This window comes from Mustela nigripes, chromosome 14, assembly GCF_022355385.1.
Source record: "Mustela nigripes isolate SB6536 chromosome 14, MUSNIG.SB6536, whole genome shotgun sequence".
Taxonomy (NCBI): domain Eukaryota; kingdom Metazoa; phylum Chordata; class Mammalia; order Carnivora; family Mustelidae; genus Mustela; species Mustela nigripes.
The window spans coordinates 30513634-30584431 of record NC_081570.1 but is presented as its reverse complement, the minus strand read 5'-3'; the positions used below and the strand labels follow the sequence as shown (position 1 = coordinate 30584431).

The following is a 70798-nucleotide window of genomic DNA, read 5'->3' as shown; positions in this document are numbered from 1 at the left end:
TCCGTTTATTTAGATGCAACTATAGGGGGCGCCTGGATGGCTCAGTTGGTTAAGCAACTGCCTTCAGGATCCTGCAGTGGCGGGGGATGGAGTCCCACATAGGGTTCCCTGCTTGGCAGGGAGTCTGCTTCTCCCTCCGACCTCTCATTCCCTCTCTCACTCTCTCTCTCTTTCAATCAAATAAATATATTTTTAAAAATCTTCAAAAAAAGTTACAACCATAACAATGACAACATTCCATATATTTTAATAAACACTGTCCTCCTAGGAAAAGGTAGTGATGGTTTCTTTCCAGTTGGCGCTTTATTGTCTGTAAAGTGGGGGTCTTGTCAATCCAAAGCTATCCTGTGAGCATGCTGTGCAACTGTTGGCTGGAGTAGGACCCTCAAAGACCTCAAAGATGGTGAAGAACCTTGAACTTCCCTGAAATAGAGGACATGTTTGCCTTGGCAGAATTCCCAGCCCCGAATAGCAGTTGCAAAGATCAAGAAGAAAGCATGTATTCAAAGAATTTTCTTGTTCTGTGTTTAAAGTACATGCCCCAGATAAAATGTTGCAGGTACTTCGTGATAGAAAGACTATGCTGGGAGAGGCTCTAGTTAATGGGAAGATTTGTTTGTTAATGAGGAGAATGGGTCTAGTGGAACACTGAGGAGTCCTCTGCAGAGAAACAATGGGCCTCCCTGAAGCTTCCCCTGTTAGAGACCAACTGACTCCTGTGACCAAATGAGATATACTAAGGAATAAATTGTTAAAAAGGGATTGTTGGTCCTATGAGGACCTATGGGTATGGTGGTATTAGTGACCCTATTTTATTTTACTTAAGATTTTATTTATTTATCAGAGAGAGCGAGAGTGAGCGCGCAAGCAGGGGGAGTGGCAGGCAGAGGGAGAAGCAGGCTCCCCGCTGAATAAGGAGCCTGATGCGGGGCTCCATCCCCCAGGACCCTCAGATCATAACCTGAGGTGAAGGCAGATGCTTAACTGACTGAGCCCCCCAGTCATCCCAGTGACCCTATTTTAGTGAGGAAATACTGAGACAGTGAAGTAATTTGTCCAAAGCTCCACAGATAGTCATAGAACTAGTGTTAAAAAACAGACATTCTCTTTCTAGAACCTGCACTCCTAACTGCTACACTCTAAGGTAATAATACAATGAAAATAAAAAGTTCAGTGTAGGAAGGATCAATTGCAAAATTCTGTAAGGTCCAAAAATGAGTACATGTTGGTCTAATAAACTGTGGTAGGTCTACTACTCAGCCATGACGAGGAAAAAGTAGAGCTCATAGAATCAAAGAAAATATTTAAGAGATTCTGTAACAGAGTATAGTGGTTATTGGATGAATGAATAAATGAGCAGAACCCCCTGCTGTGGTCCATGTCTGGCTCCACGGGATCATTAGTTGCTGCAAACCCAGGGCCAACTCCCATGTCTCCATTCACAGTGTTTTCCTAGAGCCTGTGGGAAGCGAAGCTCCTCCCTGGGTGAGCCACAGGCAAATGACTCTGGAATCAAGCTCCACCTGAGCCACAGAACTTGGCCTTGGAGTTGTTCCCCAGGGACAGAATTGTTTTGGTGGGGGGGCAAAATTTTGATGGTGTCTTCTGTTTTTGAAAGGTTGAAAAGACATCTATCTGCATGTGGACAAAATCTGAAGATGGTATGCAAAAATAAAAATAATTGCAATGTTTGTTGGAAGAATTGTGAAGTTACTTGTTTAAAATTTCTTTTCAATATTGTTATACTGACTTTTCACAACATTTTGTTTTTAAGAAAGGGGAACTTGACCTTCACTTTGATGTTCTTAAGACAAAAGTCAAAGCAATTGAGGGTTTAGTGCTGGCTGTATCCAACCCACACCCTAGACCTTGGTTGGCAAGAATTCATCTTCTAGAGAATATCTTGGTTAGGACTATTTAATTGTTCTAATTTCTGGGGATGCAGCAAAGCATAAAATGAACAAAATCTCTGTTCTCTAAGAGTTTACATTCTAGAACTGCATTGTCCAGTACAATAGCCACTGGCTACATGAGGCTATTTAAATTTAAATTAATTAAAATGTAATACAATTTAAAACTTATTTTTCTCTGTTGCACCAGCCACATTTCAACTGCTTAAGTCATTTGGCAACTAGATGCAACCTTACTAGATAGCTCAGATATAGAAACAGTTCCCTCACTGCAGAAAGTTCTGTTGTTCAGTACTATTTTAGAGAAAAGAGTCTGACAATAAGCAAGTAAACAAAAATGGACAAGAATAAAAATTACTCTGAATAGCATGATGTGGGTCACCTGAGTGGCTCAGTGGGTTAAGCCTCTGCCTTCGGCTCAAGTCATGATCTCAGGGTCCCGGGATCGAGCCCACATCGAGCTCTCTGCTCTGCAGGGAACCTGCTTCTGCCTCTTTGCCTGCTTGTGATCTCTGTCTGTTAAAAAGAAAAAAGAAAAAAAAAAGACAATGATGCCATAGAGATGGATGGTCTTTGGGAAAACACCTCTGAAGAGCTGATATTTAAGCTGAAAAACTAATGAAAGGAAGGAGCCAATCATGCAAGGATCTGGGGGTAGAACGTTCCAGGAGGAGGGAAAGACCCATGCCCTGAAGTGAGAATGAGCTTGGGGTATTTGAGAAATAGATCATTTCTATAGAACTTTGTGAGCAAGAAGGAAAGTGATCCAAGGTGAGTTGGAAGAGACAGATGGAGGCAGAATCTGTAGGGTTCTGAGGTCATGATGAAGAGCTTGGATTTACCCGTCTTAGATTTACCCTCTTCCTATCTTCAGAGGATGGCTGGTCTTGAGGTTTGCAGAGAAGCCAAGACATTTGGGTAGGTTTTTGAGGCTATGAATTGTGTATTTAGTCACCTGAGATCCTGAAGCAGAGCAGAGTTGCAGAGCCTGACCAGGATTTTGGAAATGGGTAGCAGGTGGTATCATAAAACCTGGACTTGCCAGGACAAATAAGAGTTGAGGGACCCGCTAGCAGCATTCACAATTCCATTATTAGATCAGGTGCTGGACTCACTTGGGTCAGTTGGTACTTTCGTGGGGCTAGAGAGAGATCCTCTTTGTCTGCCTCCTGAAAGGATGGTAGATCTAAGGTTTTACCCACTTAGTTGATTCCACCCTAAGAAAAAACCTTTTGGTTGTTAAAGTGTGATTCAGGTGAGCACGGAAGCTGGGGTGGGGAAGGGAAGAGTCACATCCTCTCATCCTGAAACAATCAAATACACAACTGTCTTCCACCCATATCTGATATCCATTCATCCATTCATTTCTTCAACAAATATGGTTTACTTAACTACTTGTGCCATAACACAAGTCATTGGGTGTTGGGGATACAGCAATAAACAAGACAAAGTTTTTGTTCTTTGTAGTTTACAAAGGAGGTAACAAACAGATACTTAAAACAATAGGAGGAAATTTATACAGGAAAGGAGATAGTCAGTGAATACATTTGTTTTACATATATTGTTTGGGAAAAGCTCTACATAAGTAATGACTGACTGGAGTTTGGATTGAGGAGAGAGTTTAAGCCAGGCAAATGCTTGGAGGGAAAGCATTCCAGGCAGAAGGAACAGCAGATCTCTGGAGGTGGAAATCTGATTCATAGGCTAATGGAACAGTAGGCCAGGGTACTGGAACCCAGTAAAGACCAGGGGAGCAGGGAGAAAGCAGCCCCAGACGGGAGGCTGGAGACTGGGTACAGATAATGACAGAAAAGGATGGTAACACTGGAGGTGGTGAGAAGTTGTCAGATAATGAGTGTAACTTGCTGTTGAGATTGGATGTGGATTATAAGTGAAAGAAAGAAGGGAAGCAAAAAACCAGAGTTTTTGGTCTGAACAACTGGAGAATGTAATGTCACAGAGACAGCAAATCCTGGGAGAGGCAGCATTTTTTGTGCGGTGGTGGTGGCGGGGGAGGGTTGTGGTAGGTAGTTCATTTTTTTTTTTAAGATTTTATTTATTTATTTGACAGACAGAGATCACAAGTAGGCAGAGAGGCAGGCAGAGAGAGAGGGAAGCAAGCTCCCTGCTGAGCAGAGAGCCAGATGCGGGACTCGATCCCAGGACCCTGAGATCACGACCTGAGCCGAAGGCAGAGGCTTAACCCACTGAGCCACCCAGGCGCCCGGTAGTTCATTTTAGACATGTTAAGTTTTCAATGACTATTGAACAACCAAGTAGAGATGTTGAGGAGGCAGTTGAAAATATACGTTTAGAATTTAGGGGAAAAGGCCTGGAAGCATGAACAACGAAGTGTTCAGTATACAGATTGTACTTATTTATACATTTATTTTTACTACAGAAAAATTTTAAGCAGACACAAAAGTAAAGATAACAATATGAATATTTGTGTACCCATCACCTAGTTTTATCAATGATTAATATTTTGTTAGTTTTGTCCCATCCCTCTTCATTCCTCCCTGAGCTGAGGATTTTATTTTATTTTATTTTTAGGTTTATTTATTTAAGTAATCTCTAACCCCAGAATTGGGCTCTAACTCATTATCCTGTGATCAAGAGTCATCACACACTGTTCTAACTGAGCCAGCCAGGTGCCGCCAAGGCTGGAGTATTTTGAAACAAATTCTGGATATTTACTGTTCTCCTTGTAAACACTTCAGTATGTAAAATACTGTTTTAAAAGTCACGGGGCCAGATGATATTACCCAGAGAACATGTGTAAATAGAGAAGAGTTATGAGGACCAATTCATCATCACTACATACAATCTGCCTTTAGAAGTTAGGAGGAACAAGCTAAGGGAACTGAGAAGGAGCAGGCGTGCAGAAAAGGTGTGGGAAGCATGCAGTCTTGGAAGCCAACTGAAAAAATTAGTTTCAAGAAGGAGGGTGTGATCAATTGTGCCAAATGCCATTGAGAGATGTAAGGACTCAACAAAGGGGTGTTGTCAATGAGTTTGATGAGAACAGTTTAGTGGAGTTGTAAGCATATGAGCTCGATGAAAATGTTTTCAAGAGAAAAATGAGAGGAGAGGCAGCAGAGACTTGAAGCACATACAACTTTACAAGCGATCTTTTTTCTGAAAAGGGGGATCTGAGAAATAGGGCAATGACCAGAGGAAGACACAAAGTTCGAAGGAGGTACATTTTTATGATAGGAGAAATCACAGTGTATTTATACCCTCATGGAAACAGTCAAGTACATTCTGATGATGTACAAGTAAAAGGGAATAAATTAATGAGTTATGTCATGGAGTAGGTAAAACAAGTGGGATCTAGGGTTTTAGATCACTCATTTCAGAAGCTATAGGAAACATAAAGACCCCAGGACTTGCCTCTTGTGGTTTGTCTCTGAACAACCAAGGAAGAGGTTAGCATAGAAGAGGTTGGCGAAGAAGAGGGGTGCGTACCTTCTTCTTTATCAACACTGGTCCCAGGGAAGGAATATCTTTGCCTGGAAAATGGCTGGAGCTTGTTCTTGAGATTGGCAGGCTCCTCTCCCACAAGTAGAGTCATTTGGATATGTGTCATCCATTATAGGGTCTATATCTATCCAGTGACGCCCCATGTAGGCAACCCCTGTGCCCAATCCCAGCTATACAAGAAATAAAGGTCCCCCAAGAATTGGCAATACAGTAGACCAGATATTAAGAATATTAAGACAAAACGTTTTTTTGTCTCCCTTCATAGCATTCATTTTGTCCAAGGAAGTTGACTCTAAGTCACAAGTGGAGCATATCACTACATACTTAGCCGCACCAATAGTTCCAGGGGTGAACATGTGATCTAATACAATCCAAGCATATGCCTTTTAGGAATGCTAGACCAAAGGCTCCCTGTTTTCTTCAGGACGTGGAAGAGAAAGTGTGTAACCCTGAAAGTATAGGCATCAATGTTGGGGCAACAAAAGAAGTCAGGGTTTTTGTTGTTGTTGTTGTTACTGTTGTTAACAAGTATTTTTTAAATTTTTTTAAAAGATTTTATTTGTTTATTTGTCAGAGAGAGTGAGCACAGGCAGACAGAGTGGCGGTAGAGGCAGAGGGAGAAGCAGGCTCCCCGCTGAGCAAGGAGCCTAATGTGGGACTCGATCCCAGACGCTGGGACCATGACCTGAGCCGAAGGCAGCCGCTCAAACAACTGAGCCACCCAAGCATCCCAACAAGTATTTTTTTTTTTAAGTAATCTCTACATCCAACATGGTGCTTGATCCCATGACCCTAAGATCAAGTCACATGCTGTACTGACCGAGCCAGCCAAGTACCCCCAAAAGAAGTTAGTTTTAATGAAGCCAGCATTTTTGAAGGCGGAGACTAAGGGATGAAATGAAATTAGATCTTTGTTGAGCTGTTGGAAAAAGTCTTGCCTGAAGTTCTAGTATCAAGTTTCAGCATAGCTCTAAAAATTTTTCAGATATGTGGAATAATACATTTCCCTTATTGCTCAAGCCAGGTCAAGTTGGATTTTCTGTTACGTGCAACCAAAAGCAACCTAACTGAAGCACAAAGACAGGCATAGCCCTCTACTGGGTAATTCATTTATTAAATATGTTCACACACCAATTTTGTATCAAGCACATGCCATGCACTAGGGATACAGTAGTAAACAAAGAAAACTGTGTTGTCACAGTCTAAAAGTCTGCATCCTCCCAGTCACCTTTTCCTCGAAGGGCTGTTGGCCCTTTGTTCTTTGTGTGAACTTGAGTGATTCAGGTTTTGTCTCTTCTCTGAGCTGCCACCTCCTGCCTTCACAGCATGGGATTTTCTCCAACCAATTTTGTCTCAAAGTAAGCTTATCTTCCCAGCTTTCCCTATCTTGGTCACTGTGTCAGTTAGGGACCCATCAGGGAAGCAAACTACTCTAGATATTTTAAGCAGGAAGGCATTTATTTCAGGAAAATAGCTGTTTTACCAAACCATTAGAAGAGTTGGAGAAATGAAGGTCAGCAAAAGTCATCCTTCCCTCTCAGACTTGCCACTAGAGTTCAGAGTCAGAATCTTAAGGTGGGCAATTTGTGGGAAATTATCTGGAAGCCACTGTAAAAACCTTTTATCTTCTTGCTGCTCTCTGAGGAACAATAATGCATGGTTTCTCCTTCTTCTTTTCTACCCATATCTTTTCTGAATGCCTCTCATTGCCTGGCACTAAACTGAACTCCACTGGGAAGAGATTTTGGAAAATGTATATCCCAAATTTCCAGTCCTTGTGATGTGGGATAGCACAGAAGAGGGTGAAATTCCAATAAATAATCTGGCAAAGGGAGACAATCCACCAGAGGAAGAACCCAACTGCTTCCTTTTAAAGCTTTGTCTGCTAATCAGAACAGAGATGCTTTCTGAAGACAGTGAGGATTTGCCTGGAGGATGCTCCTGGAAGGAATATTCAGCATGCAAAAAGCAGATCAGTTTTGTACAAAAGGTAGTGTGGGTAGGGGAACAACAGCTTTATTCCAGGATGATTCATGCAGTGTACTCCACCCTCATGATGGAGTCAGTTATGTCACTGAATGGCCTGCCTACTCCTCAGGCAACCCACAAAGAAGCCTGCTTGCCTCCTGTTCACATAGAATTCAAGGTTAAGGGATAGGTCTATTGAAAAAACACACAGGCAGAAGAAACTCAGGTTAGCTCTCTCTGGAGAAATATGAGTAGGCTACCAGGCAACCAAAGAGAATATTTAAAAAAAAATTTTTTTTAAAGCAAGCAAGCAAACAAAATAATCTCCCTGTAAAGGAATGAGACTTGTCATGGTTAGTAATGTCAACGTTGTGAGGAAAAAATTATTTAAACCCAGAACTGTCAAGGAGAGATAGAGCCACACACTAGTTAAAGGCAGCAAAGACAGATTTTATTCAGCACTATTGCAATAGAGCAAAGAGGCTTCAGTAAGAGACACTCGACTCCAAACGGTGCAAAAACAGCTGGCAGTTTATAGGTTATGAGCAGAGCAAAGGGAGTCAGTGGATGGAAAAATTACTAAGAGGAGACGTCAGGGGACTCTTTAGTCTTTTTATTTTCTTCAGATTTTATTTTTAAATTATCTCTATACCTGACATGGGGCTACAACTACCCTGAGATCAAGAGCAGCAAGCTCTCCTGACTTAGCCAGCCAGGTGCACTGAGTGTAGGGGGATTCTTGATAAACTTGTCTAACAGGATTCTTTAGACATCAGGGTGTGGAATGAGGAACTTGATCAAATATCAATGGCGATCAGATATCAATGGAATTTTTAAAAAAGATATCAATGGAATTCTTGCCAAACTAACTTAGCAGGATTCTTGCTAAAACTGGACTGTGCAGGCTGAGGACAGATCCCAGGAATGAGGCATGGTCAAAAATGGGGCTTAAAGGAGTCTGTCTGAAGTCTGGTCAAGGAGATAAACTTTTTTTTTTAAAGATCTTTTTATTTATTTATTTATTTGACAGACAGAGATCACAAGTAGGCAGAGAGGCAGGCAGAGAGAAGGGGAAGCAGGCTCCCTGCTGAGCAGAGAGCCCAATGTGAGGCTTGATCCCAGGACACTGAGACCATGACCTGAGCCAAAGGGAGAGGCCCAACCCACTGAGCCACCCATGCACCTCCAAGAAGAGAAACTTTATTAGAATTCTATACCTAGCCAAACTGCCAATTGAATGTGACAGAAAATAAGAAGAGGGTAGGAACTCAAAATATTTAATATCACATATTCTGTGAAAAAAGAATTACAGATGATGTGGAGAATAAAGACAAAAGAAATATAGAAAAAAAATTAAATTTCCTTAGAACTTGTAGCCCATTGACAAGTATTGAGACAGGCAGAGTGACCTCCCTCAAGAGCCTCAACTGTCTCAGTGTTAATATTTTGCTAGACACAAAAGGCAACCTTAGCTGGGACATTAGCCTAACCTCCAGGATTCTGTAAAAAAAAAGTCTCTTTGGAAACTTCCTTTATCTCTGCCCCACAAGTTATATGTTAGCAATCATCCTCTGCTCATATGGCCCCCTGATATACACCTGAAAGGTCTCATGACTAAAGTTTTACTAAAGTCATAAATGACCTTTTCCTAACAGCAGCTAGCCCCTCAAGTTCCTGGAAAGAAACCTTGTTTCCAAATTCCTTAGAAATTTACACTATCCCTAATGCACTCCCAATTCAAAAGTATGTAATCAGTCACTCCTCATAATCCCAGTGCTGCTCTCTTCTGCCCACAGGTCCTGTCCCCGTGTTTCAATAAAACCACCTTTTTTTGTACTGAAGATGTCTCGGGAATTTCTTCTTGACCGTTTGCTCCTGAACCTGCCAACATTTCACATCAGTAGATCTACTCCAGCAAAATGTAAATGGAATCTAACAAAGAAGACCGTGGGGGATTTAAGTAATAGAAGTATAAGACCAAAGTTAAAAAAGCTTGGGGGGGAGGCTTGGGAAGAAATAAAAGATCCATAAGATCCTAATACATGGAAGGCTCCCTAGGAATATACTTTCATCACTAAGGTCTAATCATACTACTTGATTCTACAGTTAATAGTTATAAAATTATAATATGGTAAGTGTTGGGTTTTGGGTTTTAATTTTTAGTCAATCTATATACAAATTAATTTAGTATTTAATTTAGCCACAGAAATAATATAAATGTGGGGGAGACTGGGTGGCTCAGTTGGTTAAGCATCTGCCTTCGGCTCAGGTCATGATCCTAGGGTCCTGGGATTGAGCTCTGCATCGGGCTCCTGGCTCAGTGGGGAGCCAGCTTCTCCCTCTCCCACTCTCCCTGCATTTGCGTGTACTCTCTCTCTCTCTCTCTCTCATAAATAAAATATTTTAAAAAGTGTTAAAAATAATATGAATGGTATTACTACTTGCAATAATTAACAAAAATTAAGAGGTGGAGAGGAGAAGTGGAAAAAAGGGGAAATTGGTTAATTTATCTTTTAGTGTTAAAATCAACAAACCAACAAATTATACCGATTGAAGAAATCATGATAAATATCAAGAAAAGGAAACAACAAAAGTGCTAACAGAATTGCCTCTAGGAGGTGAGACCTGATGAGGAATGGGGAGGAAGAGAGATCTTATTTTCTTTTTCATGTCCTTCTTTGAATTTAAATATTGTGTATGTGAGGGTGTCTATATATGACAAAAAACATCAAAAGCTTTAAAACTGTCTCAATATTACAGAAAAAAATGGATGATATTCTTTCCCATTGAGCAAGAAGAAAGCATTTTTCTCAAAAGTTTTTTAATGTAGATGGCACATCTAATATAACTTTTCACTTTTTTAAAAAAGATTTTATTTATTCACTTGACAGACAGAGATTACAAGTAGGCGGAAAGACAGGCAGAGAGAGAGGAGGAAGCAGGCTCCCTGTCCAGCAGAAAGCCCAATGTGGGGCTCGATCCCAGGACCCTGGGATCATAACTTGAGCTGAAGGCAGAGACTTTAACCCCCTGAGCCACCCAGGTGCCCCAACTTTTTCACTTTTATTAATCACTTTTGTAGCTCCAATAGTTAATAGACTAAAAAATCTTTTTTTAAGATTTTATTTTTAAGTCAGGATGCCTGGGTGGCTCAGTCCATTAAGCTGCTGCCTTCGCCTCAGGTCATGATCCTAGGGTCCTGGAATTGAGTCCTGCATCAGGCTCCTTGTCCAGCGGGGAGTCTACTTCTCTCTCTGCCTCTGCCTGCTACTCTGCCTTCTTGGGCTCTCTCTGACAAATAAATAAAATCTTTTAAAAAAAGATTTTATTTTTAAGTAATCTCTACACCCAACATGGGGCTCAAACTCACAACCCCAAGATCAAGAGTTCCATGCTATAGCGACTGAGCCAGCCAACTGCCCCCAAACCAAGAAATCTTGGTACTACTTTTATCCATCGCTGCCACCAGGTAATGGTATCATGATCTTTTTTAATGGCTCCAACAATGGAAATAGATTGTTTCTCAGTCTGAAAGTATTCACTATAAGTGGTCAGTTGGTGAAATTTCTGTTCATTTTATTGAAAAGCCAGTAGACATCTAAACCTGGATTATTAATAAGCATGATGTGTTTTTAATAGCAAACAATTTTTTAATTAAAAAACTTAATTTATATAAAGCAGTTTCATTTCCTGTATGCAAAAAAAGCCCATAATAATAATAACAACAAAACACAACTGAAACCTATGAGCATTCATGTACTACTCCACTGTTCCTTGTCTATTTGGGGAATAGGTATGCATCTTACTTTCAGTACTCTTTGAAGTCACACTGAAATTCAGGCTTTGCAAGTTCTCACTTACTGTTTATTAAGATAACAACTTGGCATTGACTTAAATTGAAAGAACTTTTCTTGTCTCTCACTAAATGGTTCCTCTTCAAACCAAATCCAGAGGAAGTAAGAACTCTGTTGGTACTTTTCTACAGGGATACTTTGAACTATTTGATTAAAAAGTGCTTGGGTTGGGGGTGATTTTTTTAACCTCTTTGTGGTTTTCATTTGCCTTTATTGTGTTTATTTCAAGCCTTCTTTTCACATCAATAATTCCATTTCCAACTATGTCTACTCTACTCCTTGCTGTTTTGATGTATTTATTAGCTCTAAAATGGGATTGCTTTGGTCTTTGCTTTATAGGATGTGCAATTTCCCTATTCATCTGTTTTAGTTGTTTAATTATCTCATTTTTGAGTTCTTAGTCTACTGAGCTCATTTTCTTTTTAGGTTATTCTAGAGCTTAAAGCACTTGGGGTGAATGTTTTCCATTTCTCTACCTGCCTCCTGAATTCCTTCTCACTTTATCTGAAATGGACTTGGTTTTTCTAATGAACTGCGTCTTGAAAGTAGCTATTTTATACTATATCCACTTTTTCTATGACTTATAAGCTTGTCTCAAAGAGCGGAGGGCAGAACTCAGGGGAAGTGGTTTGTTGTCTTTGCTAGAATTCCTCCATGTTTTCTGAAGTTTGAGGAGTCTATTTCAGAGTTCACTTGACTAGGGTTTGTTGTATCCCATTCCTATACAAAAGAGCCTCAACCATTGAAACCTCCCTCAGTTTAGTGTGCTTTCCTGGAGTCTTCACAGCCACCTAAAACATCAAGCCTATTCCCCACTTCTCACTTTACCTTCTCCTCAATAGTCATTTTTACTTTTCCAGAGAGAAGAGGTTGAAGATAAAGAAACTACTTAATTCTCTTTTCTCTTGAATATATGTGCATTTGTATGTGTTAATTCCTAGGATTTTGTGAACACAACAATATGAATTTTGATGGAATGTAGGCAGGATTGGAAACCTTGACTTAGTCCAGACCAGAATCTTCTATCTTGGCTTGACTGCTATTTGTTGATATTTAAGATACTGAGTTGTGACCCTTTGTTTGGTGTGGATGAAATTTTAACTTTCTTAGGTATTGGCAGAAAAAGAGTCTATAAGAATGCTTTACTTCATTATCTTAAACAAAAAGTACAATAATTTAGGGGCACCTGGGTGGCTCAGTGGGTTAAGCCTCTGCCTTTGGCTCAGATCATGATCTCAGGTCCTGGGATCAAGCCCTGCAGCAGGCTCTCTGCTCAGCAGGGAGTCTGCTTCCCCCTCTCTCTGGGGGGAAGAGAGTCTGCCTCTGCCTACTTGTGATCTCTCTCTGTCAAATAAATAAATAAAATCTTTTTTTAAAAAAGTATAATAATTTTTTAAAACAGTATAATAATTTTTAATGCACATATACATTATACATTTTTCATTATACGTTTGATATATGTATATCTTAATTTCTTCTGTTATAAAAAGTTATGTATCTATGCCTATATCAAATCATTATGTTGTATACCTTAAGCTAATACAGTGTTGTATGTCAATTATATCAATAAAACTGGGGGAAAAAACCCTGAGAAAACAAAATAAATGTTACATATCTTTAGTTGTAAAAATTCAAACCATATGAAAGTATAAAAAAGTAAAAAGTAGTGGGGCACCTGGATGGCTCAGTCGGTTAAGTGGCTGCTGACTCTTGGTTTCAACACAGGTCATGATCTCAGTCGTGACATTGAGCCCCGAGTCAAGCTCTGCGCTCAGTACGGAGTCTGCTTCTCTCTTTCTCCCTCTCCCTTGGTCTCTTCCTCCACTTGTATGCACATGTGCTCTCTCCCTCTCTCTCAAACAAATAAATAATAAAAAATTTTTTAATCTTTTATAAAAATTTTATTTATTTATTTATTTGACAGATTGAGAGAGAGATCACAAGTAGGCAGAATGGCAGGTGGAGAGAGAGGGAGAAGCAAGCTCCCTGCTGAACAGGGAGCCTGATGAGGGGCTCGATCCCAGGACCTTGGGATCATGACCTGAGCCGAAGGCAGACACTTAACTGACTGAGCCACCCACGCGCCCCAATAATAAATCCTAAAAAAAAATAAATAAATAAAAGTGGTGCTTGCTTCAGTAGCACATATACTAAAACTGGAACAAAATGGAGGAGATTGGCATGCCCCATACATAAGGATGACTCACAGACTAGTGAAGTGTTCAAAAACAAAAAGCGAATAGTGAAAACTCTTGTTTTCTTGTCAGTGCTTTAGCCATTCAGTGAAAATTAGAAATTCGGTGAAAATCTAGAAATAAGTGGGGGCGCCTGGGTGGCTCAGTGGGTTAAAGCCTCTACCTTCAGCTCAGGTCATGATCCCAGAGTCCTGGGATTGATCCTCATGTCAGGCTCTCTGCTTAGCGGGGAGCCTTCTTCCTCCTCTCTCTCTCTGCCTGTCTCTCTGCCTACTTGTAATCTCTGCCTGTCAAATAAATAAATAAAATCTTAAAAAAAAAAAAAGAAAGAAAAGAAAATCTAGAAATAAGGGAATACATAGATATTTTAAGAACAGCTTTTTATAGTAGATTTTGCATACAATAAATATCACCTGTTTCACATGTACGATCCAGTGAGTTTTAGTAAATATAGAGTGGTGTAACCATTACCACAACATATATATTTTTTAGAAAAATAAAGAGTAACTTTCTTTATTCCTATTTAACCTAGTGTCCCAGTTCTAAAAAAAAAGGTGCCTGGCTGGCTCAATCAGTGGAGCATGCAACTCTTGATCTCAGGGTCATGTATTCAAGCCCCACATTGGATATAGAAATTACTTGAAAACAAAACAACACAAAACTTTAAAGTGTACTTACCGATGCCCACAGCATGCTAAACATGGTTTGGAGGCTACTTTTGAAAGCTTTTGGGTAGTTCTCTTCCTGCAGATTAAGCTACCTGACCATCAAATATCAGCTGGGTCCCTTCCATTTTCTTATCAGTGAAATCTGCTATTGTAATTTAATTAAATTTTGGAAAATTTATAGTGAGCATAAAAAAAGAGATGTTTCTATGAAAACTAAGTTGGATGCTTTGGAAAGCTTGTTAAAATCAAATTGCTTAAAACTTCTTACATTAGGCCTAGATGAGAATTCTGTGATTGGAGGAACTACACACATCTAGAAGAACTGTGTTCAGATTGCTTCTCAAGTGCCTTCCAGTTATTGCTCCACTTTAAAGAAAACTTTAAAGAAATTATGGGTGATTTGTTAAAGGCAAGAAGTACAAATCACTCTAAGAAATACTTCAACCACTGGCCCCATAATCACAGAAAAAGCCTGAGGCTATCTCGAAAGATTGATGAAGCAATTTACTAGTCTTAAGTTTAAAGAGTGACTTATAATATACCATAAACTTACCTTTCTTGCTTTTTTTTTTTAAGATTTCATTTATTTATTTGACAGAGAGATAGAGCCAGAGAGTATAAGCAGGATGGGGGAGAGAAGGCAGAGGGAGAAGGAGACAGGCTGCCTGGTGAGCAGAGAGCCCAACGCAGGATGGATACCAGGATCATTAACCTGAGCTGAAGGCAGATGCTCAAGCGAATGAGCCACCCAGGTGCCCGTGAACTTACTTTTCTTAAAATAAACAAAACTGTATACTGTATAATGCTTTATAATTCTGCATTTTAATTTTTTTTTCAAGTAACAACTAACCATCAGGTCCAACAGCATCAGATAAAAGGACCTCAGGTTGGTGTACAACCAGCTTTTCCTTTACAATATATTGAGGACACTTTTTTCTTTTTTTTAGAAAAAATTTTATTTATTCATTTTTTCGAGAGAGCGCTTGAGGTTGGCAGTGGGAGGGGCAGAGGGAGAAGCTGACTTCCAGCTGACCAAGAAGCCTGATGAGGGGCTCAATCCCAGGACCCTGGGATCATGATCTGCGCCCAAGACAGCTGCTTAAGGGACTGAGTCAAGCACCCTTGAGGACATTTTTCATGTAGTTGTATAAAAATCTAGCATGTGGGGGCGCCTGGATGGCTCAGTGGATTGGGCCTCTGCCTTTGACTCAGGTAGTGATCTCAAGGTCGTGGGATTGAGCCTCACATGGGGCTCCTTGTTTGGTGAGGAGCCTGCTTCTCCCTCTCTCTCTTCTTGCCTTTCTGCCTACTTGTGATCTCTCTCTCTCTGTTAAATGAACAAATAAGTAAATAAATCTATCTCTTAAAAAAATTTTTAAAACTCACCTCATAATACACTATTGTATAGTGGATATATCCTAATTTGCTTACCAAATTCTCTATTTTGAAAATTTCCTAAAAAATATTTTGAACAGGGAATTGAGAGGGTGAAAGTGGATTAAGATATTGAATCAGGGGACGCCTGAGTGGCTCAGTGGGTTAAAGCCTCTGCCTTCGGCTCAGGTGATACTTCCCTTGCCCCCTCTCTCTGCCTGCCTCTCTGCCTACTTGTGATCTCTGTCAAATAAATAAATAAAATCTTAAAAAAAAAAAAAAAGATATTGAATCAGGCAATAGAACTTGAAGTGGATTAAAGAGTAGGGGGGAATGGTTCCTGCACTCATCCAGCTCTGAAATTAAACCAGAAAGTGGCAGTGGTTTACACATCCAAGAGATGTTCTTATCTCTCTGGCTGCCCTGCCATTTATTTATAAAACACACCATTCCTTTCTCCCTCTCCATCTTGGCTCAGTCCAGTCCGCCTGCATTTCATCTTTGCCTGTTGACATCCTATTTTTCCTTCAACATCCAGAACAAATACCACACCTGGTCATTATTAGCCCTGGCTGGAAATGATCCCTCCCCTTCCATTGCTGATAGCGAGCTGAATCCCTCCTTCCTTTCCTCCTTCCACAGAGCACTTTTTTCTCCAAGGTAGTGCAGTGCAGTAGCTCAGTCACAACTTTGGATCCACCAATATGCTATCTCTGTGAATTCTGCAAGTTACCCAAATTCTCAGTGCCTCAGTGTCCAGACCTGTAAAATGGGGAGAAGGGTACACAGCATTATTAGGAGGACTAAATCCGTTAACAGGTATAAAACACTTAGAAGGATGTCTGATGTGTAGTAAGTGCCAGATAAACCTGGACATTCATTTTGACTGGCAGTGGTGGGAAGTGTGGAGCTGGCGGTCCGCCCCAGCGAGCGTCGGGTCCAGGCCCGGGAGCGCGGTCACATGATTGGGTCAAGATGGCGTCGCCCAGCTGCTTGTGGTTCTTGGCCGTCGCTCTCTTGCCCGGGTCCTTCGCTGCACGGACGCTCGGGCATCTCGACCGGGCCGCGCCGCTGCCGCTGGTGATCTGGCATGGGATGGGTGAGTGAGGGAGAAGAGAGTCAGAAGGGTTTGGAGACTCCTTCTCTTTCCCAGCCTGGGTTCGCGTCTGCAGAGTGCGAGTGTGGAGGGCGAGGACAGTGGCTGCACAGCGCTCTGCCGACCCGACGTCTGAGGATTTGGGGGGGCTGCTCTGCACTGGAAAGGGAGAGGGGGAAGGGACTATCCTCTGGTGAGTGCTCGCAGAGAGCCGTGCATTGGGTTAGGGTATTCCGTGCTGTTCTTGTTTAATCCTCAATGGCAGTGGCGTCAGAGTGCAGCGTCTGGTACTTGGTTTGGCAGTCCTGGCTGTGGCCGAATGACGGGGGCATCCAACCTTTTATTCATTGACACACTGAATAGATTTGTCAGGCACCTGCAGTTCCTTTTTACATTTAACATGTAGGTATCAAGCACCTACTAGATGCTGCAGATACGACAGTGAACAGACCAAATTCTTTGCCCTTTTGGAACTTACTTGCCAGGGGGAGAGAGAGACTATAAAGAAATAAATAAGCAAAACATATAATACGTTTTAAGTAAAATGGTGATAAGTGCAATGGAGAAAAAGAAAGCAGTAGGAGGATAGAAATGGGAGGCGGGGGCTGGCGATTTTATAAGGAAGGTCAAGAAAGGATTCACTGAGAAAATGACATGTGTACAAAGACCTGAAGTGGATGAGGGAAGCTGCCCTGTGAATAGCTGGTAGAAGGAACAGTAAATGCAAAGACCCTGAGGTGGAAGTATGTCTGGTATGTTGAAGGAACAACATTCAGGTCAGTGGGGTGGGAACTGAGTGAGCAAGGAGAAGAAAGTAGGGGATTAGGTTGGGAGGGTGCCAGTGTTGGGCCTACTAAGGGCATTGGCTAGAATTTGAGATGGGTAGTCCGTGGAGGGTTTTGAGCACATGAGTGACATGATATGACTTTCATTTTTTAAAAGGACTGCTCTAATTGTTGTATATTATATCTCAGGGCTGTGAGTTCAAGTCCTGTGTTGGACTCTACACTGGGCATGGAGCCTACTTAAAAAAAAAAAAAAAAAGAATAGATTGTAGGGGATTATAGACGTTTGGAGGAACACAAGTTAGGAAGCTACTGCAACCATTTAAACAAGAGATGGCGGATGGCATGAAACAGGATAATACTGGGAGATGCTGAGAAGTGTTCAAAGTTTGGGTATCTTCTGAAGGCAAAACCAATGGGATCTGTTAACAGGTTAGATTCAGAATGAGAGAAAAAGAAGAGTCAAGGATGATTCTGTGGGTTTGGGACTGGACAAGCAGAAGGAAGAAGTTGTCGTTCTACCAAAATGAGGAAGCCTGTAGGGCCAGCAAGAAAAAGTCCTGCTTTTGGACTTACTAGATTTGAGATCCTCATTAGACATTCAGGAGATGTAGAGGAGTGCAGAGTATAGGACAGAGATATGAATTAGAGATTTAAGTTGGGAGCCTTCCGCCTATGGTTGGCATTTAAGGCCATGAAACTGGGCAGGATCATGGGTATTAGAGTGCACAGGAGGAAAGAGTTCTCAAGATGGAGCCCTGAGACACTGCCAACATTTGGAGGTTGAGGAGATGAGGTGGAATCAGTTGAGGAGACAGTGATGGTGGAGGAACGTTAGAAGAGTGCAGTGTCCAGGAAGTCCAGTGAAAATGTTTCAAGAGGAAGGGAGCAATCAGCTGTATGGAATTTTATCAGCAGGGCAACTGAGAACAGGTTATTGCGTTTAACAATTTGAAGATCACTAATGACCTTAACCTAGGCAGTTTGGGGAACGTGATGAAGGTGACAGCCTTATTGGATAGAGTTAAAGAAAAGTGTTCAAAGAGCAATTAGAGCCGGCAAATACAGCGCTCTGTGCTGGGCTCTGGGGCTATCGCAAGAGATTTAAAAGAAGTTATGAGAGAAGTAGAAAATGCTCTAAGCCTTAGCTTTTCCTCTAAAAATGAATCTTAAGCCTTCCTCTCAGGTTAGAAACCTGATGATTCAGCTCCAAATGGGGAATGACCTCTGCCTATTTCTCTGGGTGAGTGGCTGGTCACTCTGCTTCTGGTTTTTAGTTCTGGTTCCTAGAAACAGGAAACAGGACTAGGAGTAGGGTGAGCAGGGAGATCCCCAGAGTGCAAAATTTAAGAAGGCATTTACTCCCATAAAAGACTCTTAATTTCACAAAACAAACTGAGGGTTGCTGGGGGAGGGGGTTAGGGAGAGGATGGTTGGGTTACAGGCATTGGGGAAGGTATGGGCTGTGGTGAGTGCTGTGAAGTGTAAACCTGGTGATTCACAGACCTGTACCCCTGGGGCTAATAATACATTATATGTCAATATAAATAAATAAATAAATAAATAAATAAATAAAAATTAAAAAAAAAAAAAAAGAAGGCATTCACTCTCTAGTTTGTAGAAGTTTAGGGTCAGCACTGGCACAAACCTGTGAGTGAGTACTTCCTCAAATTTCATGTCCTAGGTTCTTTCCTTGCTTTTCCCCAGCCCTCCAGTCTGGCTCCTAAGTCCTTTTGAATCTATTATTCCCAAATGTTCCAGATGATAAGGGAGCATAATAAGCATCTCTGCTTATTTTTCAGTTGTGAATTTTGTGTGCCAATTATATTGTATGGGCTTTTGAAGTTTTTTATTATTTGATAAACATGAGCCAAGCAAAAAAAATGTTCTTTTTTAAAAATTGGAGTGAAACAGGGCGCCTGGGTGGCTCAGTGAGTTAAAGCCTCTGCCTTCGGCTCAGGTCATGATCTCAGGGTCCTGGGATAGAGGCCTGCATTGGGCTCTCTGCTCAGCAGGGAGCCTGCTTCCTCCTCTCTCTCTGCCTGCCTCTCTGCCTACTTGTGATCTCTGTCAAATAAATAAATAAAAATCTTAAAAAAAAAATTGGAGTGAAACAAATATAACCTACAATTAACCATGTTAAAATATACAATTCAGTGGCGTTTAATGGGTTCACTATGTTGTAGGACTACCACTTCTCTCTAATTTCAAAGCTTTTCCATCACCCTACAAAACACCAGGATCCGTTAAGTAATCACACTGTTCCCTGCCCCTAGCAGTCCCTGGAGATGTCCAATCTGCATTCTGTCTGTATAGATTTGCCTATTCTGGATATATATATATATATATATATATATATACATAGTTAATCATGTATTATGTGACCTTTTGTGTTTAGCTCATTTCACATATAGTAATGGTTTTTAGGTTCATCCACATTGCAACATGTCAGTGCTTCATTCTTTTTTCTGGCTGAATAATATTCCTCTGTGTGTATATACCACAGTTGGTTTACCCACTCATCCATTGATGGACATTTCGGTCATTTCCACCCTTTAACTATTATGAATAATGCTGCTATGAACATTGATGTACACGTTTCTGTGTGGGCATGTTTTAATTTCTGTTGGGTAGAAATCTAGAAGTGAAATTGCTGGGTCATGTGGTAATTGTTAGGTTTGACTTTTTGAGGAACTATAAAATTTTCACAGTGGCTGCATCATATCACACTCCCACCAGCAATACAAGGATTCCTATTTCTCTACATCCTTGTAACACTTGTTACTTTCCATCTTTTAATTTAAAATTTTTTTATTTTTTTAATTTTAATTTTTTTAAGCCATCCTAGTAAGTATGATGTGGTATCTCATTATAGTTTTGATATGCATTTCCTTAATGACCAGTGATGTTGAGCATGTTTTCATGTGCTTGTGTTCTTTGGAGATAAGTCTGTTCAAGTCCTATTTCCATTTTTTAATTAGATTAACTTCTTTTTGAGTTGTAAGAGTTCTTTGTATATCCTGGGTATTAAACCCTTATCAGGTATATGTTTTGCAAATATTTTCTCCCATTCTGTATGTTTCACATTCTTAATAATGCTCTTTGAAGTATAGAACTTTTTTTTTTTTTTTAAGATTTTATTTATTTATTTGTAAGAGAGAGAGTGAGAGTGAGCACAGGCAGACAGAGTGGAAGGCAGAGTCAGAGGGAGAAGCAGGCTCCCTGCGGAGCAAGTAGCCCGATGTGGGACTTGATCCCAGGACGCTGGGATCATGACCTGAGCTGAAGGCAGCTGCTTAACCAACTGAGCCACCCAGGCGTCCCTGAAGTATAGAACTTTTTTTTAAAAATGTGTGATGTTTTGGCTCACGAGTATTTCCCCTTGTCTTTGTTGTCTAGGAGACAGCTGTTGTAATCCCTTAAGCATGGGTGCTATTAAAAAAATGGTTGAGAAGAAAATACCAGGAATTTATGTCTTATCCTTAGAAATTGGGAAGACCCTGATGGAGGTAAGGCCCTTCACAGCTGTGTTCCTCTGAAGGTTAGCTGACTGATTTCGTAGAATATATTATTAAAATGCTTTGCCTTGCATTTTTAGCAGCAGATCATACAATGATACTTGAACTCTTGAGTGGCTTATGTGAGGCTTCCAACCTGAATTTGTTTGGCCTCTTAGGGAAGATGGCCATTGGTGGTTTTCATCCTGACTTTCCTCTGTGGCTCCTCTTTCAGGATGTGGAGAACAGCTTCTTCTTGAATGTCAATTCCCAAGTAGCAACAGTGTGTGAGATTCTTGCTAAGGATCCTAAATTGCAGCAAGGCTACAACGCAATGGGATTCTCCCAAGGAGGTCAATTTCTGTAAGTTCCTTTCTGTTCGATTGTACTATTTACATGGAATTGATCTTTTCCTTATATTCGGGTAGATCCACTACTCTAATTCTTTTGAGCATTTCATCTCTCTTGTAAGGAAAGGTATTCTAAATTGTCTCCATATAAAAAGCTTTATGAAACTTAATTTATTTTCTATGAAAGAATAAAGATTTGCATTTGACCTTACTGGGGGAAATCCTGATGCTTCATGGCTTTGGGGAATCACAGAGGATGAAGTAGCTTAATCTGGAAATTTGGAGGTTAAAGATATATTTTTATCTGACTGTTGGATCTGATAATCCTTTTTTTTTTTTCCCCAGGAGGGCAGTGGCTCAGAGATGCCCATCACCTCCCATGATCAATCTGATCTCAGTTGGGGGACAACATCAAGGTAACTTTGGCCTCTTTGCCTCCTTTTTTTTCTCTGTTCTAATCCATGTGACCACTTGATTTTAAAACATTCCAGCAGCTCTATTGGTACAAGAAGTCAGCCATCCTTGGAAAGTCCCGTTATAATAAACTAGCCAGAATTAAAGAAATAGGAAGAGACTTGGGATTCTAGAAGCCAAGAACACAGGTGAATCAGGTTGCCAACTGCTTCTCTCCAGTTTAAATGACATGATTTCCTGGAGGTGAGGTGGTTGCAGCCACATGGCAGGTGGTGACTAAGGAGTCAGTAAGGACCAACAGTCTTTCCTTTCTTTTTTTTAAAGGTTTTATTTATTTGAGAGTGAGAGAGAGCACAGGCACACAAGTTGGGGGAGGGGCAGAGGGAGAGGCAGAAGCAGACTCCCTGTTGAACAGAGACCCCAATGTGGGGCTCGATCCCAGAACCCTGAGATCATGACCTGAGCTGAGAGCAGATTCTTAACTGACTAAGCCATCCAAGTGCCCTGCTTTTCCTGTTTTCTGACATTGTGATGTCTTACTGAATTTAGACTCAGGCAAACAATAACATCTGAGGTTTTTTGTCTATAAAGTTAACAGTAGAAAATAAATCCTTTGAAAAACAACAGGTTTTCTGTTTAGGCAGAATTACATAACTTTTGGGGAAGGATGTGTCTTTGGGTAGAGTATCATCTCTGTTCTCATGGTGGCTATCACGTAGCATAGTGTAGGGGCAGAAGGATTCTCCTTATAATCAGGAATTCACCCAGTTAACTGTTGATGATGGGCAAATAATTTGGTACTTAGATCCCTTTCACAGATGAGGGAAACTGAAAGAAGGCCTTGCCCTTCTTGTAGGAATTTTTCAGAGGATGAAGTGAGAGAGTAAGTAGAAAAATACTTCTTTTGTTTGTTTAAGATTTTATTTATTTATTTATTTGAGAGAGAGAAAGAGAGCACACATGGGTGGAGGGGGAGAGGAAGAGGGAAGAAACAGACACCCTGCTGAGCGAGGAGCCCGACACAGGGCTCGATCCCAGCACCTTGCAGTCATGACCAGAGCTGAAGGCAGACTCTTAACTGACTGAGCCACCAACTGACAGGTGCCCCCCAAAATACTTCTTAAAAACACAAGTAATATTCAAATGCAAGTTGGTAAAAACAACTTTATTATTCAGTCAACAAATATGTGTGAAAATCTATAAATAGGACAGACAAGGTCCCTGTCTTCAGGAAACTTCCATTCTAGTGTGGGGGTTAGGAAATAGACAATGAAGCAAGTAAATAAATAAATACAGATAGTGGGAACTATGATCCAGAAAAAAACAGGATATGGGGCACTGGGTGGCTCAGTTGGTTAAGTGTCTGTCTCTCGATCTCAGCTCAGATCTTCATTTCAGGACCATGAGTTTGAGCCCTCTATTGGATTCCATGCGTGGGACCTACTTAAAAAAAGAGAGAAAGAGAGAGAAATAGGATAATGTTGATTTTTTTTTTTTAAAGATTTTATTTATTTATTTGACAGATGCAGTGAGAGAGGGAACACAAGCGGGGGGAGCGAGAGAGGGAGAAGCAGGCTTCCTGCCAAGCAGGGAGCCTGATGTGGGGCTCAGTCTCAGGACCCTGGGATCATGACCTGAGCCAAAGGCAGACACTTAATGACTAAGCCACCCAGGCGCCCTAGGATAATACTTGAAGGACAGAATAGTGGTTAAAGATGTGGGCTCTGGGGGCACCTGGGTGTCTCAGTCTGTTGAGCATCTGACTCTTCATCTCACTCAGGTCATAATCTCAAGGTCATGAGTTCAGCCCCGCATTGGGTTCCATGCTGAGGGTGGAGCCTATTTTTAAAAAAGTAAATAAATAAGGGGTGCCTGGGTGGCTTAGTCGATTGAGTTGCTGCCTCCAGCTCAGATCATGATCTCAGGGTCCTGAGACCAAGTCCTGCATGGGGTTCCTTGCTCAGCAGTGTACCTGCTTCTCTCTCTGCCTGCCGCTCCTCCTGCTTATGCTCTCCTTCTCTCTCTCTGACAAATAAATAAACAAAATCTTTTAAAAAATAAAAAGAAAAGAAAAAGAAAAAGATATGGGCTCTGGAGCCAAACTACCTGTGTTCAAATCCTGGCTCTACGCTTATTGTCCAACCTGAGATCAAGTATTTAACCTCTCCGTTTTGAAGTTTCTTTTCCATAATATAGGGTGAATAATAATTTCTACCCCACATGTTGGTTTTGAGGATTGAATGAATTACTGCCAATATATTCTTAGAACTATGCCTGGTACTGCTGAAAATGTTATTTTTCATATGATGAAGGCTGAGGCTGATGAAGATGGAAGGTATAACTGGGGGAGGGGCGAGGAAGGGGGTGGGGCACTACTTGAGTTAGGGTTGTCAGATGTGACTTCCCCAAGCTAAGACCTGAGAGCCGGAATGAGCCCAATCACTGAGGCAGTGAGAGGAGCACATCTACCAGGAAGAGCTGGAGCTAAGACCCTTAGGCAGATAACTCGAATGGGAGTGCCAGCTGGCTATGGTATGAATTCTCAATACGCTATTTTCTTGAGGCATAGATGAATGAGATCAGAGGCTAGCTCTGGTTCATTGTCTTCCTCACCGTGCCTTGCACATAGTAGGTGTTCAGTTCATAGCTCTTGAAGGTGTTTTGTCTTCTGCTGCTGTAGGTGTTTATGGACTCCCTCGGTGTCCAGGGGAGAGTTCTCACATCTGTGACCTGATCAGGAAGACGCTGAATGCTGGGGCTTACAACAAAGCTATTCAAGAACGGTATGTATGGTTGGCTGGAAAGGATGTGGAACTGTCAGTGTGTGAAAATATCATGCCGACACTGAAATGATGTTGACAGCAGAAATTCCAGGAGTAGTGGCCAGGGGTATGCGCATGAGAGGCTTTTCTAAAGTATTTCTGTGCTGTCTGCTTGGTTATATTATAAGCTTAAAACTGCTCTAATATTAAATTTTAAAAAGGAAGGGTATGGTTTTTTTTTTTAAGATTTTATTTATTTATCCCAGAGAAAAGAGAAAGTGCGTGCGCGAGAGAGTGTGAGCAGGAGGAGGGGCAGAGGGAGAGGGAGAAGCAGATTGTCTGCTGAGCAGGGAGCCCAGTTCAGGGCTGGATCCCAGGACCTTAGGATCATGACCTGATATGAAGGCAGATGCTTTTTTTTTTTTTTTTTTAAGATTTTATTTATTTATTTGACAGAGATCACAAGTAGGCAGAAGCAGTCAGAGAGAGAAGTGGGGGGAAGCAGGTTCCCTGCTGAGCAGAGAGCCCGAGTCGGGGCTTGACCCCAGGACCCTGGGATCATGACCTGAGCCGAAGGCAGAGGCTTTAACCCACTGAGCCACCCAGACACCCCCTGAAGGCAGATGCTTAACTGCTGAGCCACCCAGGTGCCCCTGGAGAACTCTAGATGATAACTAGATTTGGGATCAACTAGTATGACAACAGCAGCTATCCTAAAGGTTTTCCGAGCGTATTATTCTTGTCTAATAACAGTTCTTCAGTGCAACACTTCCTTGAAGCCATTTTCCAAGGTTCAGCCCTGCCAGGACTCTGCATGTGGAAACAACCTGTCCCTAACTAACCTCTTCGTTTCCTACCCATTGGCCACACATGTAGAGTCACAGAGCTGTGTCAGGTCAGTAGTGCCACCTAATGGTCAGTGAGGAAACTAAGATACTTTTTTTTTTTAAGATTTTATTTATTTGAGAGCGATAGAGCACAGAGGGAGAGGGAGAAGCAGACTCCCTGTCTAATAGGGACACCCCAATGTGGGGCTCAGAGATCATAATCTGAGCAGAAGGCAAACACTTAACTGACTGAGCCACTCAGGTGCCCCCATTGTTCTTTATTCTTTACTCCGTATTCTTCTAACTCTTGCCAGATGCTTCAGAAAAAATCATCCTTTTATTTCTTTGTGTTTCTTTTGTGAACCAAGCACAACCCATGGCGATGAGAATTGTTAGCGACTGAAAATGAGCAGTCATGGGGAGGAGACAGTAACACCTAAATACTGATTAAAAGTGGCAGATTGATGTTTTTTCACTTCCTCCTTAAACTGTAATAATAACCCAATAGCAAAAGAATAGAAAGTGAGAAAACCCACAAGGGCCAAGAGAACAGGAGAGGAGAGGGGAGACAAAAAAAGACATCACCATGACTTTGAAAGAAAGCAGAGGAAGGAGTGATAACTGTTTCAGCAGAGGAAAAAAGCCGAAACCTTTGTGTCTGTAGAAGGATGCCCCGACAAGAAGGGAGCGGATTCACTTTTTATAACTCCACAGAGGGTCAGGAATTAGATGCATAAGATCCTTTGGAAGGTAGAGATGGGTGCATGGAGCTAAAAACAGGACTTTTTGTTGGGAGAAAAAAAAAATCATTTCTATATAAGGAATGATCAAACCCCCAGTTCCCGTAAGTGCACATCCAAGTGACTGCTCCTCCCCCACTGTGACAAGAGAAGCAAAATTTATTCTCTGAAGCAATTTAACTCGAGAAGTACAAGACTCAGAGGTAATAAGTGAAGGATAGTGATGAGACACCCCACTGAAAACCCGGGCCCTCCCACTCCCCTTTCCTCCCACTCAGCTCCCAGAATGATAGCCACTAGGCTTATAACCTGCTAGTCTGATGTTCAGTGGACCTGTCTCTGGAAAACCTGACTGGCCCCAGAGAGAAGATCTATAGATTGAGGTTTTTGAGTCCTTCAAGAAATCAGGATTCCTCTCGACTACTGTGAGGTGAAGTCACCAGGACGTAAGCTCTGTTATCACACAAGAAGGCTCCAGTCAGTTTGTAGTGTCTCGTTTCAGCGTGAACCGTGAGCCTGGGACCCCCAGCCAGACATCTGAGGAAAGCTTCTAGTATGAAAGGCAGACTGAACCAATGAAAAATAAAAAGCAACTTGGAAGGAAATGATGACAATTCAAGGAGCCAAAGAAAATCTTTAAAAAGAAAAAAAAAGGGGGGGTGGCACCTGGGTGGCTCAGTGGGTTAAAGCCTCTGCCTTCAGGGCGCCTGGGTGGCTCAGTGGGTTAAGCCACTGCCTTCAGCTCAGGTCATGATCTCAGGGTCCTGGGATCGAGTCCCGCATCGGGCTCTCTGCTCGGCAGGGAGCCTGCTTCCCTCTCTCTCTCTCTGCCTGCCTCTCCATCTACTTGTGATTTCTCTCTGTCAAATAAATAAATAAAATCTTAAAAAAAGCCTCTGCCTTCAGCTCAGGTCGTGATCTCAGGGTCCTGGGATCAAGTCCCACATCAGGCTCTCTGCTCAGCAGGGAGCCTGCTTCGTCCTCTCTCTCTGCCTGCCTCTCTGCCTACTTGTGATCTCTGTCTGTCAAATAAATAAAATCTTAAAGAAAAAAGAAAAGAAAAAAAGAAGCCTAGAATTATTATCTTTAGAGATGAGCAGTTACCTCCGTGGCACCAGAAAAGAATGAATAATACCAACAATCTGAGCACAAGAGAGAACTGGCAATTAAAAATAAGACAACCAAAATAAATGCGAGAGCGATATGGGACTATAAACTTGAGGAAATCTCTTAGAAATGAGAACAAAAACTCAAAGAGGTTTAAAAAAAAAAAAAAAAAGGAGAAAACTGGTAAAATTAAGGGAGACATTTAGGAAGTCCAGGATCTGCCTGATAGGAGTTCCAAAAAGAGTCCAGAGGAGAAAGGGTGGATTGAAATTACTAAAGAAGTAATACAAGAAATTTTCTCGGAATGACAGGATATGAATTTCCAGATTGAAAGGGCTCACTAAGTGATCAGGGCAAGGGATGAAAAAAAGCCTCACACTGGTGCATTCCTGTGACCTGTCAGAGCATGAGGAGAAAGAGTGGCCTCCGGGGAGGCCGCCCCCAGAGTCCATCCCAAGGACCATGCATTCCTGTCAGCAGCACCACCTGCTAGAAGTGCTAGAATCACTGAGGAAAAGTGATTTCCATCCTAGAGTTCTGTGCAGAACCTTTAAGTACAACCACTTGTGAAGGGAAAATAAAGGCCTCTTCAGACACACCAGAAAAAAAAAGATTGCCGGTCTGCTGCGTGGCCTGGTGTCTGGGAGCCTCTCCCGTCAGTACTTTCCCACGTGGAGATTCAGTGCAGGGCCCTCAGCTCACGCTAAGTAGGCAGCTCGGGGCTGTTACCGCTAGTGCTAGTAGTGCCATATTTTAAATATGAGCTGCCTGTTTCCTTTATTTATAAGCATTGCCGTGGTTTTGTTTTCTCTTTTCGGTTGCAGTCATAAAGTATTTCATTCATCATTTCATCAAACGTCGCCCTGCAGTTTGCCAGGCCCTGTGGTAGGTCTGGCAGATAGAGTGCAGAATAAGACAGTTAGCGACCCTGTCCCCATGAAGGAACATTCTGGTGGGGAACGGGGGCGCTCCAGGCAAACAGAGGTGCTGGGTCACCTCTGACAGTGCTAAAGCTGTGGCGGAAGTAAGCAGGATGCAGTGGTGGCGAGGCGTGGAGGCAGTGCCTACTCCAGACAGAATGGCCTTCGGAGAAGAGGAATTTAAGCTGGGGTCGAAGGATGAGAAGGAGGATGGGAGGAGCTGAGGAAAGAGCCGTTGGGCTGAGGGAACAGGAGGCACAAAGGCCCGATCCTCGGACACATTTGGCTTATTCTAGGCCCCGGTGACAAGTTGAGTGATAGACGGGAGTTGGCAGGGGTGACACGCGCAAAGATGGGAAGATCACATCAGCCATGTGAGTTTCCTTCTAAACATCAAGAGAAGCTTTTGAGAGGTTTCAAGCAAATACGGCCAGATTCAGGTGTTTGGATGGTCTCCACTGCTTTGTGGAGAGTGGACCGGAAAGCAGGTAGAGGAAAAGCAATGGGCTTCCTTAGTGTCTCAATAAGAGGTGATGATGGCGTGGACACTGAGGTGGGCACAGTGAGCTGGAGAGAAGTGGAATGACCTGAGGTAAGTTCCATAACGTAGCTCAGTGTGAGCCAGGATACAGCCCAGCATTCATAACAGGGTTTCCCTTGGAAATGCTTTCTGAGTTCTCAGTGGCTCAAATACAGATCGATACTTTTATAAATTTATGGAGTTGCTTTTTCTTTTTAAAGTTTCTTTGTTTTTCTATGTACATCTCATCTTAGCAGATGGGCAGTAGGAGATTTAAAAAGGTACACGTGGGGCACCTGGGTGGCTCAGTCGGTTAAGCATCTGCCTTCAGCTCAGGTCATGATCCCAGGGTCCTGCGATCGAGCCCCACATGAGGCTCTCTGCTCAGCAGGGAATCTACTTATCCTTCTCCCTCTGCCCCTCCCCCTGCTCGTGCTCACTCTTTCTCTCTAATAAATAAATAAAATGTTAAAAAAAAAAAAAAAAAAAGGGCAGGTAGCCCCAGTAGAGGTGGGAAAGGTGCGGGGAGGGTGGAAAGGTGCAGAGGGAGATCACGTTCTGGTAGTGCGGTGCTAGGCTGCCTTTTGTATCCTGGAGGATTCTGGATGTAGGAAAATAACCATGTTAGCCCAAAGTAAATTTTTAAAGGAGTTCATAGTCTTTTGGTACCCAGGGTTTCAGAGGGACTAGAATCAAGAAATGGGAGCCACCAAGCGCTGAGTCTGTCTCTCCCACTGGCGTTTCTGTTGCCGCTGTGGGCATGAACACTGGCCTCTCCGGCCACCCATGTGGTAAAAGGTGGCCTTGCCCTCCTTCCAAACTTTTTGTTTGTTTGTTTTTTAAGATTTATTTATTCATTTTGGAGAGAAAGAGAGTGCCTGCAGGAGCAGGGAAGGGGCAGAGGGAGGGAGAGCATTTCAAGCAGACTCCCTTCTGAACACGAAGCCCACCTTGGGGCTCAGTCCCATGACCCCCAAGATCATGATGGGGCTGAAACCAAGAGACTGTCACTCTGCTGACAGAGCCACCCAGGCGCCCCCAGCTTCCAAGTTTTTCATTGTATCTGTTTAGGATATTATCTCAGGAGAGGCTGGAATCTCTTGGTCCCAGTCCAGATTTCTGGGGACGGGACCATGTCCCAGCTCAGGTCAGATCTCCATCACTGGCTGTGGCCAGAAGAGTGAGACCACATGGTACCGACCATACCCACCCCTGTAATCAGAAGGTGGACACAGGAAGGTTGCAGTACCCAGACAAGGAAGAGTTTATTTTGATTTAGGCAGAGACCCCAGGAGGTGTCCTCTGCACTGTTCAGATCATTCAGCCTTAAAGCAAATTCGATCTAGTTCCCTGGGAAGCCAGTGAGGAGGGACTTTCCAGCGCCAGCTCCTGGCTTGGTGGGGGCAACAGTGAGGAGCAGTGAGTGTGACAGTTCTCTCTCCCCTCGTGCTTGTGAAATCCACCCTCTAGTTCCCCTTTGAGATACTGATAGCCCTTGCTGGATTTCTTCCTCCAGTTTCCTCCTTGCTATTCTACTCACTGAGCCCATCCCCACCGCAGTGAATACAGCAGTGTCGCCCTGGCCTTGGCCTCTCTTCCCCTGTGCCAGCTCTGCTCTCCCAGGTGGCCCTGCCCTTGGTCCTCGGCCCTCAGCCCTGCATGCCCAGCACTCGCAGGGGGTCTGTGCCCCCCAGTGGCTCTCACAGCACGCTTATCCCCAGGTGTCCTGCTTTCCTCACACCTTCGCCCTCAACTCGCCACTCCCCTTCTGGAAATACTAAGGTATCTACTTAGGCACTTTTCCACTGTTCAAAAAAAGTAGAGAGAGTAATGTCATCTAAGACCTAAAATTAGTATTTTGTCATATTTGCGTCAGATGTTTTAAGAACTGAAACATTTCAGGTAATACTGAATTCTTCTACATATCTCTACCAGGTCCCATTCCCTGCCCGCCCTCCATAGTGACAGCCACTATCAAGAAACGAGAGTAATAGGGGAGCCTGGGTGGCTCAGTAGGTTAAAGCCTCTGCTTTCAGCTCAGGTCATGATCTCGGGGTCCTGGGATTGAGCCCCGCATCAGGCTCTCTGCTCCACCAAGAGCCTTCTTACTCCTCTCTCTCCCCGCCTGCCTCTCTGCCTACTTGTGATGTCTGTCTGTCAAATAAATGAATGAAATCTTAAAAAAAAAAAAAAGAAGAAGAAGAAGAAAGAAAGAAATGAGAGTAATAGAGTCTTCTGTCCTCTTAAAAAAGAAAAATTGTCTATATATATACATATATATCCTCCATCAGTATGTAGCCTTATTTTGTATATTTAAAATGTTATGTAATGGATATCTTGTGCACTTCATTCTGCAACTGAGTTTTTCATCAGTATCACATTTAATAACATGTTGTTACACATCTGGTTCATTCCTCTTAACGACTACCTGGCTTTCTGGATTCTGTGACTACGCCACCGTGTATTGATTTCCATACTGCAGACATTTCAGCACTTCTAATTTCTCTTGATGACAGACAACTTAGAGGGATCGTCCTTGTGTTGAAAAGCCCAGCCTGTGTTGCTGCATGTCTCCTCTACTTTTATGCTACTTACTACTCTACCCACACAGGACACCACTTCTGGTCACCACATGTGTGGAGATTTTCCCCACACCAAGGAATTCTCTGGGACACCAGCTGGGTTCCTACATTTTAACTCAGTTCTGACACTGCCCACCTGGAGATGGCGTCAGATGCCATAGATTAAGAGCTCACTCCCACAAGCCTGCCCCCCACCATACATGTGCGCGCGCGCGCACACACACACACACACACACACACACACACGCCCATTGCCAGTAATAGGTCCCCACGTTACCCACAACTTCTGTCCCACGTTGACTACAAAGTGGAGGTTCCCACGGCCCTCTCCTCAGGTGTGATTAATTTGCTAGGGTGGCTCACAGAACTCAAGGAAACATGTTTACCACTTTATTAAAGGGTATAATAAAGAACACAGATGAGGGGCACCTGGGTGGCTCAGTCGGTTGCCAACCTTCAGCTCAGGTCATGATCTCAGAGTCCTGGGATCGAGCCCTGCATCAGGCTATATGTCCTGTGCTCAGTGGGGAGAGTCTGCTTCTCCCGCTCCTTCTGTTCTTCCCACTGCTTGTACTCTGTCAAATACATGAAATCTTAAAAAAAAAAAAAAAAAAAGACACAGATGAACAGCCAGATGAAGAGATAGATTGACTCTTCTATCTATCAGGACTCAGGAGGGTCCTGAGCGTGGGAGCTGGGGTGTACACCCTTCTGGTGTGGGTGTGTTTGCCAACCTGGAAGCTTTCTGAACCCCTACTATCAGGATTTTATGGAAGCTTCCTGCCATAAGCATGATCCATGGAGCACTAGCTCCATTTTCAGCACCCCCTTCCCCTCTCTGAAGAATGGTGAGCAGGGCTGAAAATTCCAAGCTTCAGGGGGAGGTTTGGTGAGCAGCCCCATCTAGGAGCCATCCAGGAGCCCACCCAGAGCCACCTCAGTAGAAGAAAAGCTGCTCCTAGTGCTCTAACCACTTAGGAATTTATAAGGGTCTTAGGAGCTCTGTGCCAGGAACTGGGGTTGGAGATCAGTCTACGTATTTTCTGTCACCCAGCAACCCCTGAACAAGAACTTACGTACTAGTAGAATTCACATCTGGACTCTCAGTTATTTACCAGGTAATTTGGGGAATGCTCCTTAACCTCTCTGCTTTAGTTTCATCATCTATAAACAAGGGCAGATGGGCTGTAGAGAGGGTTAAAAGAGATAGAGATGTAGATAGAGTGCTTAGAACAGTGCTTTGGAGACACTCCGTCCTGTTAGCTGCTCAGATTACAATGAGAGCGTGCATCTTAGACTCGCCTCCATGTTGCTGAGGTGGTTGTACCAATTTCTGTTCCCACCACCAGAGTGTGAGCGTTCCCGTTTTCTACAGTCTTACTTACTCGGGATCCTGTGTCTATTGCGAGTCTGCCAGTCACATGTGTGTGGGATGGTTTCGCTTTCCCATCTGTGCCTCCCGTTAGGCAGCTCGAACATCTGTTCATGTTTCTTGGCCACTCGGGTCTCTCTTTTCTGAGTTGCCTATTCATTACCTCTTCTAGTCTTTGCCTGTTTTTCTGTTGGGCGCTCTTTTTCTTACTGGTGTGTAAGCATCACACACACAGATGCATCTGTGTTAGGATTTTTAATTTTTTTTTTAAAGATTTTATTTATTTTATTTGACAGACAGAGATCACAAGCAGGCAGAGAGGCAGGTAGAGAGAGAGAGGAGGAAGGAGACTCCCCGCTGAGCAGAGAGCCTGATCCCAGGGCTCGATCCCAGGACCCTGGGCTCAGGACCTGAGCTTTATAGGCGGACACTTAACAACTGAGCCTCCCAGGCGCCCCTGTATTAGGATTATTAAGCCTTTCTTTGCTAGGTGTGTTACACTTCACTTCTCCCAGCCTGTGGCGTATCTTTTAGCAGATTTTTGGGGGGCAGTTTTATTGAGATCAAATTCACATACTATACAGTTCTGTCATTTAGTGTGTATAATTCATTGGTTTGGGACACATTTTTTTTTTTTAAGTTGCAGTAAAACGTGTGTGTGTGTGTGTGTGTGTGTGTGTAAAACAGAATTTGCCATTTCAGTCATTTTTAAGTGTACGGTTTTGGGGCACTAGGTACTTCCCAAATAGCAGCAGGTTCGGCAGCTTCCAATTTGGATTCAGGCCATGTCATCAGTCCTCAGGACTGAAGCGCAAAGCTATTCTCTGATCCTGTATTTTCTCCTAATTTTTTTTTCAAGTTTTGTTTTGATTCTCATGTTTTTCATCTATCTGGGGTTTTCACTGCTTGAGTCCGTTTCCGGGCTGCTGGTCCGTTCCATTTTATTTGTCTCCCCTCCTCGCGCACGCTGCTTTAGTTACTCTGCAACTTTTGGGAGGCTCTGCTTCAAGTCTGGGCTGGTCTTGGACTTTTATGGTTTCATCTGGAGTTTAGAATTAGTTTGTCAGAGTCCACCAAAAATCATGTTGTGATTTAGGTTAGAATGGTTTAGGTTTCAGCCATTGCCTTGACACCTGTGCTTCTACATTTCCTTTCCTCCCCGTCAGGCTGCTGTTCCTGTCCCTCCAGGACTTGGCACAGCATCTCCCCGTGCAGATGGTACCAGCAGCGGCTGGGTTTGGAGCCAGGACCAGGAGGGACAGAATAGAGTGGCGATGGGCCCCGACAGCAGTAACTTCTGAAGAATTTGTGCCATGAAGGGACACGTTAGTGAGCTTTACGGTTGATAGGTAATTTTCCCAATAACCCTGGAAAGAATCCAGCTCCAAGAGACGAGTGTCCGTGACTCCAGCACAGGGCTGCGTGTTGTGAAGCTGGTACTGTGGGCGCCACACGGTCCACAGAGGTGGGGGTGTGGGTACGTGTGGTGGTCAAGAGCAGAGCCACTAGGGCTGCCTAGGCCATTTAGGCTCTGTTTGCTCCCAGCAGAGTGACCGAGGACAAGCTACTTAATCACTCTGGGCATGGTTGCCCCATTTGTAAACAGGAGGCTAATAATAGTGCCTTCCTGATGGAATTCTTTTCAGGATTAAATAGGTTAATGTGTGTAAAGTGCTTAGAATAGGCCCAGTAAGTGCTGTCTAAGCCACAGAGGCTGTAGCAGGCCTCACGGGTAAAGGCTCTGGTTTCTGGGGAGCTGATTGCCTCTTGAGCGGGCTGCATTGGAAAGCGTATGGACTTGGGCAAATTTAGGCTCCTATCTTACCTTGTCTACAACTGTGTCTTTTCTTTTTTTTAAGCTTTTATTTATGTATTTGTGTATTTAGAGTGCATGCGCACAAGCAAGCGGTGGGGAGGGGCAGAGGGAGAATCCCAAGCAGACTGCCCATGGAGCCCCATGTGGGTCTCAAGCCCACAATTCTGAGATCACGACCTGAGCCGAAACCAGGCGTTAAGGGATACTTAACTGACTGAGTCACCGTTGACACAGCCGGGTAGTTGTTTTTTTTTTTTTTTTTAAGATTTATTGATTTATTTATTTGTCAGAGAGAGAGCAAGCACGAGACTCATACACAAGCAGGGGGAGCAGAGGAGGGAGAGGGAGAAGGAGACATCCTGCAGGGCAGGGAGCCCTTTGCAGGGCTGGATCCCAGGACTCTGGGATCCTGATGAGCCAAAGACAGATGATTAACCCACTGAGCCACCCAGGAGCCCACGACTGAGCAGTTTTGAGAGCGTTACTTAACCTCTGAAACCGGCCCCACCCTGGTGACCAGACGAGAACAGTACAGACCATGTTTCTTCTCCGTCTGGCTCCCTGACACTCCCAGCTTCTGCTCACCTGCAGGTCCTTCCCCATAGGTGCCCCGTGTGCACCAGGCTTCTCACAAAACAAATGCCTTTCCTTTCTTCCTGTTGCCCCTTCTGAAGCACTTTTCACACAGAAAGTTGCCCCAGAACTATTGCTTTCATTTTCAGCCATTGGGCTCCCTGCTGTAACTCTGGGTCGCTGGAACCTGGTCGGGCAAGATCCAAAGACCTTTGTATTTGTTCCCCGAACATTTTTTGAGGAAACTTTGATTGGCCACCATGTGTGCACCCCCTGCTCACCAATTCTGAGCGTTTGACACTATTGACCACCCACCCACTCCCGAAGCTTCTTCCCTTGTTCTCCTAGCCATACTGCCTTCCCTTCTGCTCACATCTCACAACCCCTCCCCTCCCTCAGTGCCAGCCACTTCTTTCAGAGCCTGTCTGGCATCCTGCACCGGGCCCTTGCACTCAGCGGAGACTTCCTGCTAAGCATCTGCCATGTGCCTGTGTGTCATTGCGCAAGGAGCTTGTTGTCCCCAGGGGGAGAACCAGGGAGTCAGCTCGCCCCCGGTGAGCGACAGCAGGTCTAGAACGCAAGCACAAGACCAGTGGCAATGTCAGTATTTTATAAATGGTCAGAATTCATCACATTTTGACAAAATCAGTGAAACTAAACACTGAAATGTTTCAAATACATTTAAAAACAGATGATCGAATGTTCCTGTGACCGTGGCAGGCTGACCGTGGCCTCTTTTTTTTTTTTAGATTTTTAAAAATTTATTTGACAGAGAGAGATCACAAGTAGGCAGAGAGGCAGGCAGAGAGGGAGAGAGAGAGAGGAGGAAGCAGGCTCCCTGCTGAGCAGAGAGCCGGAGCCACGGCCTCTTTTGACCTCGGGTGCACCTGCCCTGGACGTGAGGAGCTCTGACCTCTCGGCTATAGCTGGTCCCTCTGGGCCTTTATGCCATCCTGCCCTGCTGAGTGGAGCTTTCTGGACCACCACCTGAGGGCAGCTCTTCTATTCAGGCTGGGGAGCGCCTTTTGTACAAACATTTCTTCTCTCCCCTGCCAGCCTGGGCTAGAGTCCCACCCGTGGTCTGACTCCTCCTTCCCCCAGAGGTCTTCTGCCAGCCGGTCCACTTTCTCTGGAATTGCGGCTGTGTGGTTGCAGGGGCTACGAGGAACTGTGGAGGCACCAGCTGGGAGGACTTGGGAAGGGCTCAGTGTGGATGGGGAAGAGCCCCCGAAGGAAGGGAGGGGAGGATAGAGGGAGCAGAGAGACTGGGGAGAAACGGAAGCATGTGAACACCAGTCTGAAATAATAGTATAAACACCAGATCCCCGCCTTTTGTCCTTAAAAATCTGTGACATTCCAGAATCCTGAAAACTACTGTCCTCATTCAACAATAGGAGCAATGCTCTGGGATTGAAGGGGTAGACCTCCCTGCGAGTCTGAGGCCGGCCAGATGGGTGAAGAGAGGGATGGCTGGATGCGGAGGTGGTGATAGCTGAGCTGAGTCTTTGCAGATATCTGAATAGGAAGCAGCGGAGGGGGAAGCAGGGGAGGCTTTAGACGGGGACAGCATGGGCCACGGTGACCCGGAGGCGGAAGTGTGATAAGGAAGGCTCAAGGCCCTGGGGGAACAGACACGGATGAGTCCTTTTCCCAAATCTGTGGGACTGTACTGTGCTGCATAGCACTCTCATGCCTCAGGTGTGTCCTTAACGAACTGTGTCATAAGTAGAAGTCTTGTCTGCCCTATTTAAGGTCAAGGCCAGGGACGTGGTGGCTCTTGATTTTTTGTCCTTTTGAAGTCTCTTAGTACACAATGTGCATATGCACACACAGGGGTGTGCCTCCAGCGTGCTGACTGCCACGTGGCTCGGTCACCTTCATTCATTCCTTCTTCCTGCAGCCTGGTGCAAGCAGAATACTGGCACGACCCCATCAAGGAGGACATGTACCGCAACCACAGCATCTTCTTGGCAGATATTAATCAGGAGAGGGTAAGCTTCTATCCCAGGCTGCTGTTGCTGTGCGTTCGTGTTGCTTTTGGGGCGCCACATGCAGATGAGCTGTGACCGTTTACCCAAAATATCCTGGACACACACCCTGGGGAACAGAAGTTCTGTTTTGGGAAGGCAGTGCTTATGAGCGTCAGTTCCTTTTAGGAAAGCTGAAATTCATTTGGCTTTCTTCCCATAGGTCCTTTTCCTTGCCTTGTGTTGAAGAAGCAGGGTAAGCTTAGTAGGTTGCTGGCTGGTTTAAATGGAGTGTCACAGTGGCTGTCTTACTGAGAGCAGCCTTCCTCGTGGGTCCCTTGGGGGTCAGATTTTCTCAGAAGTGAGATTTACTTAGAAGAGAGATGGCAGAGGGGACCCAATATGTCCCAGGCACAAGCTTGGTTTGGTTTGTGGGATTCTGGTAAACTCAGTGATTCAATTTGTATTGGGCCCATCTGGAGGGTTGTTTTGTTTTGTTTTTTTAAAACAAAACTTGAGGGTTGGTGCAGAAGAAACGGAAGTGTTATAGCAGAACCACTCAGAATGTGCGGTTTCTCATTTTGCCTTGGCTCTCTCTGGGTGGTCGCCTTTAACCTATGTGACGGATGCCTATGGAGTGTGGTGACAGACTATGGTTGGTGGGGGCATTGCCAGTCAGATAGGATGATAAGAAAAGGCTTACAAGGTATATTCTGGGCTGGGAGCTGGAAAACCAACCCATTATCATGGGGAGGAAATACTGTGGCCCAGGGTTGGGGAGGCCAGAGCACTGGAAGGCTTTAACACCCTGCTGGAATCTGACGGTATTGTCCCTGAACTACAACTGCCTTTCTTCCAGGGAGTCAATGAGTCCTACAAGAAGAACCTGATGGCCTTGAAGAAGTTTGTGATGGTCAAGTTTCTCAATGATTCCATTGTGGACCCTGTGGACTCTGAGGTGAGATGCTGTGCCGGCAGGCCACACCACATGGGGAGACCAAAGGAGTAAATGGCATTAAAATACAGCCACCTGCTGAGGAGAAACCTTCAGTCCCTTCCTCCTCCTTCTGTGTAGAGCAGGGCTTCTTTGCTCGAGGTCTACAAATGGGACACTTGGGGCTATAACACCCCCCAACATCTGAAATTGTTTGCAAAATTATGTAGTAGCCTTGTCTGAGGAAGGGTCTGTAACTTTTACCACATTATCCAGGAGACCTGTGACCTAAACCATCAGCCCAAAGTCTATAAATCCCTGAGCTTGGCATTTAAGGTCCGCCTTGACCTACCTTTCCAACTTAATCTTCCTTCATGTCCCACTTCACACATATACTCTAGGATGAAGTCTTGAAATGCACCAGACTTGGCATGTGTTTTTACTCTTAGTGCTTTTGTTCATGCTTTTCAGTCTCTAGAGTGCCCTTCCCTGGGCTTCTCCATCTGACAAGCTAAAGTTCATCTGTCAAGGCCAAGCTCAAATGTCACTTCTTCCATCCAGGATGTCATCCCTACTCCAAGCAGACTTTGCTCCCTCTTTTGCAAAATCATCACATTATGTCAGGTTATCAGGGACTAGCCAGCCTTATCGGCCCGCCATCTGCTTTTGCAGGGCCTGTGAACCTTATTTTTTTTTTAAAGATTTTATTTATTTATTTTTTTGACAGAGACAGAGATCACAAGTAGGCAGAGAGGCAGGCAGAGAGAGTGGAGGAAGCAGGCTCCCTGCTGAGCAGAGAGCCTGACTCGGGGCTCGATCCCAGGACCCTCGGATCATAACCTGAGCCGAAGGCAGAGGCCTTAACCCGCTGAGCCCCCCAGGTTCCCCCCGTGAACCATTTTTTAATGGTCAGAAAGAAACCAAAAGAATATCTGATGACAAAGGTTATATGAATTCAAATTTCAAGGTCCATAAGTGAAATTTCATTGAAATAGAGCCATATTCTTTTAGCTTTTTGAAAACCATATTCATTTTTTATATATTGTGTGTGGCTGCTTTTGTTTAGAAGGGCAGCACTACGTAGTTACACTCATGTGGTCCTTAAAGCCTAAGCTATTTTGTATCTGGCCTTTACAGAAAAGTTGGCTGATCCCTGTGCTAAACAGTTGTTTCTTTGCCTCACCAGACCAGAGTTGTAGAAAACAGGGACCACATATATATTTATCTTCAATGTCAGATTTAGCACAAGGATTTTCACAGCGTAGGTGTTCAGTTACTGTAGGAAACAGGAATTCTGCAGAATTGGAAAGCGCTTTGGAAAGATTAACTCATCCCTCAGCATCTACCTTTAAAAAGAGATGACTTAAGACATACTGTTTTCACTCTTTGCTACAGCTTTGTGATGTTGTTTGTTGGTAGTCTTACCTTGACAATATGTGCTGTTGTGTCTGATCTTCATTCACCCTCCTCTTCTGCAGTGGTTCGGGTTTTACAGGAGTGGCCAAGCCAAGGAAACCATCCCCTTGCAGGAGACCAGTCTGTACACACAGGTAACCAGAGAGGAGAGAGGTACTGTCTTTTTCAGCTCCTGGTTCCCAAAGCTGCTCGATTCTTTGGTGATAGAGGCTGTCCTGTATGCCCCAGAGCAGTGGGTGCTCGGAGGCCTGTGACTTGGTCTGATACGGGTGAGGCCGGTGAGGGTGCTGATTGTGACCCCAGTGTCTCGGGCGCTGGGTTTTATTAGTGTACATCCTGAAGGATGAAGGACCTGGACCTCATGGCTTTCCGTATGTACAAAGATCACCTCATCTCCAGTTTCTGTCTGCTGATGAAAAGGTTTAGAACTGGCTTCCTTTGCTGACATGCAGACTGCTAAGCCAAGAAGCCCCCGTGCATCGTGAACACATAGGAGAGGTGTTAATTTTAAAACACGAACAGATGTGAAGTCCCGTTTTTAAAATTAGAGCACTGGTGAGAGGAGCTCCTCCTGCAGGGGCCTGGGGGCAACGCGGTAGGCCCTGTTTCTCCAGCAGAGGTTGCACCATTTCACTACCTCTAGTTCTGGGACCTTCCGCACTCCAGGGAACGGATATTGGAACTGGACCCTCCTAAAAGGCACAAGTGCTACGGGCGCCACTTGCCTTCTACAAGAATTCTCCTGAGTAATTTCACGGGCCAGTTGTCTCCTCTCTTGGCTTATCTCCAGCATTTGGTGGCCCATCTTGGGTGAGCTCAAAGAAAAGGGAAGCTCAGGTCTGCCGAGTTTTGGAAATTACAACTAAGAACTAACTTCCCTCTCGTCCAAGTCAAACTGATGGTAGCTACAGCAGAAGCAACACTCCAGCTCTGTCAGCTGCTTGTCCTCCCAGCCATGATTGTTCTGTGCCCCTGTGGGTAGTGCCAGGATATGAAAAGTGAGGTGTGTTCTTGAAGGGTTAGATGTTTTCAGCTTTTTCTGTTTTTGGCTCAGTCTCACTTGACTGACATTTTGAGGCAGTTTTGTCTGTGGCCTGGCTCACCCACGCAGGTGGTTCTCCAGAAGCTTTAGTAAACTTTTCAGAAAGCTGAATATAGTACTCTGTAGACAACAATCTCAATTATACCTATGTTTTGAATGCTCAGGAAGAAAACAGGGAGGAATCATTTTTGGCATTTTCAAGTGTTAACACCTAAATTTTGCTACTCCGGGAAAAGACTACACTTTTGAGCACGTATCTCAAATGAACATTGATTCTTTACAACTATTAATTTTTCGTGAAGCCTCTTAATTATGATCTTTCTGTCTGCAGGACCGCTTGGGGCTAAAGGAAATGGACAATGCAGGACAGCTCGTGTTCCTGGCTGTGGAAGGGGACCATCTTCAACTGTCTCAAGAATGGTTTTATGCTCACATCATACCCTTCCTGGAGTGAAACCCTTGTAGTCTGCCCCAGAGCTCAGGGAGCCCCTAGAGCTTCTATGTACCAGTAGGAGAACATTCCCTTCATGCCTAAGCCTGAGCTCACATCCAGCTTGCAACTAATCCTTCCCTCTGGTTATCACCTAACACGCCCTGCTCAGAAAGATCTAAGATTCGAATCTTATCCTTTGCCTCCTCCTATCAGCATATGGTGTTGAATGCAAGTTTAATTAGTCAATACCATGCATGGAGATTATTTTACAATCCCTCAATGTGGTCAGGCTGTCTAAGGCAAGTCTGCTGCTGATCAGTGTCTGAACTGTGCCCAGAAGAGTCTGAAGCTAAAGCAATTAGAGTTTAAGGGCAGACACCTTTTTCAGTAAAGCCTAGCCATATTTCAAGCCAAGAGGCAGCCAGTATCCAGGCCTGAGGGGACCATAAATGCTTGCTCAGTTTTGCTGGTGGAGAGCCAACCAGTGCTTGTGAAAGTATTGTTTAGATAGTGTTTCTGTGTAATTCCTTGAGGCTACCCTTTATTCTCAGTATGTTGTCTCCTATGGTGCGTTAGCATGGACATCTTCTGCTGGGCCACCATCTTGTCTCAGTAGCACTCTTGTCTCATCAGGTAGTGATAAATTAGTTGCTCTGTCACAAAAGGGAGGGGAAGTAGCACCCAACTGGATTGCTTAAGGTGGTGGCGGGTGGGGGATGGAGTACATCTTGCTTGACTTGGGGGAATGAAGACAAATGTTCAAGTGGACAGAACACTGTATGTCAGCTACACTTCAGCTGAACAGTGTACAAGCAGAAACGATAAGTGAGGACACAGCTGGTCCCTTCCACGCCATCCTTAACTAACCTGTCCCTTTTTCCGTGTAGCCAGCAGTCTACATTCTGGAGTCACTGTGCTGCTGGTGTTAGCAGACAATGGAAAAATGGAAAGAGATCAGGCTTTCTAACTCCGCATCTCAAAAAACTATTTACAGTACATTCAAAACTATTTCTCATGTATTTGATGAAAAAAACGATTATTTGCTCAGAAAGCTTGGGGAATACTGCATACCCCTTTTCTCCTGATCTCCTGAGATCAACTCAGAATATTAAGGACTGAGAACTCCTGTTACGATAAAAAAAACTAACCTTGAGCTACTGTTTTCCCATACTATGTGAGCATGGACATCTTAGCCTCCCACTACTCCACCCTGAGAAAACCCATCAGCACCTCCTGGAAGACTATTGTGCAGAATGCCCATGTGAGGGAAGACAGCTGTGCAGAGGGAAGCACCTTGTTAGTGCTGCTAAGTTTATGCTTTATGATCTTTCTCTCCCCTCTCTCAAGCCTTAGTTCTCAACTAGAAGATGAGGATTAAGGGTAGCAAGTGGGGGGAATGTGAAAAAAATTTTATGATACTGTCTAAAATAAAGACTAGTTTCTTATCCTTGGTGTCCTTTTCCTTCTCAGTACTCATACATACCTCCCAGGGTGCCTGGTTGGCTCAGTCGGTAGAACATGCGACTCTTGATCTTGGGATTGTGAGTTTTGAGCTCCATGCTGAGGTAGAGTTCACTTCAAAAAAATATTCTTACATCTCTGTACAGTAAACATCATAGGTAGATACTAAGCAAGTTTGGTATTAATTTTATTCTATTTTCTGTATAACTTTAAGTACATAAAGGTTTATTTCCACAGGCCTCAGGAAATGGGTAGAAGTCACAGGACAATCTCTCTTCCCACCAAAAAAAGTTGCATTATTTTGGTAAGTGTCCTAGAGAGAAAAACTGTAATTTACATTAGCAGTGCTGTGCAAGATTCTTACATAAGACCTAAAAACAGGCTGCAGTGGAGATTTTAGTCCTTTGTTCAGGTGCCTGGACGGAAGCCAAAAGCAGTTGAGCATGACAGGGCAAAGGAGGCAGTGAAGGTGGAGGACAGGCACCCAGCATGGAAGGAGGAAGGAATTTCAGATCCCTTGGAATGGTGTGTTTTTCGTTTTTTTTGTTTTTTTCTTGTTTAAGTCGTCTCTGTAGGAAGGTGCTGGGCAGGGATCCCAGTGAAAGGAAGGGGCCGAGACTCCCTTAACTGGCCTGGGTGTGGGGCACTGCCACAGCGGCTGACACGGGAGAACCTACTCTCCCAGGTTCAGGCAGAGCCAGGATGGAATGCAGAATGAAAGGAATGCTTATGGGAAACAATTCTGCTTGGAATGCTAGCTGGCCAGCTTCAGCCTTTGGTCAGGTACAACTCCTGCCTCACTTGTCAATAGTGAAAAATTAGTTTGGTAAGAAGAACCTGCTAGAATCACACCGGCCTCTGCTACCTTCACGCTCATTGATAGAAAAAGGTGAACTTGTGTGAACATTCTGATATGTTAATCCCCGGGGACTGCTTTAGTCTTCCCAAAGACTGTTGGTCAAATAGCCTGCAAAGGCTGAAAGCTTAGACACACCAGTGCTGGTGTGCGGTTCCTTAAGGAGGGACTGGCGGTGTGGTTGAGCCGATAGGGAAAAGCCGCACCTTCCTGCAGAAGATGAACTGACCTGCTCTCCCGCCCCAAATCTCAGCCTGAGGTATATTTCAGTGAAGGCAGGTAGCTGTGCTTCTCAAAGCAGAGAAGCAGTTTAAGAGCAGAAAGGTAGAGGAAACCTAGAAAAGAACCGTCTTGATACAGATTTATCCCATGGTGTGAGGGAGAGGGCAAAGAACCCGGTGGCACTTCGCTTATCCAGCAATTTCTGTCACTGTGGTGACCAACTTCTGCCCATTCCATAGGGTCTTGAACTGCTCAGGGACTGGGAATTCATTCTGCAAATCAAGAAACCATGTTTAAGTCCAAGCTACACAATAAATTGAGGTTAAATCTTACATTCTTCTCCCAACGCTTGCTTCTACCAAACTCTTGGAGGAAGAAGGATGTCCTGAGAGTGAGACCGAACCACCTGCTGCAGCCTGGCTGTGTGAGTGGCAACACATCTCCTACGACCCAGCTCCCCTGCCGCTGACATAACAAAGGGGCGCTGCGGTGAAGAAGTGAGAACACTGGCCCCAAGGCCAGAGAGGCAGAGGTGTGAGTGCATTCCCCACTGATCCTGGATCAGCAATCTCAGACAAACAAACCTGGGAGGCACAGATGAGAACATATACACGCTCTCATATATACTGCATGGTGCCAGTCCTCTGGGGGCTGTGACTCAGTCCCATTCCTTGTTACTACCCTAAGCGTCTGTTCAACCTAAGGAAGGAAAAGCCACCTCCTTTGGAGCTCTACTTCATGAGACTACCTCACACTCATGGGTGGGGTGTCTGAGGTGCATATTGCTAGGCTAGACCCACTCAGTGCAGAATGGCCATGAACTAACTTTCTCCGATGCAAGAAATCTTCAGTCCCTCCTGTTTTTAGAGCATACCACCAAAGAGATCAGGGAACTTAACTTACAAAGTCACCGCCTTCTGTAGGAATGAGGACATTCATCTCAGAAGATTTGGCACTGACTATCTCACAATCCAGAGAATTCTTGCTCAGGTAGACGTGGCAGCCGTCTGTTTTGTTGATGGAAATGGTTGGCACTTTACCCATTACCTACAGAGGAAACCAAGCACCTTAGTCCCAGTAGCTGAGGAGAGCAATAGTACATTTCAGGAAAAAGCTTTCACTATTTTAGGTGATTCAGCAACTACACGCAAGCTCACAGGTATACAGCAGATACTGGATACTGGAGGTGGGCTGGGCTGGGGGCTGGAAAGGGCTCACTCTAAGAGCCAACTCCTTTCCTGCCACCAAAGCAGCTCAGCTTACAGACTCCGTAGAATCAAATTCCCAGCAGAGCAACATCTGTGGGTCAGCCATGTCTTTCAATTAATTCCTCAGGGACCAAAGGAAGGAGCCAAGATATCAAGTTACCTGAACTTTGACATCCCTGCTATTGATTATCTCCACAATGCCCACCACATCATCGAACACCAGACCGAGTTTCTTACAGTTATCTAGAAGGGAGCAGATCAACAGTGTAACATTTTCACGAGGCTTGAACTAACAAACCCGAGCTGGGATCAAGAGCTGGACACTTAAGTGAGCCACCCAGGCACCCCATCAACAGTGTAACTTTAAAGGAAGCTACTGTAATAAACTTAACAATCTTTAGGAATAGGGCAGGCAGGATTCCAGCCCTCTCAGCATTAGGACAGAGCCTGCCTAGGACAATGACAAAAACTCACCTACTGTAATGGAGTTTATTTTGCCCTTGATTTGCAATGTCGTGTTGACACACTTGTATATGTAAGCCACCTGTTTCAGCTCCGTGTCTTCAATCACCAGGTTGGGAATGTTCTCCTGATTTTCCTGTTTAAGAAATACCCCTTTCAGGAATCCCATCACTAATACACCCTACCCCCCAAAACAAGCTGCCCCAAAGTTCTGTTCTTGTAATCTAAGCCAGAACCCTACACTGTTTGGCCGTGCTCCGTTTAAAATCCCGTCCCCACTTCTGGCTCCTTCTTGCATTTTTAACTCACCACTCTCCACTTCTTGCCCTCCAGTTCCAGTACAGCTGGCTCCTTCTTTGTGGTTGGTTTGGAGGATGGGCTGACTCCTGGTTTAGGTGCAGAGAACGGTTTGGGGCCACTTCGTACCGGACCGCTCTGAGCCTTCAGGGCAGGGTTCCTGTGAGTCTTCATGTCGTCAGACACATGTTTCAGGGCTGTAGGAACAACAGCTACCTTGGGCCTGTCCTTCATACCACGGTTTTGGGCTAAGGCAATAACCAACTTCTGCTCTCAGTGTTAATAAAAACTTTAAAGCCAAAAGCCAAGCCCTTGAAGATGTTCTCTCACAGGCAGGTTTGGGGAAGTGCTTTTAGAAATTCCCTTCTACCCCAAGGTTCAATTATACAGTTCCATTAAACAAACAAACAAACATGGTATGTGTGGATACAAAAGGATTGGGTATGTGAATGCACAGAAGATGATCCTGAAAGACACTCACCAAATATATATTCATAATATATGTAGAGTTTTTAAAGCACAAAAGAAAAGTAATATATCATAGTAAAGAAAATTTGGGAAAAAGAAAGAAACCTCACCCACAGCTGACCTACCACGCCTCCTACTCAGTCTCTGCTTTTGAAATGTCATTCCACGAGTTTTCCTACTGATAGAAGTTTTGTATTTGGTTATAACCATACACACTGTTAACAAGTCTGGTTTAACCAGTTAACACGTAAAAATTTTCTCACATTAACCTATAGTGTATAAAAATGTCTTCTTTGTTTCTTTTTAAGGAAAAAATTCCATAATCACCTCTTGTAGGCTGATACATTCCTTGCTTTTGAATATGGCCCAATGTAAATAACCAATACTGACTGGCCCTTTCAGTCCCCCCACCACTCCTTGTGGCTATACTAGATGTCTTGTCAACACTGCACAGCTGGCTGCAGTAAAAGACTTAATGGCTGCATAATATATTAAAAGGACACACCATAGTTAACTATTTCTCTTACTGCTGGATATTTAGGTTGTTATACCATCTTTAGCTACTACAAATAATACTATATAATACTTGTTTTTTATTTTAGATATTTTTATAGGTAGATTCCTAGAAGAGGGCTGTATAATTTAATCTTCTACCTGCTGTGTATAAGGGTGTCTAGTTTCTCTATACCAACATTGGTAAATCTTCTGCAAAATTTCCATGACTAACAATCATCCTCTGAATTAGTTAACTGACCCCCACCCGGACACACACACACACACACACACACACACACACACATGCACCCAGTGACTTCCCAAAGAGACCATGTGGTAACACAGAAAAGGCTCTAGGGTAAACTGCCAGCACCATGCCTTGGTACAACAGGGTACTCTATATGTGCCACTCAATAGTAAATAACTTTCCTATGGGGCAGAGGGTTCCCTCAACTGTAATCACCACTCATTTCGGTTTCCACTTAAGCCAGGTTTGAGGTCCCTTTGGGCAATCTGAAGGACAGTGACACCCCACATGGAATCTCCCATACACAAACCAGGATTCTGGTTTATCAACTTCAGATCTCTAGCTGGTAAGATCTGGCCCAAAGAACTTTTCTTGCCAAAATATCCACTTACCACGTGTGATGCTCTCCCCCTGATTAATCTGCGCAAACAGTGCTGAGCGGGAAGCAGACTCATCTGCGCCTGAACTGAGGGGGACTGGTGGAGGAGGTGGGCCTGGTGGAGGAGGAGGGGGACCCGATCCGGCAGAGGGTCCAGATGGCAATCCACTCAGTTCTTTTGCCACAAGCCCCTAGAACAATATAGGCAGGTTAACACACCCATCCTTTCTTCCCCTCTGTACCCTTCCCAAATAGGGTCTACATGTAATCAAGGACATGGGGTACCCACTGGAGCCTTCAATGCTTTGATTCATGCTCCCTAGCCACACCCAACTTCGCTTTATTCCTTCTTAACCTTTTCCAGGGACCCAATCCAGCTCCATTTTTCAACTTTCCCATTGTTCCTTTGGCCTCTAATTCCAGTTCTAAGCCAGCTGTGCAAATTGACTTGGCACCAGTACCTCAGCCTCAATGAGGCCAAGACTGATGTCATCATCTCCCGTCTGCTCCCCTACCTATACAATCACCTCCTTGATTCTATTTCAGTAAAAGATGCTGCCATCTGAGCTTGACTGTTCAATTTTCTGTAGCCCTGCATCCCCCTCAATTCCATCAAATCTTTCTATTACCTTGGTTATAGCTCCTTCAAGTTTTTCTGCACCACCCCCGAGCCCCATGGGAACACTTCCACAGTCTGAGCATGAGCCCTTATCCCTAACCTATACACTCAGACTCTCTTAAGGACAAGTCTGATCATTATCACTCTCTTGCTCAAATACCTATGATATGCACTTATCACCTATTACTAAGTCTAAAAGTCATAATCAATGCTCCTTTCCAGCCTTTTCTCCTAAAAATCTCTCTCCTTATTGAAGACAGAGATGACCAATCTCTACATTTACTCTGTATGCTACATGTACTCTGTTAAAGCTTTGCTATTTGCTAGTATCCCCGTTTCTCCCACTTCTCACTGTTCTATACTTGAAAAAAGTCTCGGATCAGAGTACACCTGTTCAAAGTATAATCTCTTCCAGTAAGACTCACTCTCCCTTCTACTCTGTACTCTGTATTGTTAGTATAGCATTTAGCTTGGTAATTTGTACTTAGGATTTTTTTATTTCAATTTCTAAGCTTCTGGAGGGCTAGGATAATGTAACTCATTCTTCTGGCCCTCTGACCCATGTGTAATGAAAATGAATAGAACTAAATACTTCTCTGATCCTTGTTTTCTGTACTCTTTTCTTTTTTCCCCTCCTTTTTCTTTCTACTCTCCACTGAAAGACTAGCATTTCTTCTTGGAACTTGGTAGCAACAAAATCACAGAAAATTGTGGACCCTGTCCCGAAGGGGTAGAAGGAGGGAGGGAAGACTCACTAACCGTTTTGCTCCAGGCCAGTCCAGTGGTATGGAACTCCTTAATGTAAGCCTGTAGCTCTGTCCATATACTCAAGTAAGCTTTGACCCAATCCACATGCTTCTTATCACTGGAGAATTAAAGAAGAACTCATCACAGATGGCCAGGGTACATTTTAACAATGATTCCAGAACCCCTCCCATCTGTGAGCTCATATCTTGGCTGTAGCGTGGCTCTGCTCTATGGCAGCTTTTCTGATATAACTGAACTTTACGGGGCACCTGGATGGCTCAGTTGGTGAAGTGTCTGCCTTTGGCTCAGGACATGATCTCAGGGTCCTGGGATTGGGCCCCATATCGGGCTCTTTACTCATCGAGGAGTCTGCTTCTCCCTCTATCAAATAAACAAAATCTTAAAAAAAAAAATAACTGAGCTTTACTATTTTAACCTATTTTATTATCCTAGTAAGACTAAAGTCCATTAGGATAGGGACTGCAGATCATATCTCTTCCTATCTCTTATAGCAGTATTCCTCCAACTTTTTTAAGTATAGCAAAACCGTTTTTTCTAAGCAGACCTTAAGCAGAACATAATACATAAAACTAATAAAAGCAGACATTCTACGCATGAAGCTGTAGTGGAAAGAAGGTTATTCAGGCATCACTGTGGAACTCCAGGACTTTAAGAAACTCAAATGCTCTATAGCACAGTGCTTTACGTCCCTCCCACCAAAAATCTAAAATCTTCCTGGAGGAAATAATCATCGTAAGATTATAGAAAGAGCACTGCACTATAGTCCAAGTCTCCCCTCTTCTATATTAGCTGGAAGACTCTATGACTTTTTTTTTTTTAAGATTTTATTTATTTGACAGAGATACAAGAGAGGGAACACAAACAGGGGGAGTGGGAGAGGGAAAATCAGGCTTCCTGAGGAGCAGGGAGCCCGATGCAGGACTCCATTCGGACCCTGGGATCATGACCTGAGCCGAAGGCAGATGCTTAACAACCGAGCCACCCAGGCACCCCGACTTTATGGCTATTTAGCATAAGACCGAATTTGCTCAACTGTAAAGTGCGCGGAGTTTAATGGTGGGGTGAATCAAAACACTACAGTGCTTAACTCTAGGTTGCTGGAAGGATCAAGGAAGAGCCGGTGTTCTGAGACATATTTCACACACATGAAGGCTACTCCTTCAGAGTAGTTATTCAATAAATGATTGATGGAAGGAAGGGTCTGGGTAATTATGCAGCTGCGTGCTGTCACTTCAACTCAAAACCAGCAATGGAGAATTCAATTAGGACTGATGAATATATGCGGCTAGACATACAATGACTCCCTACCCCTTACCTGATACCTGTGCTTTGCCAAAACAGCCTTCCTCTCACTTTACCTAGTAAATTTCCTAGTAAATCTTACTGAACCTTTTGGCATAGGGCCAGTTAGAAATTCTCAACAAAGGAACAAAATCCACCTTGTCTAAACAGGCAAATTAAAGGGCATTCATTGGGATGCCTGGGTGGCTCAGTCAGTTAAGTATCTGCCTTTGGCTCAGGTCAAGATCCCAGGGTTCTGGGCTCCAGCTGCACATCACACTCCCTGCTCCATGGGGAGCCTGCTTCTCTGTCTGCCTGCCGCTACCCTGGCTTCTACTCCCTCTCTGACAAATAAATAAAATCTTTTAAAAAAATAAAGGGCAGGGGCGCCTGGGTGGCTCAGTAGGTTAAGCTGCTGCCTTCGGCTCAGGTCATGATCTCAGGGTCCTGGGATCAAGTCCCACATCGGGCTCTCTGCTCAGCGGGGAGCCTGCTTCCTCCTCTCTCTCTCCTGCCTCTCTGCCTACTTGTGATCTCTCTCTGTCAAATAAATAAATAAAATCTTTAAAAAAAAAAAAAAAAGTCATTCGTCCATTTTAGCCCTAGCAAAACTTCCTAAACCTGAAAGAGTTAAGGATTAGACTTAACTAGGGTTGAGACTAAACGGGTCTCTACGAACGAGAGAAAAAGCAGAAGTGACAGCAGAAACACTTCCTGCTTGCAAATGCAGCTTCTATGAGCTAGTAACTATTGAAATTTCCAGAAAGTAGCCCTGGGGTACAGAACCAACACAACAGCCTTAACCCCAAGTGCTACTCCGGAAAGCAACCAGCTGGCTTGTCCTTGACCCCTTGAGAAAAAGGCTGGACTTACACATCTTTGTACTCCTTGAGGACTCGGTTTGTATAAAACATGGCAGCATCATTCATTTCTTTCACATAGGGACCAGGCTTAGGAGCCTAGAGAAAGAGAAGCTGTCAGTGACTCAGGGCCTCTCCCAGCCATCTCTCTTACCCTTTCATTGCATCCCTTCCCTCCCATGGAAGCTGCACTGCTCACCATAGCCACCCAACCCAGGGCCTGGATACTTTCGCTGACAGCTGATAAGTGATTGAACAACTTGCTGCCTCGGCTCTTCTCCCGGAAGGTTATCACTTCCTGTATCTGCTCTGAGATGGGTGCCAACAAATCAGAAAGCTTATTCTAGAAAAAGACATGGGAAAAGATTCAGGTTAGTCTCTCTGTAAAAGCTTTATGTATTGGTCAATTCTGACTCTGCACGCAAGAATTCTTCATGGGCTATAATGAACACCCAAATAAACTCTGTGTTCATCCTGCATAGGTTCATATGGCTAAAATACTGCTCATCATCTCACTCTCCTCCGGCTAGATCTGGTGGTTCTTCAGGATCAGGACCCATACTCCAGCTACTCCGCAAAATTCTACCCTTTCAGCGACTTGTCTCTTTTCTGTCCCACTAAGAAGAGACACTAGCTCATTTCTGAGCCTTTATTCATGATAGTCTCTTCTTGTTCCAGATAGCCAAATGGTTCCCCATGCTTCATGAGGAACAGCCCTCCTGCCCCAGCCACACTGGCCACTTACAGCAGCTCCTGTCAGCATAACCAATTCTGGCACCTCATCACACATCAGCAAAAACTATTAATGGACTCATGTGAGTATGTTTTTTGAAAGTTCTCATTAATTTTTCAAAGACAAGGGCTTTGTCTCAGCCCTCTTTTATAGTCTTTACAGCCCTCAATACATTGCTAGCCATACAGCAGCTGCTGAGCAGAGATCTGCTGAATCAAATGCAATTAGGGGGCTTGCCATTTGAACAGGCAGATTATTAGCAAAATGGATGAATCTTGTGTTTCCATGTTTTATCCTTTCAGTTTTATCCTTCCAGCTCAGTTTCCTAAACATCTCAATTCTCAGATCTTAGCACAAGAAACAGTCTAAAGCAGGAGTCAGCAAACTTTCTCTAAAGAGCCACGCAGTAAATATTCAGTCTCTGCAGGACATACGGTCTCTGCTGCAATTTCTCAACTCTGCCATTATAGTGTGTAAAGCAGCAATAGACAATACTTGAAAGAACAGGCATGGCTGTGTTCCAAAAATCTTTCATTTACAAGAGAGATGGCAGGCCAGATTTGGCCTGGAGACTGCAGTTTATCAACCTTCAGTCTAAAGCACAGGAAATATTAACAGTGTCTCAGTTGCCTGATTTGTTGTTGAAAGTGTAGGTTTCAAGAAAAGGTTTAAGACCAATGCTTTAACCATTCAAGAGAGATTAAGAATTAGAGTCTAATATATTTAACATTATCTTGTATTATTTTTACACTATTTAGGCATGCTGAGGGTCCAGGAGTTTTAATACAGCATTAACAGGAAGATTTCTTTTATTGATCCTCTGCCTAGGAAAGTCAAATGCAGAAAGAACAAATAGAACAAAACTCAAATCCACATTTTCTCCAACTGATCTTCATACCTTAGCAACATAAAATTTTGACGTAGGAGTAAACTTAAAGGGAAATCCCAACCACAGGAGGAGGAGGGGAGAAGCAATACTTTAGGAGTTTTAGGATCTCCACAGTAGCATTGTTAAAGCCCAGCCACAGCGAAGCAAGAGAACCTCTATGACCCAAACGGCTCAGAGGACAATATAATGAATTTGTCCTCAGTCAAGACGTTAAAAAAGACTACTGAGAGAAGCAGCAAGGTCCAGGAGTAACTATGGTCCTAAATAAAATGACAGAAAAAAAAACAAATAACAAAAAATAACCCCAAACCAGTAGAGTCCGCTAACTACTCAATGACACATTCTCATGCACTTGAAGTCTGACTATTCTGGGACTTGGTGTGAACGTACATGGGCGTGGAAGGTCTATTTTAGCATGTTGTGATACAGCAGAAACCTCTCAATTGTCCTGAGCATCAAACCACAAGGAAACCAACTAGCAGTGAACTTACGCCTGCTGGCTGCTGACACTGAGAGGCTGTAACCAAGAGAGCTCGCTCCAACTTCAGACCTGTGTGGACCATCTCCGCCTGCCAGAAAGAAGAATCACTTATCAATGACACATTATAACTGTAGAGGGTCCTGACAAGAATAACCTGGAGCCTCCACTTCCACGTACTCTGGTAGCAACCTAGGCACATCCTGTTGCTTTCCTCAGGTACTCCAGATTCCAGGGAGTGACAGCAAAATTACATATACCGCTGTTCCTGTTGGAACTCATCAGGGATACATAGCCAGGAAGTGAAGATAATCAGGGTTAGCCTTAGATGAAATCAGTTAGCAAATGTACATGCAGTGCGGTGTGAAGTGCACTGAAAAATCCCTCCTGCCTCTCATCACCAAAAAAGCTCTTTTCTCAAAAACTTGAGGCTGAAGTAAAAGCAAAGGCCAAATTTATGCCTGAATTCTCAAGGTATTTACTTCTATAGGTTAAAGCTATTTCTCAAAGGCTAGGTCATAACCCATTCAGATTAAATACGTATTTCTTACTGACAGTCATAGTCAAGAGAGTTTAAGAAATATGAGGCTATAACCACTGTCTAAACACAAAAATTCAAATAAGGTAACCTATTTTTTCTAGATTTGTGTTTTTAGAACATACAAGTGATACATGTTTTTAAGTCTTTGCAAATGTTACATACTGTATAAAGTAAAAATGTAAGCCCCCACTCCTGTATCTAAGTCCCAGTCCCACTCAGAAGCGCTAACACGACTGCCAACAGATGGTACATGAAAGGCTCAAAATAGATCTTCCAAAGATCAAGCAACCAGTCTTGCTAAAGGGTCAGGAAGATCCTAAACATGGTTATTGCTTACAGAGATTACAGAGGACTAGGAGAAAGATTTTGGGTCCCAAAAAGAGATTCAGAATATATATCTGAGTGTGGGGGTGGTGATGGTGGAGGTGGCAGCACATGAAGCAAGGTGGGTGGAGAGGCACCTGTCACTGCCTACTTCACATTCTTGCTGTGAGCTAAGTGTGAAAATAACCACATTAGCATAACTAATAACTATCATGCATAGCTTTATAAATGCTAAGTCATGACTATGATTTCTTTGAATAAGCCACCCTAGGCTTAGTTATATAACATGCTGGGGGTGCTGCCTGGGTGGCTCAGTCATTAAACATCTGCTTTTGGTTCTGGTCATGATCCCAGGGTCCTGGGATAGAGCCCCAGGTCGAGCTCCCTGCTCAGTGGGAAGCCTGCTTCTCCCTCTCCCACTCTCCCTGCTTGTGTTCTCACTGTGTCTTGCTCTAAATAAATAAATTAAATCTTTCAAAAAAAAAAAATAACAACAACATGCTGGGATCAGAATGGGAGAATATTCTCACTGTAAGATAAACCAAGCCATATATATTTTTTTAACAGATCTTATTTATTTATTTATTTATTGTACGCATGTAGGGGGAGGGGAGAAGGGGAGAAAGAATCTCAAGCAGATTCTTCACTGAGCATGGGGCCTAATGCAGGGCTAGATCCCATGACCCGAGACCATGAACAGAGCCGTAATCAAGAGTCAGATGCTTAAGTGACTGAGCCACCCAGGTGCCCCCCAACAAGCCATATTTTATGCACCAAGCAGGTCTTCAGTATAAAGAAGCCCATGCAGAAAATGTGATAAAAGCTGAAGGCCTGGAAATATTTGAGAAACCGTTCCAGTGCCTGGAGTGAGCTCCTCAGTGAAGGTAAAAGAGGAGGAGCCAGGAGCCTCTCAAGGGGCTCTTAAACCAAGAAGGATCTAAAAACAGCCACCAGTCCTTAAAGGAAGGAAAAAGGGGCAAAACATCCTTACATGTTTCTGCACATCTCCCCCAATCTCTTTACTGATCTTCAGGTACTCTGCCACAGGACCAGCAAGCAGTGAGTCGAATGCTTGCACATATGGAGCTGCTCCTGCTAAAGACAGACACACCACAGAGAATCAGTCCTGCACCAAAAAGATGATTTATTAAAAAGCCATTCCACATGAAAGTGGAGAGGCAAGGTAATAGAGTAAACAGAATATTGGAACATGAGTCCAGTACCACCACTGACTGTGTGACCCTAAGTTCCTTTTCCTCTCTGAGCCCAATTTTCTTTATCTATAAAATGAAAACTTAAAAAAAAAAAAAACAAAAAAAAAACCTGAGCTCCCCTTTAGCGCTAACATTCTATGATTCATTTGGTGCATATGCAAAACGGCTAATTTGCCAATCATTTGGACAGAGGAAATTTTCCTATCACTTGTCACCCAACTTCTAGAGTGGTTTTACTAAAGAAAGAACAGGAAGTATCACACAATCAGGAAGTTCTTCTGTTAAAATAACCACAGGCCTCCCTACACAAGTCACTTCCTCCCTTATCTGTTCACAGGCGATGAGCTTAGCAGATTAAGCATTTTGGGATGTTAACTTCAAAGGAGAGCATATCCTGTGACAGAAAAATTTTAGGCCAAAACACTGAGTCTTCATTCAAAGTATTCTGCTGGCTGGATACTGCTTACCTTTGGGAGCACTGTCTCCATACCCACAATGCACATCAGAGCCATGGGATACAGCCTCCAGGCGGCCCACTGCCCTCTCCAGTCTTTCTACCAGATTTTGCATGTCAGCCATTGTGTACCACCTGCTGAAAGAGATCATATGTCACTTGTTATTTTAACAGTACACAGCACCTAAGGAGAAGAGACAAAATACTTATGGGGTGAGGAGGATGCTAAATCTGAACAGAATCAGTTAGTAACGAAACAAGATGAGAAACAGACTAATATATTTACAAAATCATAAAGACTTCATTAAGCAAGACAGCGACTCAGAAAAAGGTGTTCACTAAAAGCAAACATTTATTCATTCAAATACTTATTGAATATTTACTGTGACACCACAGAATATTTGTGCCAGAATTTAGAATTTACGAAGTACAGTCACATATATTATCTCAGTTTGTGCCTCCCAACAATTACTCAGGAATCTCGGGTTAATTACTACATTCTGTAGAGAGAGTGAACTTAATTACAGTGAAGTTAAATGACTTGCTTACAGTCACACAGCTAGTTAATAAGAAAGCCAGCACTCAAATTTAAGTCTTCTGGCTCTAAATTCAATGCTTTTTCCTACAACATCCTGCTGCCTACTTACAGAATGCCCCAAACCACAATAAATAGGATATTTATTTTGCCTTCAATAACTTACAGACTAATAGTGGGTACTTGACAAGTACACTAACAACTACAAACAAATAGAAAAAAAAATACCAAGGTGATATAAGAATGTTGCAGATACAGTAACAGAATTTCAGGAAGGAGAAGAGCATATTAGCAGAAAAAATCAGGTAAGGACAGCATGGATATGCTGCCACTGAGCCAGGCTTCACAAATGAGGATGACAGGATCTAGACTTGGAGTAGGAAGAGAGACACATCCAGAGAGCTTTTTTCAGATCTTTCACAAGTACTAATTTATCTGAAACTAGTCTCATTCAATGTCTAAATCCTAAAGAAAGTAAGCTCTACCAGAGAAAGGATCTTCTCTGACTTGTTCCCTATTATACTCTACCATCTAGGCCACTGCTTGGCAAGTAGGTGTTCAGTAAGTATTCATGGAGTTAATGAACCTAAAGCATAGCATCTCAAAACTCCAGAGGGATGAGTGTTCTTAAAGTTGCCCATGCTAGGGGCGCCTGGGTGGCTCAGTCGGTTGAAACCTCTGCCTTCGGCTCAGGTCATGATCCCAGGGTCCTGGGGTCTAGCCGAGAGAGTTGAGCTCTCTGCTCGGCAGGGAGCCTGCTTCCTCCTCTCTCTCTCTCTGCCTGCCTCTCTGCCTACTTGTGATCTCTGTCTGTCAAATAAATAAATAAAATCTTAAAAAAAAAAAAAGTTGTCCATGCTATACACACAAATAATCATTAAATGTTTTCAATACACGAGCACATGAAATGTTTGAAACCATAAGTGATATCATAAAAATAAGTCAGTGCAATTTCAGTCAAAGCCTTGATTAATTAGTTCAGTTACTAAGCTGAATGAGCTCAACACCCTTGAAATTGCCTAAAATGACCACACCCATTACAATGCCCTTAAAAATGACATGTCAGAAGATCTCAACCTAACACACTGAGGAGGAGATAAGCAGATTTACAAGACAAAGTAAGGAAGACAGTATATTTTTCTTGAAGATTTTATTTATTTGAGTGAGAGAGAGAGACAGAGACAGAACAAACACAGCAGGGGGAGGGAGGGAGGCAGAGGGAGAGGGAGAAGCAGACTCTCCAGTGAGCAGGGAGCCCGACATGGGGCTTGATCCCAGGACCCTGAGATCACGACCTGAACTGAAGGCAGACACTTAATAGACTGAGCCACCCAGGTACCCCCAAGAAAGAAAATATAATCCCCGTCCATTCTTTTCTGTGTACAAGGCTCTGGTCTCTCTGGGCCTAGCAACCTACCACAGGAAGTTTTGTTTTGACTTATTTAAATAATCTCTACACCCAATGTGGGGCTCAAACTCACAACCTTGAGGATCAAGAGTCACATGGTCTTCTAACAGAGTCAGCCAAATTACCCCAAGAATGTCATTTAAAAGTCAATCAGAGAGGTGCCTGGGTGGCTCAGTGGGTTAAAGCCTCTGTCTTTGGCTCAGGTCACGATCCCAGGGTCCTGGGATCGAGCCCCACATCAGGCTCTCTGCTGATCGGGGAGCCTGCTTCCTCCTCTCTCTCTGCCTGCCTCTCTGCCTACTTGTAATCTGTCAAATAAATAAATAAAATCTTTTTAAAAATAATAAAAAAATAAAAAATAAAATAAAAGACAATCAGAGAAAAAAGTAAAAATGCGAACCAAATAAACCTTTCATTCCCTGGCCTGGAGAATAGCAGAAGTCTCCAAGTCTCTGTTCTTCTCACAAATGGAACAGACTAGAAGTAACCAATACATTCTCCTTTATGTTATGCCACCATCACCTAAGTACCCAAATTACTGACCATTCTGGATACTGTCCAAGGACAGAGTCACATATAATCCACCACAGTCTGTAAATCCCAGGGAAAAGGCAAACTCCTAAGCTATCCTCCATTAATAGATACTACCCATTCCATGAGCACCTGGCTGGCTTAGTCAGTGGAGCGTACAACTCTTGATCTCAGGGCAGTGAAATCGAGCCCCACGTTGGGTACAGAGATTACTTAAAAATAAAATCTTTGGGGCACCTGGGTATATCAGTGGGTAAAAGCCTCTGCCTTCAGCTCAGGTCATGTTCTCAGGGTCCTGGGATCGAGCTCCAAGTCGAGCTCTCTGCTTCCCTTCCTCTCTCTCTGCCTGCCTCTCTGCCTACTTGTGATCTCTGTCTGTCAAATAAGTAAATAAAATCTTTAAATAAATAAATAAATAAATAAAATCTTTTTTCCCTCCCCCTTTTTTTAAGAGAGAGAGAGCATGTTCTCTCAAGGTTGGGGGGGGAGGGGCAGGAGGCAGAGGGAGAGAGAGAATCCCAAGCAGGTTTCATACCTAGTACAGAGCCTGATGTAGGGATTGATCTCATGACACTGAGCTTATAACCTCAGCCAAAATCAAGAATCAGATGTTTAACCAAACCACCCAGGTACCCTGTTAAAAATAAAATCTTTAAAAAAAAAAAAAAAAGGATACCACCCATTCTGTTATAAAACACATTCTTTCATATACAATGGATACTACAGGTTGAGGCTAGTGTTAACATGGAAAAACAATTAAGTGTATCTAATGGCTGCCAGGGTTGGTGGACACTTACTCATCTTAAAAGCTTAGTAATACAGCTTCATGAGATTTTTAGATCCTTTTTTTCTGTATTTCACTTGGACTTGTAAGCTTTCATTGCTAAACAAGCTACAATTTTGCTGTCTAACTTAAACAGAATGTAAAAGGATAATACAGCTATCATTTATAGGTAATCTGATTCTATCATTAACCAAACAGGAGAACAGTACTTAGTTTTTCTGATTTTGGTAGAGGCAGAGTGAAATCTGAGATACTAGAGGAAAGAATATCCAAAATTGAAAGAAACAAAAGACACATCTTATCTCACTCTCCATCCCCACACACATATTCACATTCTTCAGGTGATCATGTCCACTCCCAAGCCTTCAACTAGCATTATGGCAGCACCATTCTGCCTGTCTCCGGAGTGGCACCACAACAACCATCTATAAACCAATGACTCCCAGAGAAGTATATCCAGCTCAAGCCGCTCTTCTGGAATTTATAATTTTAGATCCAACTTCCTTCTATACATTCCTACCTGAATGTTCAGAACGCATCTCAAACTGAAGTATCCAAAATAGAACTCATAGTCCTCCCACACCTCTCCTCCCCAGTGGCTCAGTAATCCAGCACTATTATCAACCACCTGATTGTCCAACTTAGTAACCCAGGAACTATGAAGCATCAAAAGTATAGTGGTTAAGAGCATGGTCTTTAGAGAAGTCAGATAGTTTGGGGGTTTGAATAACAGTACTCACAGGCACGGTGACTATGAGTGTTATCAAATTTTCTCAGCCTCAGCTTCCTTATTAGTATAGTGGAGACAACAGTACAAAATCCAAAGGGCTAAAGTTACAATAAAGGGGAAATACACTTAACTCTTGAATACCACAGGTTTGAACTTATCCATATACATATGAATTTTGTATAATACAGTACTATAAATGCATTTTCTCTGCCTTTGACTCTCTTTTTTTTTTTTTTTAAGATTTTATTTATTTATTTGACAGAGAGTTAGAGAGAGCACAAGTAAATAGGCAGAGCGGCAGGGAGAGGGAGAAGGAGACTCTCCACTGAGCGGAGAGCCCGATGCGGGGCTCAATCCCAGGACCCTGGGATCATGACCTGAGCTGAAGACAGCCGCTCAACCAAATGAGCCACCCAGGTGCCCTGCCTTTGATTTTCTTAATAACATTTTCTCTCTAGCTTATTGTAAGAATACAGTATAATATATATATATATATAACATACAAAATATGTGTTAATCAACTCTATGTTATCATTAAGGTTTTCAGTCAACAGTGTGCTATTAGTAAATCTGGGGGGAATCAAAAGTTATATGCTGACTTTGAAATGCACTGGGGGGTCAGGACCCCAAACCCAAGGTTGCTCAAGGGTCAACTGTACATGTAGCAGTCCTGGATCAGTGCTGAAAAACAGTAAGGATTCCATACATGTTAACTAAATTATATTGTTCCTTACTCCTGCAAAACTAGCCAGTCATCAAAATCCATAGGCTCTCATAGGCTCTATCTTGATTATCTCATGAAGATGCCCCTTGCCTTCATCCTGATTGTCAAAAATCAGGTCTTCATGACTTTGCCTACATTACTGCAGTAGCAGTAATACACCTTGTTTATCCATTCTACCACCATACCACCACCATACTCTTTCTCAAATGCAATTGTAATTATAATAGTCTTTTACTCAGTATCATTCAGTACTCTCCCAGGGCATTCAGAGTAAAGTCCAGATACGGGTTTCCATAATCTGATCCTGCTTTATCTCCTACCACTCTCCTCCAGTTTTGCCTCTCACCACACCCTTCCTGAACACACTACTGCCACACCAGGACTGCCTGCATTTTCCAAAAAGAATCATGCTTTCTCTTGCTTCTGAGCTTTCATACTATCTACTCTTCTTGGTTGTTGTTCCTCTCGTAACTCCTACTTGCCTTTTAAGACTCGGCTGATGTGTTACTTTTCCTAGGAAACTTGTCTAGTAAGTTTTTTGGTAAGCTCTTCCTTCTCAATCTGCCCCCTCTCCAGAACTCCTACTGCCTTTTAAGACTCAGCTAAGGTACCACCTCCCCAAGAAGCATTTCCAGTTTATGCTCCCATAACTTTGTGCATTTATCTCTACCACACATTTAATATAATGGTTTAAAATCATTTATTTAATAGTTAATAGGGAACTAGCCACCCTATAGGAGGGACCATGTCTTTGCAATTCCAGTACTATAAATGTAGTAGGCACTATAAATACAGTAGGCTAATAAGGGTCCTTTATCCTCTCTCCCCTCAAAACAAGTCTGGTTGTCTTCTCTCTGACAAATCTGGGGAGATTCCCCCCTCTGTCTTTTTTTTCCTCTTTGCTGTCTGCAGGATCTTACAAATATTTCTACCTGTCAAATAAATGCTATCTTTTGGGCATAAATCACAATGATAAAGAGATCTTCAAACCAAGTATCATAAAGAAAATAACCTTGTTTATTAGATTATATAATACTAATTTTAAAAATATTCCTTTACAGTCCTAAGTGCTTTACAACATCAATTTGTTGTTTCTTTGATACTTAAAATAATTTTATGGGGTCTGTTAGGAAGATACTGATCTCCACCTTTAGAATGAAGAAATTCACAGAAGTTAGAAAGCCTGCCAGATATGGAATAACCAGTGGGTAGAAAACCTAGGCTCCGAGCACAAATTTTCTGAATCCTAGTCTGAGGCTCTTCCCATCACTCCACATTGCTTTTAAGCAAGTAAGTGACTATGTGGTTCATCACAGCATCCAGCCCCTACAACTTGCTGAGCATAAGGCCTCTTCATGGTGTCTTAGTTACATTATTAGCAGCTTTTAATTTTCTGCTTTCAGTTTCTTCCATGGAGGCCAATATTTTTTCATAGGCTAGATGACACATATTTGGAAGGCCAATGTTTAAAATAAGGCTTTTGCACAAGAATTTGGAAGTGTGAGAGTAGAAAACTATAGCTCTGCCTGATCTTGTTGTCATTTGATTGACAATAGCCAAGAACCAAGGGTAAGCCTCCATAAATGAATGTACAGATTCCCAACTATCTAAGCATTCATCATAAAACCTTCAGAAAGAGAGGCAGTCCTAATTACAGAAGTCTAAGGAGAAAAATTAGGATTCAGGAGACCAAGCTTTGGGCCCAACTCAGCCATGTATTCACTGTATAACCACAGGACAGTCATTTAATAATGGGTCCTCACCTGGCACACAGAGATGATGGATCAGAGGAGATAAGTTATTTTGGGAGCCTTAAAATGCAGTTTGAATGTAAAATGTTATCACTGCATGCCATGTGCTAGAAAACAGGTTTCAAGAGAACGGGAATTTATCCATTCTCCTCTCCCCACCAAGCCCCACTAATTCACAGCACCTAGAACAACCTGGCACACAGAAGATGCTCATAAAATCAAAGTGCCTAGCATCGTACTTAGAAGCTACTGAAGACACAGAAGACACATGGCCCCTGCCCTCCCGAAACTTTCATTTTAATTGAGAAGGCCAACACAAATGAAAATGCCAATGGAATAAATAATGAGGGCTTCATTTTTAAAAATTCTGTTAAAGATTAGGAAGGAAACTTTTCCTAATTCCACCTAGATTAGGAAAAGTTATAGTACCTGCCTATACACAAGCTTTTTCTTTGCAGAATGTTGTATGGTTCTGAGTGATACAGTATAAATGACTATATGCTCTGAGAGTTGAGAAGAAATCAGTGAGGACTGATTAGGACTGTTAGGAGGAAAATGGGGCATCTTGATGGAAAAAGTGAAGACACTCCAGAGCAATCAGAAGCAAGGAGGAGAGAATACGAAGGCTATGTACATAAAGCAAGGAGGTTAACCTGCATAGAGCATCATGAAAAGTAAGGCTGGATAAGCAAGCCAGACTAGGTTATGAAGGGCACTGAAAGCCAGTCAGTATCTGAATCTGATGTTGTGATAAATGTGAAGCTGTTTAAGCATTCTGAGTAAAGGAATAAAATGATAGAAGCAAAATTTTTACAGACACTGTCTGATAAACAGAATGTGATTTGGAATGGGAGAGATATTAAGGTCTAGGTTAGATTAAACTAGGAAACTATTAGGGTCTAAGTTAGTGTGAAATACTGCTGATCATCTAGCTGTAAATTAAGAGGGCTGAAAAAATATTTTTTATATTTCAAAGGAAAAATAACCACAATATTTGGTGTCCAGCCAGATATAGAAACCAAAAGAAAACAATCAATTAACCTACAAATAATCAGTTTAAGGTATCTAAGTAACCAGAATCTGAATTAAGTGGGAATATAAAAGAATGGTAAAATAGTTTTCCTGTCCCAAGGGAATCTAGCAGGAGCAACAATCACTGGCTTTCAGGATTAGGAGAGATTCTAGAAATCATCTTGTAAAAACAACATCTGATGCCAGAACAATCCCTTCAACATTCTCAGCTATTAGGTAACCGCTATTCAAACACCTTCAGTGTAGAGACCCCAAGACTTCTGGAGGCAGCCCATTCCATTCAGACAGCTCGAAGTATTTAAAAGTTCTTCCTTATATGGAGGCAAAATCTGCTTCCCTGGAACTTCCACCCACTGATCTTGGTACTGCCCCTGGAGGTCATACAAAACAAGTGCGCATTAAACACAGAACAAGTACCAACTGTGTGGTACTGACTATTGAGTACTGTAGCATTCAAAGAAGGGAGTCAAAGATGACTCAAACTGCAAATCCAGGGGCCTAAGAGAAAACTATACACAGAAACAGGTTTCTGGCACGTAAGAAGATGAAGTCAGTTTTGGATAAGCAGAGTCTGAAGAGGAGATGAAGCTTCTAAGTGGTTAAGTATTTAGAAATAAAGCTTGGGGAAGGATCAAGGCTGGAGACTGTTTGCAAGTTACTGGCAAAGAAATATCACAAAGGCATGAGAATGGATAGGCTTTTGGACAGATATCATGCCAAGCAAGAAGAAAACTAAGAGCATGATTCTCCAGCAATTTCTTTTGTGGTCTGAAACCAAGAAAAATCAGAAATGGCTAGTGACTCCTGCCAAAGCTACTTCACAGTCTCCTCATTCTAACAATTCAAACAATCCAATTCCTTCTGCCTATCAAGGAAGTTATTCAGAAATAAATGGAATCAGGTTACTCCTGAAGTTCCTGTCTCATCTCACCAGGCAATTTAGCCAGTGGTATGAATGTCCACTTGAGTTGGAAGTTGGTATGCTTAAAATGTTTTCTACTTTGTCTGTTGCTGTTCCTCTAAGTCCTACCCTTAAGTAAAACTGAAAAGCAACTACACAGGTCAGCTCATACACTATGATAGCACACCTATGACAGCCCAACTGATCTGCTTCAAAATGCTTCATCTGACCTTGAGTTTTTAATTCTGTTCCTGAGATGGCATCTTAAGAAAATAATACAAATGTGGGAAAAGTGAAGATGTTCACTGCAAAGTTAACAGACTTCTATGGGGTTGCATGGGTGGCTCAGCTGGCTAAGCATCTGATTCTTGATTTCAGCTCAGGTCTTGAATTCAGGGTCAAGAGTTCAAGCCCTGTGTTGGGCTCCACGCTGGGTGTGGAGCTCACTTTATTAGTTTTTCTTTTAAAGATTTTATTTGGGGCGCCTGGGTGGCTCAGTGGGTTAAAGCCTCTGCCTTCGGCTCAGGTCATGATCCCAGGGTCCTGGGATCGAGCCCCATATCGGGCTCTCTGCTCAGCAGAGAGCCTGCTTCCTCTTCTCTCTCTCTCTCTGCCTGCCTCTCTGCCTACTTGTGATCTCTGTCTGTCAAATAAATAAATAAATAAATAAATAAAGAGAAAGATTTTATTTACTTATTTGAGAGAGAGAGAGAGCAAGTACACATGGGCTGAGGGGCAGAAGGAGAGGGAGACAATCTCAAGCAGACTCTGCCAAGCACGGAGCCCAGTGTAGGGCTCAATCCCACAACCGTGAGATCATGGCCTGAGCCAAAAGAAAGAGTCAGATGCCCAACTGACTGAGCTACCTAGGTGCCCTATGGGCCGTACTTTAAAAACAAACAAATAAAAAAGCTTAGACTTCTACTTAGGAATAGCTAAAAGCACTGTGGAAGAAGAGCTGAAGAGAACACAAAATTTACAGTATTTGTCACATTAGACATGATAGGGTTTTGGACAATTAACCTATTTTTCAAACCTTTAACATAGATAATTTCCTTATAATAGAACAAAGCCCAGCTCCACCTGTATCTTTCCTAAGGTACCACGAAGCTATAAGGCATTAGTAAGTTTTACTCCTAACAATAGAAAATTAGAGCCTAGTTCTCATCACCAGGCTCTAATATGTCACAAAGCAAAACCTAGACATGCTAACAGGAGACATTTATAAATTGGTTGTTTTAACCCAGAAACCAAAGAATAGATAGCACTTTGCCCTAGTAAAGATGCCCGTCAAATCTAACCCAAATCAGGAGCCACTGTTCTTCCCCAAGCATTTAGTTTCACTGAGGGAACCAATGACATTTAGTGTCTGAGTGACTGCCATCTGAGGTTTAGATTAAAAGAGAAAGGTCTATCTTCTACTTCTAGGGAGGGAAAGAATCCAATCCAGCATCAGCACTTGTCTCCGGTTCTGTCCCCTATCTGAAATTCCAGGGGTAAAAGCTAGTTAGAATGTATAAGCTGAAGTCAGACTAAGGAACTAGCTGTTTCAATGGTCGGGGCAAATAAACAATTTTATGTGGCCACGGGTTCCCCTCTCTCTCTTACTTTTAAGGAATGCTATGAAGATTAACCACATAAGAACACTGAGCAGGCATATTTTACAAATATAAGGAAAAAGTGCATTGGCTGACTTCAGTTGGATAGCTGCATAAAGATAGACCCAAGGATGCTGTTTGTCCCTAGCCATGATTCAGCTACAGCAAGAGATATGAAAAGATATGTGACTGAAAGTCTATAATTATAACTTAAGTATAGGAATTTTAAATGACCTCTGCGGGAAACAAAAACAAAAACAAAAGCAAAACAGAAAAAAGCAAGCTCACTCCTTCCATGAAACATTTCAGCTTTATTTTCCAGTCAAATGGAAAAGTTGAACACTACAGGTCTGGTAATACAAGGCAAACAAAGCTTTATTATAGCTAAGGAATATTTTTAGAGTTTTGATTCTTTTTATTAAGTTTACATAACGGTATATCAAAAAAGAAACAATTTCATGATGAATGCTGTAGTTGCATTAATTTAAAGATGATTCAACTCTAACAATTTAATCAATCAAAATAAACAGAGTGTCAACATCATAAACTATAAGCTATTTAAAATAAATGGTAATCCTTGTTCACTAAACCAAGCTGTCTAAATGCAGGCACCATGAACGTAATGGGAATTTACACATCCAATATGAGGGATATATAAATCTGCTGACTTCCACTGTCAACTAACCCAAAACTTTCTTCTTTTGAGTGCCTAACAAGAGACATTTCTCTATCAAGATCATATCCTCTGAGGAAAACCAAAAAGGCAAGTCCTTCAAGTATCACCACCCAGAAATTACTTGAAAAAACAGTAATTCTTGGGGCGCCTGGGTGGCTCAGTGGGTTAAGCCGCTGCCTTCAGCTCAGGTCATGATCTCAGGGTCCTGGGATCGAGTCCCGCATCAGGCTCTCTGCTCGGCAGGGAGCCTGCTTCTCTCTCTCTCTCTCTGCCAGCCTCTCTACCTACCTGTTATCTCTCTCTGTCAAATAAATAAAATAAAATCTTAAAAAAAAAAAAAAAAAAGAAAAAACAGTAATTCTTGATGCCTCAATGAAAAATGATTCATTCACTACAGGATATGCCATGTTTATCATGTGCATACACTGTGCTAAGCATGGCCACAAAGCCTGCCCTAGAAAATTTAGCTGGGAGAGATAAGATGCTGCACAATCATAGCTGTGACACTTTCTAAAGCGGTGGTTCTCAATCAGGGGCAATTCTGTCCTTGAGGAGACAGTGGCCAATGTCTGGAGACATTTTTGGTAAGCACAACTGAGCGAGTGCTACTGGCATCTGATGGGTAGAGGCCAGGGATACTGCTAAAATCCTACAATGTACAGGTAAGACAACCCAACAATGAAGAACCATCCAACCTAAATGTCAGTTGTGCCAAGGTTTCTAAGAAACCCTGCTCTAGTAATAGTAAGGAGCAAAAGCGAAGCTCAAGGGGTATAAATAAAATGCTAATGTAGTAGTTTAGGGTTTCTAAATTACAATGTCTATCTACATTATTTAATGAAAATTAAGGTCAGAGTACAACTGTGGAGAATTCTGTAAACTGGACAACGGTATTTACATTCGATTCTTCAGGAATCTGAAGCCAGGTTAAGATAAGAAGACAAAAATGGCTCTTTCTAAAAGATTAGCCTAGTTATGGTAGAAAAAGGTGAAATTTAAGTATGAAAGCCAGGTTAATAGAAAGTAAAAAAAGAAACTGATGATGACAATTCAAAGGCATAATCATTAGGACTGAGTAAGATAAGGCTTGAGGATCCTCAGATTTCCAATCTCAGGATTAAATTTCCAACCAGAAGGTTCAACCTCCAATGACACTTTGCATTTGCTCGTTTAAGTAAAATGCATCTTTGACTCAAAATGCTTCACAGAAAACCGAAAGGAGGAAGTCACTTTTTAAACACTTAGTCCCTGGTTAAAAAAATATTGCAACTAAACATATGCATGTATAACCAAGAAAAGGGGTGAGAAAAAAGATCACCCCTCCAATTGGAAACAAAGCATTTTACAAATTAAACAGCTAATCTGCTCAGAGCAAAAATATACTCACTGAAACTTAACAATACCACCAGTTTTGGTTTTCATGACAGGTTGTACTTGACAAAGTACTTTCAATTGCTACCATTTTATTTAAACTCCTCTCAGACACAAATTATGTTTACCCGATTAATGAAGTATTTCTAGTGAAGAAAAAGGTGGGAAATTCCTACAGAAATGTCTTTATGCTAGACCAAGACAACTCAAATAAGCAAACTGCCAACCACAGAACAAAACCCAAACACATTCAAACAAGGCATCAAAAGCCCTTTCCAACTTGGCAGCCATCTATCTACCCTTCTCCCTGGTCTTATCTTCTGCTACAAACTCCAGACAAATTCCAATACTCCAGGTACTTCGCTGAATGTAAGCCCTTTCCTGACTCCACATCTTTGCTCTTCGTTTCCTTTAGTTGGGGTACTTTATCAGACATCTTTGCCTGGATATGCTACAAACACCTCAAATTAATTATGTCCAAAATTCATTTTCTTTCCATGCCAACTCCCCAACTTACCCCTCTCCTCTTACATTACCTACCTTAGTGAATGGTACCACCCAGTTCCCTAAGCCAGAAAGCCAGGCATTCATCCTAGACTACTCCTATTTCTTCACTTCCATAAACAATTGGCCTCCAATTCTATGGATTTCATCTTTTAAATACTGCTCAGATCTGATCCCTCCTCTCCTTCCCACTGTCACTGTCTTAGTCCAAGCCATGACTATGACAAAAGCTTCCCAACACTGGACTACTTCGACATCATGTCTCTTGCAAGTAGACAAACTAAACTTTCTAAAACACAGATCCGACCACATCATTTTCCTATATAAAACCCTACAAAGCATCCTCAGAGCTTTCCAAGTAAGATCCACATTACTCAGCATGATTTACAAGGTTCTTCATATTTGACCCAGCACTTGCCACTTCCTTCACTTCTCCATGCATTATTGGAAAAGTCACACTGAACTAGCCATGGTTTTTCATATGTCCAGATCTCCATGTCCTTGCACTCTGCCTGTAAGTCCCTTTTCCAGATTCACCACATGGCTAAATAAGTCCCGCTACACTTATCCTCCATTTCCTCCTCAAAGCATAGAAACCCGCTCAGGTATTCCTCCTCTATTCTTGCATAGCCTTGTGCTCTCACAGTGCATTAGGACATGGTAAGCCATCCCTGATTTACCTGTCTGCCCCCAACCCTGTAACAACTATATTCTTAGCCACCAGGGCCAAGGGCCTCATTTAATATGTGCCTCAAACATATTAAGGGCTCAATGAATTAGTGGTGAATGATGAATGTGCTGGGCTACCTTGTTTTTCACTTGAACAGGAATCCCTACAAAGAGCTTCAACTAACACAGTTCTAATATTACCTTCTGCCTTAAAAGGTTCTCATCCTTTCTTCATCAAGCTTACTGCTATTTATCCTTCAAAATCCATCTTAAATTCTGCTCTGCAGAAGGGATATTCCTGAGCCCCAAGTTATACATTTCCATAGTACCCTGCTCTTTCCTAACACTCATCACATTCATAATTAACTTCTTTAACGCCCCTGCAAAAACTGTTAGCTTCCTGTGGGCAAGGTCTGGCTTGTTTTGTTTCAAAACTGCTTTTCCTGGATATGGTAGCGCCTGACTGAATCAACAGAATTTGTTACACTGAATTTAATCCTGTGGGGTAAGCAGAGATCTCCACTTAAAAGATGGGGGGGGGGGGGGGATGAGAAAAATAAAGCTCAAGGAAGTTCAATAATGCATCTGTGGCTACAGATACTTAGCAGTGGGGCCAGACCAAACCTGAGCCATCTGACTTCAGGTCCAGAAGTATGCAACACCTTCAATAAAGTTAACTAAGCCTTTCAGAGTAGGAGCAACAAACCTGGAAGAATGAGAGGCTACCGGATGAAAATACAAAGACTTGCCACACTCTTTTTTGAAAACCTCCCCAGGCCTTCCGAACAGTTTGCATTAAACAAACCAACCAACCAACCAAAACCGAAGACACGCAGCGGGCGGTCTTTAACCTGCAGCTGCCCGCAAGACAACACCGACCGGAAGACCACTCTAGAGGCAGAGAGAGGTTCCTGGGAAATAGTCGTAGGAAGGATCTGGAACTGATGATCTAAGGAACTGAGGTCTTGATTCCAATTGTTTCCCTCACTCGCTATAAGATCGTAGACCAGCCTCTTCGTCCCGGAATCAATTTACCCATCCGTGCAATGGGGACGAGTTGTTGGGGGATAGAGAAGACTCTAAGGTATCCCTGGTTCCTTAGGAATGCCTACGTCTGGGCACCTTAGGAATAAGGTCCCGCTGAGGCTGACAGCCAGGACGGCAAAATCTAGCGGAGGGACCTCCCCAGAGGAGCCCGGCTCAGTTGGTCACCCTGGCCCCACCTCAAGAGACCGCGCCCAGGAACCCGGGTCGGCCTGAGGGCCTCCGTTCCGGCCCCTTCAGTAGGGCTCATCACGCGCCCATAGGCCGGAAGGGCCATTCACAACGCCAGGGGCCGGTGGACCGCGGAGTGGACCCCAGTCCCTACCCGGCCGCGTACCCTCACCTCAGAGTTCCGCCTCACCTCCCGACTGCGAACAGCCGCTCTTCACTTCCGGCAAGAACCGCCCAGCAATCTTCGCGCGACCCACTTCCGGGCCCTCACTGGGCGCGGCACCCCCACCGGAAATGGACGGCAGCTGAAACGCCGAGGTGGTGGAGAGACGGGGGAGGAAGTCTGGCCGCCCCGCTCGTGGCTCCGCCCCCTATTCTCCACGCCCGGAAGGGAGAATCCTCGCTAGCCCGGAGGGCACATGGGAGGGAGTCCCGCCCCCAAAGCGCAGGCGGGGTGCGTGCTTGAGGCTAGGCCACGCCTCTCCGCCAACTGGCGGGAGCCGAATCGTCCGGGCCAATGAAGGGCCGAAATTACCGGCTAAGCTCCACCTCCGGAGAAGGAGGACAGGTGAGTGGCTAATTAGTGCTCCTATCAGTGCGGTCTCGTTGGCAGAGGCTGGTGCCTTAGGCAGTCGGGAAGGGGTCTTGGAGGGACTGAGAGGCAGGCTTCTCTGAGGGCGGGAGTCCTCGGCAGTCGTCTACTCTCCAAGGAGATCGGAGCTTAGCTCCGCCTCTTTGGGCGTGCGTGCCTCAGTTGCCTCGTTTGTGACGTGGCGGGGCGGGGGGGGCGTTGGTCTGGACCGTGTTCTGGGGGTACCTGCGGAGGCTGGCGTCAGAAGAGTCGGAGGGGCCGGATCGGTGAGGGCGCGTGGGCCGAGCCCTGGGTTTCTGGGCGTGTCCGCCATCACCCCGCTCGCTCTGCCTCCGGGCTGGGAAGGTGGTGGCTCGCCCCACTTCCTGTTTGTTCCGTGTGCTCTGTGACCATAGATGGTCAGGTCTGGGGCCTCGCGGAAGCCTCCGCCCCGCGCTTTAGGAGTCCTTCCTCCCCGCGCGCTGGGTGTGGTCCCGAGAATAAGATGAGCGGAATTAGAGAACATCTTGCTCCACTCCGCTCAAACCCAGTTTGTGAGGCAGCCTCGCCGCGAGCGGGGCGTGCCCTGCCTCCTGCCACTCAATCCGGGGACGTCCTGCTCGGCGGCTGCAGCGGGCCGAGGAGAGACTTCGCTTGCCTGCTCCCCCGGGTCTGGGATCAGAGCTTTGTTCCCTCAAGGTTGCACTTTGCAACCAGTGATTATCCTCCCACAAAGATTTATTTCCAGAAAAAATTGGCGAGTGCTACTGTTCCCACTCCTAAAGCTGAGCTTCTGTGACAGCTCCAAGCTTCAAGTTGAATGCAGGCGTTATATGCCAAAGTCAGTCATTCAACAAATACAGTTCTTATAATAAGCTACCATTTACTGAGTGCTGACAACGTGCCAGGCCTATGCTGAACGCTTCAAGAACATTTT

The 70798-nt window shown here is 43.5% G+C and overlaps 2 protein-coding genes and 1 non-coding gene across 7 annotated transcripts; 2 read left to right on the top strand and 1 right to left on the bottom strand.

The window, feature by feature from the left end:
• Positions 1 to 13341: 13341 nt before the first annotated feature.
• On the top strand, positions 13342 to 13448 carry LOC132002340 (U6 spliceosomal RNA). The gene has a single exon (XR_009399832.1). It is a non-coding gene; the product is annotated as a U6 spliceosomal RNA (small nuclear RNA).
• Positions 13449 to 16393: 2945 nt separating this feature from the next.
• On the top strand, positions 16394 to 42050 carry PPT1 (palmitoyl-protein thioesterase 1). The gene is made up of 9 exons (XM_059374257.1): positions 16394 to 16551; positions 20733 to 20842; positions 21066 to 21193; positions 21526 to 21596; positions 24275 to 24377; positions 36714 to 36804; positions 37640 to 37738; positions 39193 to 39264; positions 40504 to 42050. The coding sequence occupies exons 1-9, from the start codon at positions 16428 to 16430 to the stop codon at positions 40624 to 40626; spliced, it is 921 nt and encodes a 306-aa protein (XP_059230240.1). The 5' UTR covers positions 16394 to 16427; the 3' UTR covers positions 40627 to 42050.
• A 186-nt stretch (positions 42051 to 42236) lies between these two features.
• On the bottom strand, positions 42237 to 69813 carry CAP1 (cyclase associated actin cytoskeleton regulatory protein 1). 5 transcript variants are annotated; one of them, XM_059374256.1, is made up of 13 exons: positions 69463 to 69813; positions 54875 to 54999; positions 54185 to 54285; positions 52342 to 52419; positions 50428 to 50571; positions 50242 to 50327; positions 48079 to 48184; positions 46714 to 46891; positions 45124 to 45308; positions 44827 to 44950; positions 44513 to 44595; positions 44048 to 44191; positions 42237 to 43416 (listed from the first exon to the last, which is right to left on the bottom strand). In XM_059374256.1, exons 2-13 carry the CDS (start codon positions 54984 to 54986, stop codon positions 43333 to 43335), a joined length of 1425 nt encoding a protein of 474 aa, XP_059230239.1. In that variant the 5' UTR covers positions 54987 to 54999; positions 69463 to 69813; the 3' UTR covers positions 42237 to 43332. The 5 variants fall into 5 exon arrangements, with proteins under 5 accessions (XP_059230239.1, XP_059230237.1, XP_059230238.1 ...); XM_059374254.1 differs by having other exon boundaries at positions 54185 to 54288; positions 69481 to 69810; XM_059374255.1 differs by having other exon boundaries at positions 54185 to 54288; positions 54875 to 54996; positions 69481 to 69810.
• Between the last annotated feature and the right edge of the window lie 985 nt (positions 69814 to 70798).

What these genes read in the sequence shown, in the direction of transcription:
- PPT1 (XM_059374257.1), top strand. Translation starts at nt 16,428, where the DNA reads ATGGCGTCGCCCAGCTGCTTGTGGTTCTTGGCCGTCGCTCTCTTGCCC. An exon ending in AACAAAGCTATTCAAGAACG is followed by an intron (nt 24,378 to 36,713) that starts GTATGTATGGTT and finishes TTCTTCCTGCAG; the next exon opens with CCTGGTGCAAGCAGAATACT. An exon ending in TGGACCCTGTGGACTCTGAG is followed by an intron (nt 37,739 to 39,192) that starts GTGAGATGCTGT and finishes CCTCTTCTGCAG; the next exon opens with TGGTTCGGGTTTTACAGGAG.
- CAP1 (XM_059374254.1), bottom strand. Translation starts at nt 54,986, where the DNA reads ATGGCTGACATGCAAAATCTGGTAGAAAGACTGGAGAGGGCAGTGGGC. An exon ending in TGGAGACAGTGCTCCCAAAG is followed by an intron (nt 54,289 to 54,874) that starts GTAAGCAGTATC and finishes GTCTGTCTTTAG; the next exon opens with CAGGAGCAGCTCCATATGTG. An exon ending in GACTGGCCTGGAGCAAAACG is followed by an intron (nt 46,892 to 48,078) that starts GTTAGTGAGTCT and finishes ATATTGTTCTAG; the next exon opens with GGGCTTGTGGCAAAAGAACT.